This window comes from Ranitomeya variabilis, chromosome 6 (assembly GCF_051348905.1).
Source record: "Ranitomeya variabilis isolate aRanVar5 chromosome 6, aRanVar5.hap1, whole genome shotgun sequence".
In the NCBI taxonomy this organism is placed as follows: domain Eukaryota; kingdom Metazoa; phylum Chordata; class Amphibia; order Anura; family Dendrobatidae; genus Ranitomeya; species Ranitomeya variabilis.
Genome location: NC_135237.1, coordinates 374,216,338 through 374,288,426, shown reverse-complemented (window position 1 = coordinate 374,288,426; position 72,089 = coordinate 374,216,338).

Genomic DNA, 72,089 nt, shown 5'->3' with positions numbered 1-72,089 from the left:
TGCAAATCTGCACCTGCTGATTCTGCCAGGAGATGCGGATTTTGTGCACCCCATTCCGCAACGTGTGCACATAGCCTTAGGGTATGTGCACACATTGCAGATTTGCCTGCGGATTTTTCTGCACTAAATCCACAGCTCTTGGCAGAAAATGCAGGTGCGTTTTGATGTGTTTCTGTATGCGTTTTTGAAAGCTAAATAAAGATGTGTCATTGAATAAAAAAAAAGATTTGTGATGTCATGTCTTGTCCAACTTCCTCTTTTACATTTGTCCAACCCACACTTCATTACACACATAGATAGACAGACAGATATTGACAGACAGACAGACAGATAGACAGATAGCTAGATAGATAGATAGATAGATAGATAGATAGATAGATAGATAGATAGATAGATTGATAGATAGATAGATGTAGATAGATATATGGATAGTTAGGCTACTTTCACACATCAGGTTTTTGCCGTCAGGCATAATCCGTCGAGTTTTGAAAATAAACGGATCCGTTTTTTTTGCCGGATCCGTTTTTTTTCTCATAGAGTTGTATTAGCGCCAGATTGCACCTGATGGCCTCACGTTTCATCCGTTTTTTTGCCGGATCTGTAAAAAAAAAACCTGTTTTCGGCGGACGGAGAAAACGTATAGAGGAAAGTTTTTTCTGTCCTGCGAAAAAATGCACAGCGACGGATCGGGCGAAAAACGTATGAAACTGAGATGTGAAATGATGAATCTGGCCTCAGAATCCAGTTTTTCATGCATTTTTCCATTGAAATCATGCACATTTTTCGTTCTCTCTCGCTCTCTCTCTCTCAAAAAAAACGGATCAGTTGCATCAGTTTTTCACTATTTGCAACGGATCCGTTTTTCAAATTAGCCCGATCCTGCCTGACGGAAACAAACTGATGTGTGAAAGTAGCCTAACTATCCATATATCTATCTACATCTATCCATGAGGCAGGATCCGGTGAATTTTTGAAAAAATGGATCCGTTGCAAATAGTGAAAAACTGATGCAACTGATCCGTGTTTTTTTTTAGAGAGAGAACGGAAAATGATTTTTGCCGGATCCGTTGCTGGGTGTTTTTTCGCCGGACAGAAAAAAAGTTCTGTACATTTTCTCCGTCCACTGGAAACAGCTTTTTTGATGGAAACGGATAAAAAAACGGATAAAACGTGTGGCCATCAGGTGCAATCTGGCGCTAACACAACTCTATGAGAAAAATCGGATCCGGCGGAAAAAAACGGATCCGTTTTTTTCAAAACTCGCCGGATTGTGCCTGACGGCAAAAACCTGATGTGTGAAAGAAGCCAGATAGATATATGGATAGATATATCTATGTATTTATATATATATATATATATATATATATATATATATATATATATATATATCTATAAATATATCTCTAGATCGATATAGCCATAGTTATATCTATAGATATATCTATACATATATCCATAGATATCCATGTACAGATATATAGATTTTTCTATGGATATATCTATAGATATATCCATAGATATATAATAGCGAGGCCTATGTTCCTTAATGAACGTTTACTTAAAAAAATGGAAAAAAACGGTGTGGACTCCCGCACAATTTTCTGTGCCAGAGGGGGAAAGTCGATGGCCGGGAGCCAATATTTGTAGCCTGGGAAGGGGGTAATGCCCATGGCCCCTCCCAGGCTATATCAGCCCACAGCTGTCGGCATAGCCTTTACTGGCTACTAAAATAGGGGACCCCCAAAAAAACTACGTGGGGTCCCCCTATATTTTACAGCCAGAAAGGCTATGCAGACAGCTGCGGGCTGATATTCATAGCCTAGAGAGGGGCCATGGATATTGGCCCCCCCGGCTACAAATACTAGTCCGCAGCCACCCCGGAAATGGCGCATCTGTGAGATGTGCCAATTCGGGCACTTAGCCCCTCTCTTCCCACTCCCATGTAGCTGTGGGATATGGGTTAATAAGGGGTTAATGTCACCTTGCTATTGTAAGGTGACATTAAGCTTGGTTAATAATGGAGAGGCGTCAATAGGACGCCTATCCATTATTAATCCTACAGTAGTGAAAGAGTTAAAAAAAGACACAGCCAGAAAAAAGTATTTTAATATTATTAATTTAACCATACTTACCATACTCGAGCACCTGCAAAAAAATTAAAATAATAAACCAACCGTATACTACCTGTCCACCGTAGTCCAATTAATAATGAGTGTCCCACAGCGATCTCCCCTATAGAACAGTGACATTAGGTGATGTCACTGCTCTATAGACCTTCAGTGACACACTGACAGGGGACAATGGCTCCTGCAGTGCATTACTGAGGTTACCTAAGTTCATTGGTCTCACTTTATGGCATTGCTGCATGGGAACTTTCTCACATAGCAGTGCTACAAGTGAGAATAGGGACTATTTTTTACAGTGGCAGAGGAATACAGTGCGGAAGGATACCTTCCGTCATTGTATTCCAGGAGCCCCTGGAGAGTGGTCGCATCAGCTGATGCTGCTGCTCTCCACGGGAGATCGTCGTGGTACACTTGTTTTAATTGGATTTCTGTGGATCAGGGAGTTTAGTGTTTGTTTATTATTTTAATATTTTTTACAGGTGACACTGACTTCGGGGTTCAAGGTGACAAGTGATGGTGAGTATATACTCTATGTTATATGTACTGTATATCTGTATGTATGTATTGTATGTAATGTATGAATGTACTGTATGTATTGTATGTACTGTTATACAGGTCCTTCTCAAAAAATTAGCATATAGTGTTAAATTTCATTATTTACCATAATGTAATGATTACAATTAAACTTTCATATGTTATAGATTCATTATCCACCAACTGAAATTTGTCAGGTCTTTTATTGTTTTAATACTGATGATTTTGGCATACAACTCCTGATAACCCAAAAAAACTGTCTCAATAAATTAGCATATCAAGAAAAGGTTCTCTAAATGACCTATTACCCTAATCTTCTGAATCAACTAATTAACTCTAAACACATGCAAAAGATACCTGAGGCTTTTAAAAACTCCCTGCCTGGTTCATTACTCAAAACCCCCATCATGGGTAAGACTAGCGACCTGACAGATGTCAAGAAGGCCATCATTGACACCCTCAAGCAAGAGGGTAAGACCCAGAAAGAAATTTCTCAACAAATAGGCTGTTCCCAGAGTGCTGTATCAAGGCACCTCAATGGTAAGTCTGTTGGAAGGAAACAATGTGGCAGAAAACGCTGTACAACGAGAAGAGGTGACCGGACCCTGAGGAAGATTGTGGAGAAGGACCGATTCCAGACCTTGGGGAACCTGAGGAAGCAGTGGACTGAGTCTGGTGTGGAAACATCCAGAGCCACCGTGCACAGGCGTGTGCAGGAAATGGGCTACAGGTGCCGCATTCCCCAGGTAAAGCCACTTTTGAACCATAAACAGCGGCTAGACTGTTGCTAAGTGGTCCCAAGTACTTTTTTCTGATGAAAGCAAATTTTGCATGTCATTTGGAAATCAAGGTGCCAGAGTCTGGAGGAAGACTGGGGAGAAGGAAATGCCAAAATGCCTGAAGTCCAGTGTCAAGTACCCACAGTCAGTGATGGTGTGGGCTGCCATGTCAGCTGCTGGTGTTGGTCCACTGTGTTTCATCAAGGGCAGGGTCAATGCAGCTAGCTATCAGGAGATTTTGGAGCACTTCATGCTTCCATCGGCTGAAATGCTTTATGGAGATGAAGATTTCATTTTTCAGCATGACCTGGCACCTGCTCACAGTGCCAAAACCACTGGTAAATGGTTTACTGACCATGGTATTACTGTGCTCAATTGGCCTGCCAACTCTCCTGACCTGAACCCCATAGAGAATCTGTGGGATATTGTGAAGAGAAAGTTGAGAGACGCAAGACCCAACACTCTGGATGAGCTTAAGGCCGCTATTGAAGCATCCTGGGCCTCCATAACATCTCAGCAGTGTCACAGGCTGATTGCCTCCATGCCACGCCGCATTGAAGCAGTCATTTCTGCCAAAGGATTCCCGACCAAGTATTGAGTGCATAACTGAACATTATTATTTGATGCTTTTTTTTGTTTGTTATTAAAAAACACTTTTATTTGATTGGACGGGTGAAATATGCTAATTTATTGAGACAGGTTTTTTGGGTTATCAGGAGTTGTATGCCAAAATCATCAGTATTAAAACAATAAATGACCTGACAAATTTCAGTTGGTGCATAATGAATCTATAATATATGAAAGTTTAATTGTAATCATTACATTATGTGTCATGAATCCCCAATGGCTAGGGATAGCACAGGACAAGCAAGGTACAAATAAATAACGGACGAGCTCTAGGGTGATGGAACCTGGGCTGACCGCTGCCCTACGCCTGACAAACGCAACTAGAGATAGCCAGGGAGCGTGCCTACGTTGGTTCTAGACGCCACGCACCAGCCTAAGAGCTAACTAGTACTGCAGAGAAAATAAAGACCTCACTTGCCTCCAGAGGGATGAACCCCAAAAGGTATAGTTGCCCCCCACATGTATTGACGGTGAAATGAGAGGAAGGCACACACATAGAGATGATATATATAGGTTTAGCAAATCGAGGCCCGCTGTAAACTAGAAAGCAGAACGATACAAAAGGGGTCTGAGCGGTCAGCAAAAAACCCTAATCAAAAAACCATCCTGAGATTACAAGAACCCATGTGCCAACTCATGGCACATGGGGAGAACCTCAGTCCACTAGAGCTACCAGCTAGCATAGAGACATAATAAGCAAGCTGGACAAAAAACCAAACAACTGAAAATCAGCACTTAGCTTATCCTGAAAGATCTGGGAGCAGGTAGGCAGGAACCAAACAGAGCACATCTGAATACATTGATAGCCGGCAAGGGAATGACAGAAAGGCCAGGTAAAATAGGAAACACCCGGCCTCTGATGGACAGGTGGAAACCAAAGGCCGCAACCCACCAAAGTCACCCAGTACCAGCAGTAACCACCAGAGGGAGCCCACAAACAGAATCCACAACAGTACCCCCCCCTTGAGGAGGGGTCACCGAACCCTCACGAGAACCCCCAGGGCGATCAGGGTGAGCTCTATGGAAGGCGCGGACCAAATCAGTCGCATGATGAACATCGGAGGCGACCACCCAGGAATTATCCTCCTGACCATAACCCTTCCACTTAACCAAATACTGGAGTTTGCGTCTGGAAACACGAGAATCCAAGATCTTCTCAACAACATACTCCAATTCTCCCTCCACCAGCACCGGAGCAGGAGGCTCAACCGAAGGAACAACGGGCACCTCATACCTCCGCAACAACGACCGATGGAACACATTATGAATAGCAAACGATGCTGGGAGATCCAAACGAAAAGATACAGGGTTAAGAATCTCCGAGATCCTATAAGGACCGATGAACCGAGGCTTGAACTTAGGAGAAGAGACCTTCATAGGGACAAAACGAGAAGACAACCACACCAAATCCCCAACAAGAAGTCGGGGACCCACGCGGCGATGGCGATTAGCAAACTGCTGAGTCTTCTCCTGAGATAACTTCAAATTGTCCACCACCTGATTCCAAATCTGATGTAGCCTGTCCACCACCACGTCCACTACAGGACAATCCGAAGACTCCACCTGACCAGAGGAAAAATGAGGATGAAACCCCGAATTACAAAAAAAAGGAGAGACCAACGTGGCAGAACTAGCCCGATTATTAACAGCAAATTCGGCCAGTGGCAAAAAAGCAACCCAGTCATCTTGATCAGCAGAAACAAAACACCTCAAATAAGTTTCCAAGGTCTGATTAGTTCGCTCCGTCTGGCCATTCGTCTGAGGATGGAATGCAGACGAGAAAGACAAATCAATGCCCATCTTGGCACAAAATGTCCGCCAAAATCTAGACACAAACTGGGATCCCCTGTCAGAAACGATATTCTCCGGAATCCCATGCAAACGAACCACGTTCTGAAAAAATAAAGGGACCAACTCAGAGGAGGAAGGCAACTTAGGCAAGGGCACCAAATGAACCATCTTAGAAAAGCGGTCACACACAACCCAGATAACGGACATTTTCTGTGAAACCGGGAGATCAGAAATAAAATCCATGGAAATGTGCGTCCAAGGCCTCTTCGGGATGGGCAAGGATAACAACAACCCACTGGCCCGAGAACAGCAAGGCTTAGCTCGAGCACATACTTCACAAGACTGCACAAAGGTACGCACATCCCTAGACAAGGAAGGCCACCAAAAAGACCTGGCCACCAAGTCTCTAGTACCAAATATTCGAGGATGACCAGCCAACACAGAAGAATGGACCTCGGAGATGACTCTACTGGTCCAATCATCCGGAACAAACAGTCTTTCTGGTGGACAACGATCCGGTTTATCCAGTGGCGTAACTACAAAGTTATGGGCCCCGGTGCGAACTTCCAAATGGGGCCCCCCCCCCGCAGCCCTGCCATACAACTCAAGGTAACCCCCATAGAATACAACGCAGCCCCCCTCATAGTGCTCCATACCGTTGATTATTGCCCCATAGATGCTCCATATAAAGCTGCCCCATATATAATGCTCTGCACCGTTCATTATGGCCCCATAGATGCTCCATAGAAAGCTGTGCCATATATAATGCTCTGCACCGTTCATTATGGCCCCATAGATACTCCATAGAAAGCTGTGCCATATATAATGCTCTGCACCGTTCATTGTGGCCCCATAGATACTCCATAGAAAGCTGTGCCATATATAATGCTCTGCACCGTTCATTATGGCCCCATAGATACTCCATAGAAAGCTGTGCCATATATAATGCTCTGCACCGTTCATTGTGGCCCCATAGATACTCCATAGAAAGCTGTGCCATATATAATGCTCTGCACCGTTCAGTATGGCCCCATAGATGCTCCACATAAAGCTGTGCCATATAGAATGCTCTGCACCGTTCAGTATGGCTCCATAGATGCTCCACATAAAGCTGTGCCATATATAATGCTCTGCACCGTTCATTATGGCCCCATAGATGCTCCATAGAAAGCTGTGCCATATATAATGCTCTGCACCGTTCATTATGGCCCCATAAGATGCTCCGCACAGCCACTTGCCCCTTATAGTGCTGCACAAGCGTTATGGCCCCATAAGAAGCTCCGCACAGCCACTGCCCCTTATAGTGCTGCACAAGTGTTATGGCCCCATAAGATGCTCCGCACAGTCACTGCCCCTTATAGTGCTGCACAAGTGTTATGGCCCCATAAGATGCTCCATCCAGTCACTGCCCCTTATAGTGCTGCACAAGAGTTATGGCCCCATAAGATGCTCCGTCCAGCCACTGCCCCTTATAGTGCTGCACAAGCGTTATGGCCCCATAAGATGCTCCGTCCAGCCACTGCCCCTTATAGTGCTGCACAAGAGTTATGGCCCCATAAGATGCTCCGTCCAGCCACTGCCCCTTATAGTGCTGCACAAGAGTTATGGCCCCATAAGATGCTCCGTCCAGCCACTGCCCCTTATAGTGCTGCACAAGAGTTATGGCCCCATAAGATGCTCCGCACAGTCACTGCCCCTTATAGTGCTGCACAAGTGTTATGGCCCCATAAGATGCTCCATCCAGTCACTGCCCCTTATAGTGCTGCACAAGAGTTATGGCCCCATAAGATGCTCCGCACAGTCACTGCCCCTTATAGTGCTGCACAAGTGTTATGGCCCCATAAGATGCTCCATCCAGCCACTGCCCCTTATAGTGCTGCACAAGAGTTATGGCCCCATAAGATGCTCCGTCCAGCCACTGCCCCTTATAGTGCTGCACAAGAGTTATGGCCCCATAAGATGCTCCGTCCAGCCACTGCCCCTTATAGTGCTGCACAAGAGTTATGGCCCCATAAGATGCTCCGCACAGCCACTGCCCCTTATAGTGCTGCACAAGTGTTATGGCCCCATAAGATGCTCCATCCAGCCACTGCCCCTTATAGTGCTGCACAAGTGTTATGGCCCCATAAGATGCTCCATCCAGCCACTGCCCCTTATAGTGCTGCACAAGTGTTATGGCCCCACAAGTTGCTCCGTATAGCCACTTGCCCCTTATGCTTTTGCTGCCATAAAAAAAAAAAAAAATCACATACTCACCTCACCTCTCTCTCTTCGCTCAGGACCCCGGCACTATCAATATTTACCTGGCTGCTCCTGGTGCGGCTCCGTCTTCGGCACTGACGTTCAGCAGAGGGCGCGCACTGACTACGTCACCGCGCCCTCTGACCTTGAACGTCACTGCCAGAGGACGCTGATGACAGAGCCGCACCGGAACGAGGAGAGGTAAATATCGCCCAGCGCTGCGCAGCGCTGTATACTCACCAGTCACCACCAGTCACCTGCAGGCTGCTCCTGGCGCTGCGTCCCTGCTTCTTCCACTGCTGCATCTTCTTCCTGTATTGAGCGGTCACATGACCCGTTCATTACAGAAATGAATATGAGGCTCCGCCTCTATGGGAGGTGGAGCCGCCTATTCATTTCTGTAATGAGCGGGACCATGTGACAGCTCAGTGCAGGAAGAATCTGCAGCGCTGGAAGAATCAGGGACTTCCAGGGACCGCGCCGGGAGTAGGTAAGTATAATTAGAGAGCGGTGACGGCTCCCTGCTGCGGGTCACTCACAAATGGGTGCAATCATGGGTCATTTCATTCTCCGGCTTACTGTCCATGGGGCCCCCTAAGTAGTCTGGGCCCCGTCGCAACTGCGACCGCTGCGACCGCGGTAGTTACGCCCCTGGGTTTATCCACCTGAAACTCCTGCAATGCACGTCGCAAGTCTGGGGATACGGCGGACAATATTACCCCATCCCTAAGGATACCAGTAGGCCCAGAGTCTCCAGGAGAGTCAGGCACAAAACTCCTGGAAAGAGCATCTGCCTTCACATTCTTTGAACCTGGCAGGTATGAAACCACGAAATTGAAACGAGAAAAAAACAACGACCAACGAGCCTGTCTAGGATTCAAACGCCTGGCAGACTCAAGGTAAATGAGATTCTTGTGATCAGTCAAGACCACCACACGATGTTTAGCACCCTCAAGCCAATGACGCCACTCCTCAAATGCCCACTTCATGGCCAAAAGCTCCCGATTACCCACATCATAATTGCGCTCGGCGGGCGAGAATTTTCTAGAGAAGAATGCACATGGCTTCATCACCAAGCCATTAGAACTTCTCTGTGACAAAACCGCCCCCGCTCCAATCTCGGAAGCATCAACCTCAACCTGGAAAGGAAGTGAAACATCTGGTTGACACAACACAGGAGCAGAAGAAAACCGGCGCTTAAGTTCCTGAAAGGCCCCCACGGCCGCAGGAGACCAATCAGCAACATCAGCACCCTTTTTAGTCAAATCAGTCAAAGGTTTAACAATACTGGAAAAATTAGCAATGAACCGACAATAAAAATTAGCAAACCCCAAGAACTTCTGTAGGCTCTTAACAGATGTAGGTTGTGTCCAGTCACAAATTGCCTGAACCTTGACGGGATCCATCTCAATAGTAGAAGGAGAAAAAATGTACCCCAAAAAAGAAATCTTCTGGACTCCGAAGAGACACTTTGAGCCCTTCACAAACAGAGAATTGGCCCGCAGAACCTGAAACACCTTCCTGACCTGTAGAACATGAGACTCCCAGTCATCAGAAAACACCAAAATATCATCCAAATACACAATCATAAACTTATCCAGATATTCACGGAAAATATTGTGCATAAAGGACTGAAAGACTGACGGAGCATTGGAGAGTCCAAAAGGCATTACCAAATACTCAAAATGGCCCTCAGGCGTATTAAATGCGGTTTTCCACTCATCACCCTGTTTTATCCGCACCAGATTATACGCACCGCGAAGATCTATCTTAGTGAACCACCTAGCCCCCTTAATGCGAGCAAACAAATCAGTCAATAATGGCAATGGATACTGATATTTGACTGTAATCTTATTCAGAAGGCGATAATCTATACAAGGCCTCAGGGAACCATCTTTTTTTGCCACGAAAAAAAAACCTGCTCCCAGAGGGGACGAAGATGGACGAATATGTCCCTTTTCCAAGGACTCCTTAATATAATTCCACATAGCAGTATGCTCTGGCAGTGACAGATTAAATAAACGACCCTTAGGGAACTTACTGCCAGGAATCAATTCTATAGCACAGTCACAATCTCTATGAGGAGGGAGCGAATTGAGCTTAGGCTCCTCAAAAACATCTCTATAGTCAGACAAAAACTCAGGGATCTCAGAAGGAGTAGATGAAGCGATTGAAATCGGAGGTGCATCATCATGAACCCCCTGACATCCCCAGCTTAACACAGACATTGTTTTCCAGTCCAGGACAGGATTATGAGTTTGTAACCATGGCAGACCCAGCACTAGTACATCATGTAAATTATACAGTACAAGGAAGCGAATCACCTCCTGATGAACGGGAGTCATGCGCATGGTCACTTGTGTCCAATACTGCGGTTTATTCATAGCCAATGGTGTAGAGTCAATTCCCTTCAGAGGAATAGGAACTTCCAGAGGCTCCAGACCAAAACCGCAGCGTTTAGCAAATGACCAATCCATAAGACTCAGGGCAGCGCCCGAATCCACATAGGCATCAACGGAAATGGAAGACAGTGAAAAAATCAGAGTCACAGACAAAATGAACTTAGGCTGCAGAGTACCAATGGCAAAAGATTTATCAAGCTTTTTTGTGCGTTTAGAGCATGCTGATATAACATGAGCTGAATCACCACAATAAAAACACAATCCATTTTTCCGCCTATAATTTTGCCGTTCACTTCTGGACTGAATTCTATCACATTGCATAGTCTCAGGTGCCTGTTCAGAAGACACCGCCAACTGGTGCATGGGTTTGCGCTCCCGTAAACGCCGATCAATCTGAATGGCCATAGCCATAGACTCATTCAGACCTGCAGGCGTAGGGAACCCCACCATAATATCCTTAATGGCCTCAGAAAGACCATTTCTGAAGTTTGCAGCCAGGGCGCACTCATTCCACTGAGTAAGCACCGACCATTTCCGAAATTTTTGACAATATATTTCCGCTTCATCATGCCCCTGAGAGAGGGCTAACAAAGCCTTTTCAGCCTGAATCTCCAGGTTGGGTTCCTCATAGAGCAATCCCAATGCCAGAAAAAACGCATCCACACTGAGCAATGCAGGATCCCCTGGTGCCAATGCAAATGCCCAATTCTGAGGGTCGCCCCGCAGGAAAGATATTACAATCCTGACCTGTTGAGCACTGTCTCCAGAGGAGCGAGATTTTAAAGAAAGAAACAATTTACAATTGTTCTTGAAATTCAGGAAGGTAGATCTATCTCCAGAGAAGAACTCTGGAATAGGAATTCTAGTTTCAGACATGGGAGTGTGAACAACAAAATCCTGTATGTTTTGAACTTTTGCCGCGAGATTACTCAGGCTGGAAGCCAAACTCTGGACATCCATGTTAAACAGCTAAGATCAGAGCCATTCAAGGGTTAAGAGGAGGTAAGAAGCAGCTAGACAGCAATTAAGGGCTAGGCAGCAAAACTCTGAAGGGAAAAAAAAAAAAAATTCCTTTAAACACTTCTTTTTCTCCTGCTTCAGCCCAAACAATTAACACTTTGTGGGCCGGCTATACTGTCATGAATCCCCAATGGCTAGGGATAGCACAGGACAAGCAAGGTACAAATAAATAACGGACGAGCTCTAGGGTGATGGAACCTGGGCTGACCGCTGCCCTACGCCTGACAAACGCAACTAGAGATAGCCAGGGAGCGTGCCTACGTTGGTTCTAGATGCCACGCACCAGCCTAAGAGCTAACTAGTACTGCAGAGAAAATAAAGACCTCACTTGCCTCCAGAGGGATGAACCCCAAAAGGTATAGTTGCCCCCCACATGTATTGACGGTGAAATGAGAGGAAGGCACACACATAGAGATGATATATATAGGTTTAGCAAATCGAGGCCCGCTGTAAACTAGAAAGCAGAACGATACAAAAGGGGTCTGTGCGGTCAGCAAAAAACCCTAATCAAAAAACCATCCTGAGATTACAAGAACCCATGTGCCAACTCATGGCACATGGGGAGAACCTCAGTCCACTAGAGCTACCAGCTAGCATAGAGACATAATAAGCAAGCTGGACAAAAAACCAAACAACTGAAAATCAGCACTTAGCTTATCCTGAAAGATCTGGGAGCAGGTAGGCAGGAACCAAACAGAGCACATCTGAATACATTGATAGCCGGCAAGGGAATGACAGAAAGGCCAGGTAAAATAGGAAACACCCGGCCTCTGATGGACAGGTGGAAACCAAAGGCCGCAACCCACCAAAGTCACCCAGTACCAGCAGTAACCACCAGAGGGAGCCCACAAACAGAATCCACAACAATTATGGTAAATAATGAAATTTAACACTATATGCTAATTTTTTGAGAAGGACCTGTATATTGTATGTTGTATGTTCTGTTATATGTTGTATGTTGTATGTTCTGTTATATGTGGTATGTTGTATGTTGTATGTTATATGTTGTATGCTGTATGTCCTGTTATATGTTATATGTTGTATGTTCTGTTATATGTTATATGTTGCATGTTATATGTTGTATGTTCTATGTCCTGTTATATGTTGTATGTTGTATGTTATATGTTGTATGTTGTATGTTCTGTTATATGTTATATGCTGTATGTTATATGTTATATGTTATATGTTATATGTTATATGTTGTATGTTGTATGTTATATGTTATATGTTATATGTTATATGTTGTATGTTGTATGTTGTATGTTGTATGTTGTATGTTATATGTTGTATGTTGTATGTTGTATGTTATATGTTGTATGTTGTATGTTATATGTTATATGTTATATTGTAATAATTATAGGGGAAAACTCAGGAGACTCTTTGCGTGGAACAAGACAACTACAGGACACAGTTTTATAAGTGGTAAAGTCTATATTATCACATGGTGATTCAAACAGGTGCAGAGAGAAACTCAAGTCCACAACACTTGGTGCAAATAATAAACGCAGCTTAGCAGTCTGTAGGAAACTTCAGAGGAAAATGCAATCAAGCAGAAAGTCTATGAAGCACAGTTATTCTTGAGGATACTTGACACGAATAAATCCTTGTCTTAGTCCAGGCACAGATACATATGCTTATTAGGCAGTTCAAATCATATCTTAGCTCAACCAGGGAGGCCTGGTTAATAGTCTCAGGTTATTGCAAAACAGCAACAGCTTACATGTCCAGCAAATGCAGATGGAAGTAAACACGAACAGCAGATGAAGGAGGATTACTGGAAACCTTTGTATGCAGCAGGAACTCAGAGCAGAGTAGCAGGATCACCACACAGGTTCACAGGAGCAGGTGTATAGCCAGGGAGTAATCAGAGGTCAGGAGCTGGATGCAAGGCAGGATAATCTAGCACTGACTGAAGGCTGGGGTGGAGTTTTATAGCAGGAAGACACAGTGCACATGAGACCAAAGACGCCATCTTGGAAAAGGGCAGTAATGCACAAAAGGTAAAAAATGTTCAGAGTCCTGACATATATGTTGTATGTTATATGTTGTATGTTATGTTGTATGTTATATGTTTGTGTTTGTTTTTTTTACATTCAACACATTAGCCGGATCATGGGACTACTACTGTCCCATCATTGGCTAATGTGTCAATCACTGTCATTGTAGCAGGCATAGCCTGATGGGACTTGTAGTCCCATCAAACGATGCCTGCACATACACACACAAAGACCCCCAGCAGCCCGCACAGACCTCCGGCAGGCCCGGACAGACCCCCGACAGGCCTGCACAGACTCCCGAGAGGCCCACACAGACCCCGGCAGGCCCACACAGACCCTACGACAGGCCTGCACAGACCCCCGGCAGCCCGCACAGACTTCTGAGAGGCCCGCACAGACCCCCCGAGAGGCCCGCACAGACCCCCGGCAGGCCTGCACAGACCCCCGAGAGGCCCACACAGACCCCTGACAGTCCCGCACAGACCATGCCGGCACACACAGACACACACACAGTCTCCGCCCAAACTCCGCCCACACTCTTCACCTTCGCAATCTGCAGCGTTTTACCCGCAGCTAAACTGCAGATCTTTTTTACATCTGCGGTTTTGCTGCAGAAGTGCCCAACTCAATATAAGTCAATTGGTGCAGAAACGCTGCAGATCCGCACAAAGAATTGACATGCTGCGGAAAAAACAATGCTGTGTTTCCACGTGTTTTTTCCGCAGCATGTGCACTGTGGATTTGGTTTTCCATAGGTTTACATGGTATTGTAAACCGCATGGGAAACTGCTGCAGATCCACAGCGTCAAAAACACTGCGGATCCGCGGTAAAAACCGCAAGGTGTGAACATGGCCTTAATATTTGACCACAGCCAGTGACACAGATCTTTGGTCTTTGACTATTACTGGAGACAAATGTAAGTGATTTTCTTCACAAACTGTAGCATCCGTTGTCTATAAAGTTGTGTGTTAAAATATAAGGAAACGTAGAACAGATGAGTTTCAACATTCTGAAATCTCAACCAATATTCCTAGAAGAGTTTGATTCACATAACAACAAACTGTGGCAACCAGTTGCAGCATGCATATTCCAATCATGTGCAAAAAAGCATCTACTGGCCCCAGCCTAGCATCATCATTACTGAGTTGTGAGGGATTTCTTTAATAACAGCCCATGTTAGATGCTGGGAGCCATTGGAGGTAACTGCAACCTACCATTAAAGCATCTCTGATCTATATTAATCCCCCTAAAGCACATCACCTATTGAATCCTAATGATAGAAGAAGAAAGAAATCATGAGATTGTTTGGATTACTGAATGACATTTATGGCAGTCCCACATTTGGATACTGAACTTCTAGGGCATGACACTTAGAGCATGACAGTTAGGGTTATGCAATGCATAGACTTGTATTAACCTTCTAGATACCATACATGTTCCTGGGCATCACATATCTATTCCTTGAAATTGGGTGAGATCAATCCATTTATTATCATGCACTGCTTTTCATGAGCACTTTTTTTTGCACGTTGTTAGACTGATCTTGCTGCAACTGGGTGCCACATTTTGATATTTTTATGACTCAACCCTTTCTTTAACTATTTAAGTATTTTTCTTAATGTGCCTTGCTAAGTTTATATTTTTGCATAATATTCATAAAAAGTAATATTTTAATACTTTTCTCCTTGCTAAATATGCCATATATTCTCTGAGAGGATTGCGACACTCCCCATTTATTGGCTGTTTGTTCTGAAATTTCGCAAGTTCTCAAAATATTGGACTCTGACTTATCAGAGAATAAGTAAAAAGCAATAGAATTGTATTACAGTTGGAAAAAATGGAATACAAGAGGTGTCAAATTATTGATATCACTTTTTACTTCTATTTTCAAAGGTTTAAAAAGTTTCCCTGAAAAAGATGCAGCTAAGATGAATATAATGCATTACCTACATGCAGAATTGATACAGATTATTGCTATCACATACAAACAAAATCTTTAGAACAGAATACATAATATATTAGCAAGTCAGGTCCTATGCCTACAAGTAAAATGAACCACAATTAGTAAAGAACACTTCCTTTAGAGCTAATTACATTAAAGAAATGGAGCAAAAACTGTCCAGAATCAACCATATCAAAATGTATTGAAAACATATGAAGAGAAGGAACATAAACCAGCTTACCCGTGATGCATGATTAAGGGAGCTTAGTCTCCAGAAACGCGTTGAGATTCTTACCCATATGGTTTGTGTTATGCCGCCTCATATTTATCTTTCCAGCTGGCGCGCTCCCGACGCTCCTTCTCGCTCCTCTGCGTCTGGATTCTCTGGTGCTTGTCCCTTCAGCGGTCTGCGCATGCGCAGACGCGCTCCTCTCACCGCTGGGGTTTCTGGGAGGTCGTGACCAGGTGGCTCCACCCCCAATATGACGGCGCCCCTCAGGTATTTCTCCCCTGCATCTCTCCTGGTAAGATGCCTTTGCGTCTATTGCTTTCGCCGGCTTCTTGCCGGTGTCTACTTAGGTTCCTAGGCTCAGTCTCTGCTCCCCACACTTAGACTCAGATTTGGCTTGTTACTTATTGTCATTGTCCCGTGTTCTTGTTATTTCCGCCAGTCCTGTGTTCCTGCCGTACCTGCCAGTCCTGTGTTCCTGCCATCCCTGCCAGTTCTGTGTTCCTGCCGTCTCCGCCAGTCCTGTGCTCCTGCCATACCTGCCAGTCCTGTGTTCCTGCCGTACCTGCTAGTCCTGTGTTCCTGCCGTCCCTGCTAGTCCTGTGTTCCTGCCGCACCTGCCAGTCCTGTGTTCCTGCCATCCCAGCCAGTCCTGTGTTCCTGCCATCCCAGCCAGTCCTGTGTTCCTGCCGTCTCTGCCACTCCTGTGTTCCTGCCACTCCTGCCAGTCCTGTGTTCCTGTTGTTCTCCGTCTATCGTGTGTCTCCACCATACTGGTCAGTACAGTGTCTTGCCGTCCCTGCCCATCCGGTGCCTTCTCCGTTCTGGTCTCCTCTGTGGTCCCGTCTCACTCCTGTCCTCAGTACCATCTTTGGCCCAGTCCTCAGTCGCCCTTTTTGGCTCAGGCAGTTGCGGCTCCATCCTCCTAGGGTCTGCCCCAAACACTCCGTGTATAGGGGCGGCACTATCTGGTCAGCTCGCCCTCGGGGGCTCTGAAGCTGTGACCCAGAGGGTTCACTTCTCGGGTTTTAATAGTTTGTGCTGAAGTTTGTATCCTCCATGTTTAAGTTTTTGAATAAAGAAAACTTTTTTTCACGGATTCGGTGAAGCTGTACATTTTCTTCTTTTGGATTGAAAACATATACAGAACACTGACTAAGCATAAAACATTAGACTTGCAGTCAATGACAAAGAAGATGGTTTAGACGCAGGTATAAAAACACACTGTCCACAACAATGTGATTAGTGGGTGGGAGAACTCTTAAGTAGCAGCAAAGTACATGAAGTGCTAATGCTTATAGAGTTAATACCCTACTCATACATGCCTCCCTCAAAGTTATCAACCAGTGCATATTATTCCATTTATATCAAATTCAATTGCAAAAGAAAAAGAAGTGAATGATTTTTATCAGGTTAAAAATACCTTTACATTGTCTAAAACAATATTTTTGCAGTTCATGGAAGAAAACCCACAAACATAACATATTTGAAGTGGAAGCTGTTTTTATGGGGAAGAATGGGATAAAACTCCTCCAAGCTAATGTGCAGGACTAATCAACATTTACTGGAAAAAGTTAGATGCAGTTATTGCTACACAAGGGTTTCACACCAGATATTAAAAGCTAAGGTTATTTCAGTGTATTTTTCCCAATGATAGAAATAAAATATGAGATTATTTTGTACATTCGGGAGTGTAAAAATCTAATATTTTTGTCTTATTTGTTTGATTTGGTTTTCTTTATCTACAGTTAGGTCTTGTGTTAAATTCTGCTTTGGTTTTGGATAATATTTATGCAGAGATATAAAATTCTATAAGGTTTCCAAATTATCAAGCTCTGCAGATAGCAATAATCTAATTGCGTTAAAGAGATGGAGCAAAAACCATCCAGAATCAACCATATCACAATTTATTGAAAAAATATACATGAAATAGACTAAGCATAAAACATCAAAATTGCAGTCAATGACCAGCAAGATGGTTTGGATATAGGTGTAAAAACACACTGTCCACAACAACTGTAAATAGTGGGTGGTAGAACCCTTAAGCAGCAGCAAAGTACATAAATTGCCAGTGCTTACAGGGTTGATACCCTACTCATACATGCCTCCATCAAAGTTAGCCGCTAGTGCCTATTATTCCATTTATATCAAATCCAATTGCAAAATAAGTGATTTTTACAAATTGTTAATCATTCATAAATAAGAGCATGGTTAAAGAAGGCATTATTATTCATTAGGTCTAATCCATAGTTTCCACACAGGATGTGTGCAGAAAGCCCCCCAAGGAAGCCCACGTGAAAAGCACGTTAGGGATGGCTGCATAAAAATGTCAAGATCCCTTGGAGAGCTAGTACAGATATCACTAGTGTTGAGCGATACCGTCCGATACTTGAAAGTATCGGTATCGGAAAGTATCGGCCGATACCGGCAAAGTATCGGATCTGATCCGATACCGATACCCGATACCAATACAAGTCAATGGGACTCAAGTATCGGAAGGTATCCCTGATGGTTCCCAGGGTCTGAAGGAGAGGAAACTCTCCTTCAGGCCCTGGGATCCATATTAATGTGTAAAATAAAGAATTAAAATAAAAAATATTGATATACTCACCTCTCCGACGCAGCCTGGACCTTACCGCTGTGAACCGGCAGCCTTCTTTGCTTAAAATGAGCGCGTTCAGCACCTTCCATGACGTTACGGCTTCTGACTGGTCGCGTGCCGCTCATGTGACCGCCACGCGACCAATCAGAAGCCGTGACGTCATCCCTCAGGTCCTAAATTCCTAGAAGGGAATTTAGGACCTGAGGGATGACGTCGCGGCTTGTGATTGGTCGCGTGGCAGTCACATGAGCGGCACACGACCAATCAGAAGCCGTGACATCATGGAAGGTGCTGAACGCGCTCATTTTAAACAAAGAAGGCTGCCGGTTACCAGCGGTGATGTCCAGGGGCCTCCGGACAGGTGAGTATATCAATATTTTTTATTTTAATTCTTTATTTTACACATTCATATGGATCCCAGGGCCTGAAGGAGAGTTTCCTCTCCTTCAGACCCTGGGAACAATACACTGGAAACTTCCGATTCCGATTCCCGATACTACAAAAGTATCGGATCTCGGTATCGGAATTCCGATACCGCAAGTATCGGCCGATACCCGATACTTGCGGTATCGGAATGCTCAACACTAGATATCACTAAAAGTATGGAGGTATTTATCAATGACATCAGGGGAAAATAATGAATAATTTCAGTGCACAATTTGGCAAGGTGTTATCAAAACTGTGGCCACTCAGAAAAGACCTGGGTGAATCAGTAAAAAGCAAATGATGCATTCTTAGGCTTAAATGGTTATTATTGCCTAATTTCAAGCATATTGTCAGTATTGCAGCTCCCTTACATGACCTTAGAAAAGGTAAGCATACAGTCATGTTCAAACATAAACCACCCTATGTAGATTATGAGTGACACCTAATTCCTTAATCCCTGGAGTAGGATAAGTGTAATTTTCTCTCATTAAGGTTTCTTTGTGGTGTTGCCCACATGGTCTCAAGGCTAATCACTTGCTATCATTGTGTCTAAAGGTACCGTCACATTAAGCGACGCTGCAGCGATAGCGACAACGATGCCGATCGCTGCAGCGTCGCTGTTTGATCGCTGGAGAGCTGTCACACAGACCGCTCTCCAGCGACCAACGATGCCGAGGTCCCCGGGTAACCAGGGTAAACATCGGGTTGCTAAGCGCAGGGCCGCGCTTAGTAACCCGATGTTTACCCTGGTTACCAGCGTAAAAGTAAAAAAAACAAACAGTACATACTCACCCAGCGTCCCCCAGCTTCTGCTTCCTGACACTGACTGAGCTCCGGCCCTAACAGCACAGCGGCTTTCACTTTCACTTTAGGGCCGGCGCTCAGTCAGTGTCAGGAAGCAGACGCTGGGGGAGGTATGACGCTGGGTGAGCATGTACTGTTTGTTTTTTTTACTTTTACGCTGGTAACCAGGGTAAACATCGGGTTACTAAGCGCGGCCCTGCGCTTGGTAACCCGATGTTTACCCTGGTTACCAGTGTAAAACATCGCTGGTATCGTTGCTTTTGCTTTCAAACACAACGATACACGGCGATCGGACGACCAAATAAAGTTCTGGACTTTATTCAGCGACCAGCGACATCACAGCAGGATCCTGATCGCTGCTGCGTGTCAAACTAAACGATATCGCTATCCAGGATGCTGCAACGTCACGGATCGCTAGCGATATCGTTTAGTGTGACGGTACCTTAAGACAAAAGTAAGACTCATTGCTAAAGATGACAGATATCCATTTCAGCCTCCATTGCTGTCTTGTTCTTCACCACTACAGCCTTAGAGAACTGCAGTATGAGGTTAATGAAGAAGTTTTTACAATAGAAGGTCACACTGGTCCTACTACCAGGATTTTAATGTAGTGTGGCATAATGTATAGTAGCAAAATTTCTCTAGCTTTCAGGGAATGAGCAGTATGAATATTTGTCTAAAGTGTCACAGGAGTCATTTTTTAACATGCCAAACAACTCCAGCTACATGTTGTTGATACTACAGCAGCCTTTAATGCCTAATTACTGTATGTTACGATGGTCCTCTGCATCTCCAGACTTTTGTCCCATTGAAAACATTTGAGATGTCACGAATCAGAAATTGCAAAGAGATCTGCCAGCAGTGGATCTTGATGATTTGTCTATCCATCTGCATTCAGCCTGGTGGAACATTCCTCAGACAACCATTAATAACCTCACTGATAGCATGCCAAGGCATGTAAGTGCATGTATTAATGCACCTGGTGCTCACACATGATACTGGATAAATCAAGATGTTTCCATTTTTTTTCATCATTTATATAAAATTAGCATGTCAATTGTTCTTGGGATTTTCGTACTTCCTTGAAATTTCCTTATATGGGTAGAGAACAGTGAATAATACGTTTTGAAAAGGCAGGTGATATGCATTAGTGCATTTACCGTATATACTCGAGTATAAGCCGACCCGAGTATAAGCCGACCCCCCCCCTAATTTTGCCACAAAAAACTGGGAAAACTTATTGACTCGAGTATAAGCCTAGGGTGGAAAATGCAGCAGCTACCGGTGAATTTCAAAATTAAAAATAGATGCTCCATACCGTTCATTATGGCCCCATAGATGCTCGACATAAAGCTGTGCCACATATAATGCTCTGCACCGTTCATTATGGCCCCATAGATGCTCCACATAAAGCTGTGCCATATATAATGCTCTGCACAGTTCATTATGGCCCCATAGATAGCTGTGCTATATATTACCTCTGCACCTTTGATTGTGGCCCCATAGATAGCTGTGCCATATATAATGCTCTGCACCTTTGATTATGGCCCCATAGATAGCTGTGCCATATATAATGCTCTGCACCTTTGATTATGGCCCCATAGATAGCTGTGCCATATATAATGCTCTGCACCTTTGATTATGGCCCCATAGATAGCTGTGCCATATATAATGCTCTGCACCTTTGACCTTTGATTATGGCCCCATAGATGCTCCACATAAAGCTGTGCCTCTTATATAGTGCTCTGCACCGTTGCCCCATAGATGCTCCACATAAAGCTGTGCCTCTTATTATAGTGCTCTGCACCATTGCCCCATAGATGCTCCACATAAAGCTGTGCCTCTTATATAGTGCTCTGCACCGTTGCCCCATAGATGCTCCACATAAAGCTGTGCTATATATATAGTGCTCTGCACCGTTGCCCAATAGATGCTCCACATAAAGCTGTGCCTTATATATAGTGCTCTGCACCGTTGCCCCATAGATGCTCCACATAAAGCTGTGCCTTATATATAGTGCTCTGCACCGTTGCCCCATAGATGCTCCACATAAAGCTGTGCCTTATATATAGTGCTCTGCACCGTTGCCCCATAGATGCTCCACATAAATCTGTGCCATTGCTGCTGCTGCTGCAATAAAAAAAACAAACCACATACTCACCTCTCTTGCTTGCAGCTCCCCAGCGTCCTGTCCCGGCGTCTATCGCCTGACTGATCAGGCAGAGGGCGGCGCGCACACTATATGCGTCATCGCGCCCTCTGACCTGAACAGTCAGAACAAGAGGACGCGAAGACTGAGCGGCGCCCGGCGGGTGGAACGAGGGAAGGTGAATATGTGATACTTACCTGCTCCCGGCGTCCCGCTCCTTCCCCCGGACAGCTGGTCTTCGGTGCCGCAGCCTCTTCCTCTGTCAGCGGTCACCGGCACCGCTGATTAGAGAAAAGAATTATGCGGCTCCGCCCCTATGGGAGGTGGAGCAGCCTATTCATTTCTCTAATGAGCGGTCCCACGTGACCGCTGAACAGGGGAAGAGCTGCGGCACCGAAGACCATGGGACGGGCAGGGGGAGCGCCAGGAGCGCCGGGACTAGGAGAGTATGCCTCAGCGCCCTCTTCCCCTCACCCGCCGACCGTGACTCGAGTATAAGCCGAGCGGGCACTTTCAGCCCAAAAATTTGGGCTGAAAATCTCGGCTTATACTCGAGTATATACGGTACTTAATTTTATTACAATTGACTCATTAATTTTATTTTATACATGTATTCATTAGGACTTATTTTTCTATTTTGCATTTTTTATTATCCGATTGATAACTGAAAATCTGACCAATTACAAATGCTGCGTTTCTTCATTTCACATAGTGTAACAGTAAAATTTAGATCATAAATACTTATCTTGCATTATCCACCAGAAGCTTTTTTTTGCCTTTGCTGTGGTTAAAAATACAAGATAGGCAATAGACTTGTATTACACTGCACACAGAAGGCCCAAGGTGGAGTATATAAAGCAATGTAAAAGTAAGCAATGCATGAATTAAGTGAAATTCTATTGTGACTACTAATAGTATCTTCCTGTTTTTAATAACATGGTTAATGCTCTAAAACTAAATGTAGGCGTTAATGAAGGATAATGTGTAATACCAGTAGAATCACAACACAATTGCTATATACATAGTCAAACCAACTAGTGTGCATATGTGTATTAATATACTCCACAGGTAGAAATTACAAAGGAGAATGAAAGTTAATGATTCAGATGATTAGCATTGGTTTAGAGATACAGTGCTAGTGTTCTAGTTACAATCTAGTAAGTGTTTCAGAAGGTGATATTTTCTTGAATTGGGTTAAACAGGATTAAATTAATATTCAGGCTCTTAGTAAGATGCAATGTTATCTAAGCTTTTGGGCAAATGCACACGTTGTGGATTTGATGCAGCTTTGCTGCTGCATATCCACAGCGCTTTTACTTTTAGGCTATGTTCTCACGTTTTGTCTGTACACTGTGAACTTCCATAGCGGAAGTCTGCAGAGATAGCCACAGCAACATTCAAAGATGCAGATATTATTGTAAAGAATGAGCAGGTTAACTGCACATTTCACCCTTTTTGCGAACTTTGCTCTGACATCCACAACATAAATTGTGGATTCCAAATTTGTAGCTCTTATTAATTTAAGTGCCGTATATACAGGCTCGGACTGGCCCACTGGAGAACAGGAGGATTCTCCGGTGGGCCCAGGCACTGACACCTGCTGGCATACTGGCCAGCAGCTGCCTAGGGCCCCCACTGCTCCAGGGCCCCCCCCCCGGCTGAACCACCCACCATCCTTGAAGATGATACTCGCCCTGCTCCAGCAATGGTCTTGGCGTCTGTCGGCTCGTCCTGAATGAGAGGTCACATGGTACCGCTCATTAAGGTCATGAATATGTGCATATTCATGACCTTAATGAGCGGTATCACATGACCGCTCATGCAGGTAGAAGGTGTTGCGCTGGGAGTCGGGACAGAGCCAGAGGGATGTTGGCACGGCCGTGCAGTGTGGGACAGATGAGTATGAGGGACGGGGGGATGAAGGAGGACATAAGCCAGCACGCCATGCAAGATGGGAGCAAGAGCGGGGGGGAGAGATAAGCCATGCATACGGGGGGATTTGAGCCATGCATACAGGGGGGAATATGAGCCATGCATACAGGAGTGGGAATATGAGCCATGCATACAGGGGGGATAAGAGCCATGCATACAGGAGGGGGAATATGAGCCATGCATACAGGAGGGGGAATATGAGCCATGCATACAGGAGGGGGAATATGAGCCATGCATACAGGAGGGGGAATATGTGCCATGCATACAGGAGGGGGAATATGAGCCATGCATACATGGGGGGAATATGAGCCATGCATACAGGAGGGAGAATATGAGCCATGCATACAGGGGGATATGAGCCATGCATACAGGAGGTAGAATATGAGCCATGCATACAGGGGGGGTGTGAGCCATGCATACGTGGGGGGAATATGAGCCATGCATACAGGGGGGGATATGAGCCATGCATACAGGGGGGAATATGAGCCATGCATACAGGGGGGGAATATGTGCCATGCATACAGGGGGGGATATGAGCCATGCATACAGGGGGGATATGAGCCATGCATACAGGAGGGGGAATATAAGCCATGCATACAGGAGGGAGGGAGATGAGCCATGCATACAGGAAGGGGGGCCATTATACAGTATTAAGCATCATGTGGGATCATTATACAGTATGGAGAACTGTATGTGGCCATTATACAGTATTGAGCATCATGTGTGGCCATTATACAGTATGGAGCATCATGTGTGGCCAATGGACATTATACAGTATGGAGCATCATGTGTGGCCGTTATACAGTATGGAGCATCATTTGTGGCCATTATACAGTATTGAGCATTATGTGGGATCATTATACAGTATGGAGAACTGTGTGTGGCCGTTATACAGTATGGAGCACTATGTGTGGCCATTATACAGTATGGAGCACTGTGTGGTCATTATACAGTATGGAGCACTGTGTGGCCATTATACGCTATGGAGCATCATATGTGGCCATTATACACTATGAAGCATCATGTGTGGCTATTATACAGTATTGAGCATCATGTGTGGCCATTATACAGTATGAAGAACTGTGTGTGGCCATTATACAGCATGGAGCATCATGTGTGGTGGCCGTTATACAGTATTGAGCATCATGTGTGGCCATTATACAGTATGGAGCACTGTGTGGCTATATTTTTGTTTGCTTATAATTATTGTATATAAAACAGTGTGATCAGCAGTGCTAAATGGCTGTGGTTGGGACGTGGATATGGGTGTATGTTGTGATTTTGGTTTCTGGGCTCCCCCGGTGGTTTCTGGTGGTACTGCACTTGTGTGCTTCATCTCCTCTGTTCACCTGTTTTCCATCTGGATGTGGGAGTTTTCTATTTAGCCTTGCTCCTCAGTCATTTCTATGCCGGCCAACAATGTTACCAGAAGCCTTTCTGTTGCATGTTCCTGCTCCTAGACAACTATCAGCTAAGTTGGACTTGTTGTCCTAAGTTTGTTTTGCATTTTTGTTCCAGTTCTCTGTGATTGAATATTTCTGAGGCTGGAAGCTCTTGTGAGCTGAAATTGCCACTCTGGTGTCATGAGTTGATATTAGAGTCTTAAAGTAATTTCAGGATGGTATTTTGAAAGGGTTTTCAGCTGACCGTGAAGTTCCCTTTTCTGTCTTCCTACTATCTAGTAAGCGGACCTCAATTTGCTAAACCTATCTTCATACTTCGTATGTCAATTTCCTCTAAAATCACCGCCAATATATGTGGGGGCTACTGTCTGCCTTTTGGGGAAAATTTCTCTAGAGGTAAGCCAGGTCTGTATTTTCCTCTGCTAGGGTCAGTCAGTTCTCCGGCTGGCGCTGGGCGTCTAGGGATAAAACGTAGGCACGCTACCCGGCCACTGTTAGTTGTGCGGTAGGTTTAGCTCATGGTCAGCTCGAGTTCCCATCTTCCAAGAGCTAGTCCTTTTGTATGCTTATTACGTTCTCTTGCCATTGAGAACCATGACAGTTTGGCCGGCCAAGGTTTAAAATAATTGGCAGAAGAAAGGAGAGAAAAGAAGTCTGCAGAGATTTTTTTTTTTTTTTTTCCCTGAGTTTGCTCATTAGTTGATTCACTAGCATCTCTGCTTACTGCAGCCTTCGTCTCTCTCTCCTTCTAATCCTTGAATGGTTCTGATTTCACCTGATTAATATGGATCCTCAGAGTTTAGCTACAGGTTTGAATAATCTCGCTATGAAGGTTCAAAGCTTACAGGATTTCGTTATTCATGCTCCTACATCTGAACCTAGAATTCCTTTACCTGAATTTTTCTCTGGGGATAGATCTCGCTTCCAGAATTTCAAACATAATTGTAAATTATTTTTGTCTCTGAGATCTCGCTCCGCTGGAGATCCTGCACAGCAGGTCAGGATTGTAATTTCCTTGCTCCGGGGCGACCCTCAGGATTGGGCATTTGCTTTGGCACCAGGGGATCCTGCGTTGCTCAATGTGGATGCGTTTTTCCTGGCTTTGGGGTTGCTTTATGAGGAACCTCATTTAGAAATTCAGGCTGAAAAAGCCTTAATGGCCCTGTCTCAAGGGCAAGATGAGGCTGAAATATACTGCCAAAAATTTCGTAAGTGGTCTGTGCTTACTCAGTGGAATGAGTGCGCCCTGGCGGCGAATTTCAGAGAGGGTCTCTCTGATGCCATTAAAGATGTTATGGTGGGGTTCCCTGTGCCTACAGGTCTGAATGAGTCCATGACAATGGCTATTCAGATTGATCGGCATTTGCGGGAGCGCAAACCTGTGCACCATTTGGCGGTGTCTACTGAGAAGACGCCAGAGATTATGCAATGTGATAGAATTCTGTCCAGAAGCGAATGACTGAATTTTAGGCGAAAAAATGGGTTATGCTTCTATTGTGGTGATTCAACTCATGTTATATCAGCATGCTCTAAACGTACTAAGAAGGTTGATAAGTCTGTTTCAATTGGCACTTTACAGTCTAAGTTTATTCTATCTGTGACCCTGATTTGCTCTTTATCGTCTATTACCGCGGACGCCTATGTCGACTCTGGCGCCGCTTTGAGTCTTATGGATTGGTCCTTTGCCAAACGCTGTGGGTTTGATTTAGAGCCTCTGGAAGTTCCTATACCTCTGAAGGGTATTGACTCCACGCCATTGGCTAGTAACAAACCACAATACTGGACACAAGTAACTATGCGTATTAATCCGGATCACCAGGAGATTATTCGCTTCCTTGTGTTGTATAATCTACATGATGTATTGGTGCTTGGATTGCCATGGCTGCAATCTCATAACCCAGTCCTCGACTGGAAAGCAATGTCTGTGTTAAGCTGGGGATGTCAGGGGACTCATGGGGACGTACCTTTGGTTTCCATTTCGTCATCTATTCCCTCTGAGATTCCGGAATTTTTATCTGATTATCGTGACGTTTTTGAGGAGCCTAAACTTGGTTCACTACCTCCGCACAGAGATTGCGATTGTACTATAGATCAGATTCCGGGCAGTAAGTTTCCAAAGGGTCGTTTATTTAATCTATCTGTGCCTGAACATGCTGCTATGCGGGAATATATTAAGGAGTCCTTGGAAAAGGGACATATTCGTCCTTCGTCATCTCCCTTGGGAGCCGTTTTTTTCTTTGTATCTAAAAAAGATGGCTCTTTGAGGCCGTGTATTGATTATCGGCTTTTGAATAAAATCACGGTTAAATATCAGTATCCTTTGCCACTGCTTACTGATTTGTTTGCTCGAATAAAGGGGGCCAAGTGGTTCTCTAAGATTGATCTTCGTGGGGCGTATAATTTGGTGCGAATTAAGCAGGGGGATGAGTGGAAAACCGCATTTAATACGCCTGAGGGCCATTTTGAGTATTTAGTAATGCCTTTTGGTCTTTCAAATGCCCCTTCAGTCTTTCAGTCCTTTATGCATGACATTTTCCGTGATTATTTGGATAAATTTTTGATTGTGTATCTTGATGATATTTTGATTTTTTCGGATGACTGGGACTCTCATGTCCAACAGGTCAGGAGGGTTTTTCAGGTTTTGCGCTCTAATTCCTTGTGTGTAAAGGGTTCTAAGTGCGTTTTTGGGGTTCAAAAGATTTCGTTTTTGGGGTACATTTTTTCCCCCTCTTCCATTGAGATGGACCCTGTCAAGGTTCAGGCTATTTGTGATTGGACGCAACCCTCTTCTCTTAAGAGCCTTCAGAAGTTTTTGGGCTTTGCTAATTTTTATCGTCGATTTATAACTGGTTTTTCTGATGTTGCTAAACCGTTGACTGATTTGACTAAGAAGGGTGCTGATGTTGCTGATTGGTCCCCTGCTGCTGTGGAGGCCTTTCGGGAGCTTAAGCGCCGCTTTTCTTCCGCCCCTGTATTGCGTCAGCCTGATGTTACTCTTCCTTTTCAGGTTGAGGTTGACGCTTCAGAAATCGGAGCTGGGGCGGTTTTGTCGCAGAAAAGTTCCGACTGCTCCGTGATGAGACCTTGTGCGTTCTTTTCTCGTAAATTTTCGCTCGCTGAGCGAAATTATGATATTGGTAATCGGGAGCTCTTGGCTATGAAGTGGGCTTTTGAGGAGTGGCGTCATTGGCTTGAGGGGGCTAGACATCAGGTGGTGGTATTGACCGACCACAAGAATTTGATTTATCTTGAGTCTGCCAGGCGCCTGAATCCTAGACAGGCGCGCTGGTCGTTATTTTTCTCTCGGTTTAATTTTGTGGTTTCTTACCTACCAGGTTCTAAAAATGTGAAGGCGGATGCCCTTTCTAGGAGTTTTGAGCCTGATTCCCCTGGTAATTCTGAACCTACAGGTATCCTTAAGGATGGAGTGATATTATCTGCTGTTTCCCCAGACTTGCGACGGGTCTTGCAGGAGTTTCAGGCGAATAGACCTGATCGTTGCCCGCCTGGTAGAATGTTTGTTCCTGATGATTGGACCAGTAGAGTCATCTTGGAGGTCCATTCTTCTGCGTTAGCAGGTCATCCTGGAATCTTTGGTACCAGGGATTTGGTGGCTAGGTCCTTCTGGTGGCCTTCCCTGTCGCGAGATGTGCGAGGTTTTGTGCAGTCTTGTGATGTTTGTGCTCGGGCCAAGCCTTGTTGTTCTCGGGCTAGTGGATTGTTGTTATCCTTGCCTATTCCGAAGAGGCCTTGGACTCAGATCTCCATGGATTTTATTTCTGATCTCCCTGTTTCTCAGAAGATGTCTGTCATCTGGGTGGTGTGTGACCGTTTCTCTAAGATGGTCCATTTGGTTCCCTTGCCCAAATTGCCTTCCTCATCCGAGCTGGTTCCTCTGTTTTTTCAAAATGTGGTGCACTTGCATGGTATTCCGGAGAATATCGTTTCTGACAGGGGAACCCAATTCGTGTCTAGATTTTGGCGAGCGTTCTGTGCTAGGATGGGCATTGATTTGTCTTTTTCATCTGCTTTCCATCCTCACACTAATGGCCAGACCGAGCGAACTAATCAGACCTTGGAGACTTATTTGAGGTGTTTTGTGTCTGCGGATCAGGATGATTGGGTTGCCTTTTTGCCCTTGGCGGAGTTTGCCCTCAATAATCGGGCTAGTTCTGCCACCTTGGTTTCTCCTTTCTTCTGTAATTCGGGGTTTCATCCTCGTTTCTCTTCCGGTCAGGTGGAGTCTTCGGATTGTCCTGGAGTGGATGCTGTGGTGGAGAGGTTGCATCAGATTTGGGGGCATGTGGTGGACAATTTGAAGTTGTCCCAGGAGAAGACTCAACATTTTGCCAACCGCCGTCGTCGTGTTGGTCCTCGTCTTTGTGTTGGGGACTTGGTGTGGTTATCTTCTCGTTTTGTCCCTATGAAGGTTTCTTCTCCTAAGTTTAAGCCTCGGTTCATCGGCCCGTACAAGATATTGGAGATTCTTAACCCTGTGTCCTTTCGTTTGGACCTCCCTGCATCTTTTTCTATTCATAATGTCTTCCATCGGTCATTGTTGCGCAGGTATGAGGTACCGGTTGTGCCTTCCGTTGAGCCTCCTGCTCCGGTGTTGGTTGAGGGTGAGTTGGAGTACGTTGTCGAGAAGATCTTGGACTCCCGTGTTTCCAGACGGAGACTTCAGTATCTGGTCAAGTGGAAGGGCTACGGTCAGGAGGATAACTCTTGGGTGACAGCCTCTGATGTTCATGCCTCCGATTTGGTCCGTGCCTTTCATAGGGCTCATCCTGATCGCCCTGGTGGTTCTGGTGAGGGTTCGGTGCTCCCTCCTTGAGGGGGGGGTACTGTTGTGATTTTGGTTTCTGGGCTCCCCCGGTGGTTTCTGGTGGTACTGCACTTGTGTGCTTCATCTCCTCTGTTCACCTGTTTTCCATCTGGATGTGGGAGTTTTCTATTTAGCCTTGCTCCTCAGTCATTTCTATGCCGGCCAACAATGTTACCAGAAGCCTTTCTGTTGCATGTTCCTGCTCCTAGACAACTATCAGCTAAGTTGGACTTGTTGTCCTAAGTTTGTTTTGCATTTTTGTTCCAGTTCTCTGTGATTGAATATTTCTGAGGCTGGAAGCTCTTGTGAGCTGAAATTGCCACTCTGGTGTCATGAGTTGATATTAGAGTCTTAAAGTAATTTCAGGATGGTATTTTGAAAGGGTTTTCAGCTGACCGTGAAGTTCCCTTTTCTGTCTTCCTACTATCTAGTAAGCGGACCTCAATTTGCTAAACCTATCTTCATACTTCGTATGTCAATTTCCTCTAAAATCACCGCCAATATATGTGGGGGCTACTGTCTGCCTTTTGGGGAAAATTTCTCTAGAGGTAAGCCAGGTCTGTATTTTCCTCTGCTAGGGTCAGTCAGTTCTCCGGCTGGCGCTGGGCGTCTAGGGATAAAACGTAGGCACGCTACCCGGCCACTGTTAGTTGTGCGGTAGGTTTAGCTCATGGTCAGCTCGAGTTCCCATCTTCCAAGAGCTAGTCCTTTTGTATGCTTATTACGTTCTCTTGCCATTGAGAACCATGACAGGTGTAACTAGTTGTGAAATGGGTGTGGTCAGAGGCGTGGCCTAAAATTTGCCACGGTGCACTACGCACGCCGCAAACTTTATACCTCCTTCCCTTCTTCAAAAGTTGGGAGGTATGGTACCGCATTTGCCAGATCACGGCAAGTGCCGCAAATCCCATAGGGAATGAATGAGGCCAAACGAAGTGTTGCTGTAAGTAATCCGTTACACGGCAGATGAAGAAAAACTGCCGAATCTGCTGCAAAAGGCGACTTTCACATCAGCGATTCTTGCCAAAGTCACTGCCGATAGTGTCATACTCACCAAAGGGGGAGGCAGCACTAAAAGTGCCTAGGGCAGCAGAAACTCTAAATATGGCCCTGGGGGGCTACATTATATTCTGTGGGGGGACTGCATTATACTCAGGGTACTACATTATATTATGGGGGGGCTACATCATACTATATGAGGGATACAGTATACTCTAAGGGGGGGCTGCATTATATTCTCTGGTGGGGCTGCATTATTCTCTAAGGGGACTACATTATATTATGGGGGGCTACATCATATTATATGAGAGGGCTACAGTATACTCTATGGGGGGTCTGCATTATATTCTGTGGTGGAACTGCATTCTCTCAGGGGACTACATTATATTCTGTGGTGGGTTGCATTATACTATATGAGGGGGGCTGCAATATACCCTATGGGGGTGCTACATTATATTCTATGGTGGGGACTGCGTCATACCTGAGGGGGTTGCATTATATTTTGTGGGGTGCTGCATTATATTCTATGAGAGGGGATCGCATTATATTTTATGAGGGGGCTACCCCAACCCTTGCTACATAATTAAGATGTGAACTACTTTATATTATGCCCTGATATTAGTGCTTTTTACCACACAATTGGTGGTCTTGTATCTATTTCTATGTAGCTACATAGTGGGTCCCAAGAATGATTTTCTCTGGTGGGCCCAAGGTGCTCCAGTCTGACGCTGCGTATATACTGCATTTATGAGCATGTGCCTTCCTTTTTTAGAAATGTCATGCTCCTTTCTGACACTGAAATGCAGCAGATTTTTTCAATTACTGAGTGAATAACACTATACAAAAAGCAATATTACCACTGTATAGTGTCCATTAAGTGTCAGCTAACAGTTGTACATGTGCATACCGCATAATTCACTACTGTAAATGTATGTATGTCTTGTGATTCATGCTACAGAGTAATGTTTGTCAGAGTCTGTAGGCTTAAAACCTCGTTCACACTCAGCAATAGCCACTCCATCTGGCAGATTGCAGAGAAAACCCAACCTTTGCCCTTTAACACTTATACTTGGATCTGGTCTTACAATGGGGTCCACTGGATTACATCCACATAAGGGCTGCTAGCCAGAGGAATGAACCAGAGGCTAGAAAAGTCAAGATAGCCAGGTCAGAAAACAAGCCACAGTAAGAGAACAAGAATTCAACAAACAAAGCAGGAGCAGATAGCACAAGACAGAACCAGCACACAATTTTTACTGGCGGTGAGAGTCAAAGGTTCAGTGGTTTAAGTAAATGACAGCCTCAGCCAGTGCTCACAGAAATGAACTCCATAGCTGCCTGACTGAGCAGCACCAACAGAAATAGGAATTAAACAGGACCGTAGCTCCGCTGCCCATTGTAACCACAATAAAACCTTGGCGTCTCCCAGCAACTGAGGTGGAAATGGAGGAGAAAGTTACAGGCCTGGATGCTACACATTGTTCATTTCACATAGTGACAAGGGACTGTGGGCATTTAACCGATCCCTCAACCTAAGGGTGCCTTAGGCTATCCCTGTCCACCAGAGTATCCCAGATGGTGGAGATGCTGGGATATCTTACCTTGCTGTGTTCCAATCTTAACCTTATTTGTTCCCTGCCCCACCCAGGGAGGTTTGAAGCCAAAGTGTATAGGCAAACACTAACCAAACAAAGAGGGCAAAACAGACAGAGATAAATAAAACTACAATCATACAAATACACTCACAAAACAATAGAGTTGGAAACAGGGAAGGAATAGGAAGGAAGAAGCCAAATAGGAGAGGATAAGGATAAACATGTAAACCAACTCCACACAGCAACTCCCCAACCACCTACTTCAAACACTGAACTTTTTCCTTCAATGCCAAACCAGGCATTGGTAACTATCACTGGCAAAGTCAGAAGCAAGGAGGAGGGTTCTTATAACTGCTGGGAGTGACAAACTCAAAATAGCTGATACAATCCAAGAAAGTGAACTCCAGGAGTCCAACTAAGCAGTTTACCTCTTGCAGCACCAGAGCAAAGAAAGCCAGAACTGCTAATAGGACAATGAAGCTGTTCTAACTACTGCAAGTGTATGCATCTCCAGATGCAATGATCAACTGACCCCACTCTGTGGAGGTATCCTGGTGACAGTTCAATCCTGCATAAAATTTTACTCCTTGCTTTTACTACACCAAACCAATAGAAAGGAAGGTTACTGTATATCAAGTCAATTAAATTATCCCTATCAGTCTCCCAGTAACAATTCTGCACCATGAGATATCACTGATGTGACCTGCAGCCATGGCAGCAAACACCGTTTAATATAACTTCACTGATCCAAGGTGTAGAACCTGAAACCTGCAGTACAGTAAAAGGTAATACTTGCAGGAATATATCCCTGTGGTTTGCAGAGTCCTATGAACTTATGGCTCTGTACTCCACTGAAAACTGTGCGAACGAAGAATCCCTCCTATGAGATTCAATGTATACTCCCTGAAAATATCAGTGCTATAATAAGCCACTGAGTAACATAAGGTTTTCTGTGACTAAAGCAGGGACAAACATATGGTTTATGCCAGCACTTCAGATCCACAGTGGCCCAGTAGGTAAGGAACCACTACTGTCTTAAAAACAGTTATTAAATTTTATTTATTCAATTGGGTGAAAAATTAAGTAAGGAATTTAAAATCACAAAGTTAATTGTTAGAGAAATATGGAGGGGTGAGATATTTAATATAATGCCACAGATTGTACTTTAGGGGAGCATTCTGCCACCTACGCTTTTTCCTACAACAGTATACTAAAATGAGTATATACATGAAAGGGTGCTATATACTGCTAAAAGCAGTGCAATGAAGTGTGCTTTTGAAGATGGGTGATTGCTGTGTTTCTGGAAGCAGAAGGGGTAGTGCTAACCATCCTGGTACATGAGCACACCTGTGTGTACTGGGAAACATAGAAATCTGGTTCTAATGAAGGGAGTAAATTAACTTTATTTGTATATTAACCTTCACATATATACTATATCGTTGTTGACTTGTAGGAACAGCTATAAAAGCACATCATTTCCGTTTAAGTAATTTGAGTATTTCTCAGACTTAATCCATTCCTGTGAAAGAGCAAACTATTGGTGAGATTGTTTAATAAGGAACATGTGGAGCATATTGTGTCCATCTGTACATACAAAATATGTAAATATATTTTATGAGTTCAATGTCTTACTGTATTTAATAAATTTGTTATTTACTTGTTTTGCTATTGTACTTTGTCTGTGCTATAAATATTTACTGCACTCTTCCTTAGATTTACATAAATGACAAACATGTAGTTTTGAGCATTTTCTTTCATCACAAAAGATGAAAACGATGAGCACGTAAGTGAAACTAGTCAATATATCGTACAAAGATACTCAGTTCACACTAGGACACAAGTTCTCATCTCTATTTTTGACCTAAAATTATTTCTACAATTTACAATGTTTCATTTTGCTATATACTTTGTGTACATATTCATCACCAATGTTGGTGCAATGCAAACTTTCTGCCTTCATATATCTTCCCATGTATTCACAAAACATATTTTACTAGTGAAATATAGGTCATTCAATACTGAAACTAAATTCTATAGATAGCATCTTTCTACTTGCCAATATATTGTATGTATTACATTTATTGTATTGTAATCTTCTTCCACACGCTAGCTGTGTCCCCTAAATGGCATGCAGTAGAAGGAAGAAGGTGCTCTGTTCACATGAGAAATCATACTTTTAGGGCTAAATGCAAAATGCTATGTATGGTGGAAAACTACCACTGAACATCACCCTGAAAACACCATCCCCACTGTCAAACATGGTGGTGACAGCATCATGGTATGGAGATGCTATTCTTCAGCAGGAACAGGAAATCTGGTCAGAGTTTATGGGAAGATGGATGAAGTCAAATGCAGGGCAAACCTGGTGGAAAACCTGTAAGAAGGTGCAAGAGACTTGAGACTGGGGCATGGATTCATCTTCCGTCAGGACAGCGACCCTAAACATATTGCCAGAGCTACAATGGAATAGTTTAGATCATATTCATGTGTTTCTATGGCCTAGACACAGTCCAAATTTAAATCTCATTGAGAATTTGTGGCAAGACTGAGATAGAGCTCATGTGCAAAAGAAGAATGGGCAAAAATCTCAGCCTCTAAGGGTAAGTTCACACAGGGCGTTTTTGCTGAATATTTTTATGCTAATTTTCAGCTGCTTTTTATCATACCAGCAAAGCCTATGAGATTTCAGAAATCTCATGCACACACATTGTTTTTTTGTTTGATCAGTATTTTGTGCTTTGATGTGTTTTTTGGACATAGAGCATGTCACTTCTCTCAGCGCTTTTGTACGTTTTTTCATCCATTGACTTGAATCGGTGTTGAAAAAACGCTGCAAAAATGCAGCAAAAACGCAGGTATCATTATTTGCTGCGTTTTTGCTGCTGAAAATCTAAGGACATTAGCATGGATAAAGAAAACAGCGTTCCAAAAAAACGAATCAAAAAATGCACCAAATACGGAACAAAGAACTTACCAAAAACACACCTAAACCTCAGTTTTTGACGCAGCTTCTTTCCTGCCAAGATGATCAGGTTTTGCTGCAGAAAAAAAGCAGCGAAAGCGCCCTGTGTGAACTTACCCAAGCGTTCTTGCTTCTGTTTTTCACCCATTGACTTTAATGGGTGTTGAAAAAAGCGCAGCAAAAACGCAGCAAAAACTCAGGTATCATTATTTGCTGCATTTTTTCTGATGAAAGGACGTTCCAAGGACATTAGCATGGACAAAGAGAAAAATAATGCACCAAATATGCAACAAAAAACGCACTAAAAAGCACCTAAACCTGCTTTTTTGATGCAGCTTTTTTCCTGCCAAGAAGATCAAGTTTTGCTGCAGAAAAAAAGCAACAAAAATGCCCTGTGTGAACTTACCCTAAATGTGCAAAGCTGGTAGAGAAATACCTCCCAAAATTTGCAGCATAAGGTGGTCCTTCAAAGTATTGACTCAAGAGGTTGAATACAAATGCACGTCACAATTTTAAGATTTCTTTTTTAAAATACTTTAAAAATCATGAATCATTTCTGTGAAGGAAACCCCGGTTCCTCCCACGTCACTAATCTGTGACGTAACTACACAGGCACAGCTCTCTGGCGCCCCCTTTGTCTCTCAGGTCAGTAAGGTAACTGCACCTAGAGCAAATTACTGCCAGTGAGACTGCCCTGTTACCCACGCTGGGTATTCTAAGATTCGCAATCAGAGTAAAAAGATCAGCCTAAAATTAATTCATGATTTAATTGCCTTAAGGGCGCACTAGGTAATTACAAGAAATATACAGTCAAAATATATCAAGAGTTACAGTCAGAGTAAAATATAACAATCATAAGACAAGGCTTAGAGGTATAAAGCTGGAGGACAATTTACCAGGTTGAAGGTCGCTTGTGGAAGCCGGGGGGCTCAGCGTTCCGCAGGTCCAAGACTTAGTTGCCGGGCAGCCCCCAAAAAGTGTGTGCTTGCTCCCCTCTGGGACCCGGGAGTAGCACTGTCAGATGCGCAATATCTTTAAGGGCAAGGGGGGATAATTTGCATGCTTTAATTGAGCCCCCAGGCACCTCCTTGTCCCCTGCTGGTGTGGCTTCCTCATTGAGCTTTGAAGTACCTTCTACCTGCTACACTGAGCTTAATTCCATTACCTTGCTAAAAGGAACTTTATTCATGAGAAAAGGTGTGGGCCAGGAGTGCTCATCTCTGCAGACCTGTGACCAGGAGTCAAAATGGAGTCATGACAATCTTTGTTAGTATGCCCGTATCCAAGATGGCGGCTGCTCCCTCATCACACCTCTCTGCTTTAGAGGATGCTAGGGGGCATCACATTCCTGTGTTCCCCCATGCGCCCTTCCACACCTTCTCCTTGCTGGGACAACCCATCAGCATTACAATGGTCGCTGCCTCTTCCGTGGTGAATGGTGAAGTGATACTGCTGGAGAGCGAGGCTCCAGTGTAGCAACCTCCCATTCGTCCCAGAGACCAAGTGTAACCAGCTGAGGGGGTTGTGGTCTGTTTCCATGGTGAAGTGGTGTCCGTACAAGTCAGGCTGCAGACGCTGCAGGGCCCATACAATTGCCAGACATTCCTTCTCCATCATGGAATAGGCCACTTCCCTCGGCAGGAGCTTGCTGCTCAGGTACAAAACAGGGTGTTCATGTCCCGTAGTGTCGACCTGGCTGAGCACAGCACCGAGGCCAATGTCACTGGCATCAGTCTGTACTACAAACGGCCGTGTGAAGTCAGCTGCCTGTAGTACGGGAGAGCTAGAAAGGGCGGCTTTGAGCACCTGGAAGGCTGTCTCACAGGCGAATGTCCAGTCGACTGCGACAGGCAGCTTCTTCTTGATGAGGTCAGTCAGGGGCTTGGCTAGGGTGCTATAGTGTGGAACAAACCTCCTATAGTACCTGGCAGTCCCCAAGAAGGACATCACCTGCTTCTTGGTCCTGGGGGAGGGCCAGGAGGTGATGGCATCCACCTTGCCGGGCTCTGGCTTCAGAGCTCCCCCACCTACCCAGTGTCCAAGGTAGTGGACCTCACTCATACCCAGCTCGCACTTTTCCGGCTTAATGGTCAACCCTGCTGTCTGGATCTGCCCTAACACCTGTGCCAGGTGCTGTAGGTGATCCTCCCAGGTGGGACTGAAGATGGCAATGTCATCCAGGTACGCGGTCGCATACCCTTCCAGTCCCTCGAGCAGTGTGTTGACCATCCGCTGAAAAGTGGCAGGGGCATTCTTCATGCCGAAGGGCATCACCGTGGACTCGTACAGTCCAAATGGGGTGATAAAGGCAAAGCATTCCCATGCCTTAGGGGTCAGGGGAATCTGCCAATATCCCCTGCTCAGATCCATAATGGTCAGGTACTTGGCCTCGGCCAGCTGATCGAGCAGGTCATCGATGCGCAGCATTGGGTACGCATCAGTGACCGTCACAGCGTTGAGCCCCCGGTAGTCCATGCAGAACCACGTAGTTCAGTCCTTTTTAGGGACGAGGACTACAGGTGAAGCCCACGTGCTGTTGGATGCTTGGATCACCCCCAGCTTCAGCATCTCGTCTATCTCTTGGTGCATGTGCTGCTGCACCTCGAGTGAGACCCGATATGCTGAACGCCGGATTGGGGGGTGATTGCCGGTGTCCACCTCATGGACGGCTTCCTCAGTCCTTCCGGGCAGGCTGCTGAACAGCCCCCAAAAGGGGTGTAGGGTGACCCCCAGCTGGGAATGTTGGTCCTCCGAGAGCTGGTGGCCAACCCCCACATCCTCGATGGATCCACCCGCCTTGGCTTGGGTGAGCATATCCAGGAGGGTTTCTACCTCACGTTCCTCGAGGAGGTTACACACTGGGTGGGCACAAGCCTCCCGCTCATGATGTGCCTTTATCATGTTCACGTGGAAGGCATTTCTCCTTCCACGGGCGTGATCCAGGGTGAGCAGATAGGTGACGGTGTTGAGCTGCATGAGGTATGGACCCTCCAAGGCCACCTGAAGCTTGTTTTGTGGGACAAGGACCAGTATCCACACCTTTTGACCCACCTGGTAGGTCCTCTCACAAGCATTCTGGTCGTACCACCGCTTCTGGTCAGCTTGGGCCTGGGCCATTTTGTCATGCACCAGCCATGTCAAGGCCATTATTCTGTCCCAGCAGCGCACAACATACTCAATGGCCAACACTCCAGGGGTGGCCAAATCTCCTTCTCACGTTTCCTTCACCAGGGCAAGGGGCCACCGTACACGTCGCCCATACAGGAGCTCAAAGGGGGAGAACCCCGTTGAGGCCTGTGGAACCTCCCGGGAGGCAAATAGAAGGTGTGGGAGATACCGCTCCCAGTCTCTCCCGTGTGAGTCGACCAACATCTTAAGCATCTGCTTTAAGGTGCTGTTGAACCGCTCACACAGGCCATTGGTCTGTGGGTGATTCAGGCTGGCTACCAGATGTTGCACCTGTATCTGCTTATAGAGAGACTCCATCAGCTGTGACATGAACTGGGTTCCTTAGTCGGTGAGCATTTCCTGGGGAAATTCCACTCTGGAGAAGATCTCCAGTAAGGCAGTGGTCACTTTGTGAGCCCGAATGGATGACAAAGCTACCGCCTCCGGGTACCGGGTGGCATAGTCCACAACCATTAATATGAAGCATTTTCCGGAGCGGCTGGGAGTGGACAGAGGTCCAATGAGATGCACAGCCACCCTCGAGAAAGGCTCTTCAATGATGGGCAGAGTTACCAGTGGGGCTTTGGGGCACCGCCCTGCCTTCCCCACCCTCTGACAGGTGTCACACGAATGGCAGTAGGCAATTACCTTGGTCCTCATTCCAGTCCAGTAGAAATGCTGCGCTAGCTTGGCCCTGGTTTTAGCGATCCCTAGGTGTTCGGCCATGGGAATCTCGTGTGCTATCCGCAACAATTCTGCCCTGAACGGATAGGGTTCCACTAAATGTCGGTCCCTGGGCCACGCCTCCATTGAACCCTGCTGGACCATTACCCGGTACAGCCATCCATGGTCCCAGACCACCCGCTCACTGTCTGACTCCCCGGGAGGCTGTGCCGCCTGCTCCTTGAGAGCTTTCAGGCTAGCATCAGCTTCCAACGCTGCCTGAAATCCCTGACTCAATGTGGCGAGAATGGACAACACTGCCACATCCACTGTCCGCTCCCCGGGATCTGTCTCCTGGCCGCTGTCTGACTCGGCAGCCACTTGGACAGAGAGGGGGAAGCCGTCGGACCTCTCCAAGGCTCCTTTGGCTCCGGCGCTCCCACTTCTGGTGACAGCGGCCATGACCGCTGTGCCCACAGCCCGCGCCTGCTTCTTCCTGCCTCCTGACCAAGTCGCCGGTTCAGGCAGACTTCCCTGCACTCCTGACATACCGGGTGTGGGGAACTCCTGCCCTGGGGTCTTACCTGGTGGCTCCTCTCCCAGAATGCCCCCTCCCCCATGGCCTGTTCCTCTTCCTGCAGGGACCCTAGACTCAGCAGGCTGGATTCACTTAGGGGCCCTACACTGCCCATAGCAGCCCCTCCCTCCACCTCTGAGCTCTCCCCTACAGTCTCCTCACCTGTCCTCCCTGTGAGCCCCGTGTGTGTGTTGTCAGTGCATGGATTACCCTCAGGTTTCACTCCCTCCTCCACTGTTGGAGGCACATTCAATACATCAACATTCACAGCAGAGTCATGACATTCTTGGGCAGCCAAACTTTGGGGTTCAGTGGCCACATACTGAGACACTAGCCGCCCCAAATCGGTCCCAAGTAATACATTGGCAGGAATATTTGGCGTTTCTCCCACCTCTCGCATTCCCCTCCCAGCGCCCCAGTCCAAAAACACCTTGGCGACAGGCAGAGCTGGTTCCACGCCTCCAATTCCGGAGACGGAAAGGGTTTTCCACGGTACCAAGTCTTGAAGGGACACCACCTTAGGATGTGCCAGGGTTCGTTCAGTGCCTCTGCCGCAGTCCCATGACCACTGAGTAGCCGATGGTGATGGGTTGGTAATTGTCCAGGGACCTCCCACCACCCCCTCCCACACATAAAACAGTGGACGGTTTCAGGGACAGGGATGGGGCCTTAAGACGCTGGGAAATACAGCCTTGAAGTGTCCCAGCTGGTTGCAGTGATGACAACATCTGGGTTCTGCGCCTGGCCTGGAGAGGGCAGCAGGGGGGTACACCCTTTGCGCTCGGGGGGCTGGGGAAACAGGGGCAGAATTGGGCTTACCCCCTCTCCAGGTGCTGCTGGCAGGCTTCTTCAGCTCTGGCACCCTGTTATTGGCATACTCATCTGCCAGGGCGGCTGTAGCAGAAGCCCCCTTCGGTTTCTGGTCACGGAGGAACTGCTGGAGATCCTCTGGGCAGTTCCACAAGAACTGCTCTGTGACAAACAGTTCCTGGACCTCCTGGCGGGTGGTGAGCACTAGACCCAAGGTCCAGTGCTCTGCAGATCTCAGCAATGCCCGCATGTGGTCAGTCCAGGTGTACTTTGGGCCCCGCTGCAGGCTCTGGAACTTCTTGCTGTAGGACTCCGGGGTGAGGTTGTAGTGCTGGATCAGGGCCTGCTTGATGCTGCTGTAGTCCTGCTCCGCCCTGGCAGGTAAGTCCCCCAAAACTTCCAGGGACTTACCCCTCAAACAGGGGGTCAGATATCTTGCCCACTGATCTGGGGCCAGATGGTGTTGAAGGCAGGTCCTTTCAAAGGCCAGCAAGAAGGAACCCAGGTCTCCATCCTTCTCAAGCAGAGGGAAGTCCTCGGCCCGGACTTTGGAAGCCCTGGACTCTGGTGGTGGTGGTGGTGTTGGGGCGTCCAGTGGGAGCCCGTGTTGAGCCATCTCCAGTCAGTGCTGGCGCTCTGCTGCTCTCTCTGCCACTGCTTGCTCCGCTGCCCGCTCTCTCTGCCCGCTCCGCTGCTTCACGGCATTCTGCCTGCTCTAACTCCTCTGCTTCATGGCGTTCTGCACGCTCTCGCTCTGCCGCTTCACGGCCTTCTGTACGCTCGGCCTCAGCTGCTTTCTCTGCAGCTGCCATGAGTCTCATATAGGCATCTTCATTACCCGCCTCGAGACGTGCCACTGCCGCTGCAACAAGGGCCTCTGATGTGGACAGGCAGGGGTGGGTAGGTGGTGGGTAGTCTCTTGCCGGACTAAGCACAGGTGGCTGGCTCCTTGGGGAGTCCAGGCTGAGCTCCCCCTCGCCTTGAACGGTCCCGTCGACCACCACCTCCTCATAGACCATAGCACTGGCCTGCGCTCTCACTGCACTCCTGGTGCCATCCGCCATCTTTGGAACCTCTGGTTACTGACACAGCTGTAACCCTGACCTTGCACACAACTTATTATATCTACACTCTGACCTTCTAGCGCTGAGCTGACCTTAAGACCCCAGCAGTGAAAGTTACTGCTGGTAGTCTTTAGTGTCTGGGAGTAGGGGTCCCACGCTGTTGTGAAATTGGATTCTGGGCCACTTGTGGAATTGTACTTGTGTGCATCATCCCCTCTGTTCACCTGCTCCTATCAGGATGTGGGAGTCGCTATATAACCTTGCTCCTCTGTCAGTTTCATGCCGGTCAACAATGTAATCAGAAGCCTTTCTGTGCATGTTCCTGCTACTAGACAACTCCCAGCTAAGTTGGACTTTTGTCCTTGTGTGTTTTTGCATTTTGTTCCTGTTCACAGCTGCTGTTTCGTTACTGTGTCTGGAAAGCTCTTGTGAGCGGAAATTGCCACTCTGGTGTTATGAGTTAATGCTAGAGTCTTAAAGTAATTTCTGGATGGTGTTTTGATAGGGTTTTCTGCTGACCATGAAAGTGCCCTTTCTGTCTTCTTGCTATCTAGTAAGCGGACCTCGATTTTTGCTAAACCTATTTTCATACTACGTTTGTCATTTCATCTAAAATCACCGCCAATATATGTGGGGGCCTCTGTCTGCCTTTTGGGAAAATTTCTCTAGAGGTGAGCCAGGACTGTCTTTTCCTCTGCTAGGATTAGGTAGTTCTCCGGCTGGCGCTGGGCATCTAGGGATAAAAAAAACGTAGGCATGCTACCCGGCCACTTCTAGTTGTGCGGCAGGTTTAGTTCATGGTCAGTATAGTTTCCATCTTCCAAGAGCTAGTTCTCATATATGCTGGGCTATGTTCTCTCGCCATTGAGAATCATGACAGTTTGACCGGCCAAAAAAAAAAAGGGTTAAATTACTGGCTGAGAAAGGAGAGAAAAAAGAAGTCTGCTACAATTTTTTTTTTTTTTTTTTCCCTCTAGTTCTGAGTGTGCTCTTAATTGAATCACTTGCTAGTCTGCCTATACTGCAGCCTTCCTCTCTTTCTCTCCTTCTTATCCTTGAATGGCTCTGTGTTCACCTGTTTCAAATGGATCTTCAGAGTGTAGCTACAGGTTTGAATAATCTCGCCACAAAGGTACAAAATTTGCAAGATTTTGTTGTTCATGCACCTATGTCTGAGCCTAGAACTCCTTTGCCTGAATTCTTCTCGGGGAATAGATCTCACTTTCAAAATTTTAAAAATAATTGCAAATTGTTTTTGTCCCTGAAGTCTCGCTCTGCCGGAGACCCTGCACAGCAGGTCAGGATTGTAATTTCCTTGCTCCGGGGCGACCCTCAAGACTGGGCTTTTGCATTGGCACCAGGGGATCCTGCGTTGCTCAATGTGGATGCGTTTTTTCTGGCCTTGGGGGTTGCTTTATGAGGAACCTCATTTAGAGCTTCAGGCGGAAAAGGCCTTGATGTCCTTGTCTCAGGGGCAAGATGAAGCTGAAATATACTGCCAAAAATTCCGCAAATGGTCTGTGCTTACTCAGTGGAATGAGTGCGCCCTGGCGGCGATTTTCAGAGAAGGTCTCTCTGATGCCATTAAGAATGTTATGGTGGGGTTCCCTGTGCCTGCGAGTCTGAATGAGTCCATGACGATGGCTATTCAGATCGATAGGCGTCTGCGGGAGCGCAAACCTGTGCACCATTTGGCGGTGTCTACTGAGAAAACGCCAGAAAATATGCAATGTGATAGAATTCTGTCCAGAAGCGAGCGGCAGAATTTTAGACGAAAAAATGGGTTGTGCTTCTATTGTGGTGATTCAACTCATGTTATATCAGCATGCTTTAAGCGTACTAAGAAGCCTGACAAGTCTGTTTCAATTAGCACTTTACAGTCTAAGTTTATTCTATCTGTGACCCTGATTTGTTCTTTGTCATCTATTACCGCGGACGCCTATGTCGACTCTGGCGCTGCTTTGAGTCTTATGGATTGGTCCTTTGCCAAACGCTGTGGGTATGATTTGGAGCCATTGGAGGCTCCGATACCTCTGAAAGGGATTGACTCCACCCCATTGGCTAGTAATAAACCACAATACTGGACACAAGTGACTATGCGTGTTAATCCGGATCACCAGGAGGTTATTCGCTTTCTGGTGCTGTATAATCTACATGATGTTTTGGTGCTGGGATTGCCATGGCTGCAATCTCATAACCCAGTCCTCGACTGGAGAGCTATGTCTGTGTTAAGCTGGGGATGTAAAGGAACTCATGGGGACGTACCTTTGGTTTCCATTTCATCATCTATTCCCTCTGAGATTCCTGAATTCTTGTCTGACTTTCGTGACGTTTTTGAAGAACCCAAGGTTGGTTCACTACCTCCGCACCGGGAGTGCGATTGTGCCATAGACTTGATCCCGGGTAGTAAATACCCTAAGGGTCGTTTATTTAATCTGTCTGTGCCTGAACACGCGGCTATGCGAGTATATATAAAGGAGTCCTTGGAAAAGGGACATATTCGTCCTTCGTCATCTCCCTTAGGAGCCGGTTTTTTCTTTGTGTCTAAGAAAGACGGCTCTTTGAGGCCGTGTATTGATTATCGACTTTTGAATAAAATCACGGTTAAATATCAATATCCGTTACCACTGCTTACTGATTTGTTTGCTCGTATAAAGGGGGCCAAGTGGTTCTCTAAGATTGAACTCCGTGGGGCGTATAATTTGGTGCGAATCAAGCAGGGGGATGAGTGGAAAACCGCATTTAATACGCCCGAGGGCCATTTTGAGTATTTGGTGATGCCTTTTGGTCTTTCAAATGCCCCTTCAGTCTTCCAGTCCTTTATGCATGACATTTTCCGCGATTATTTGGACAAATTTATGATTGTGTATCTGGATGATATTCTGATTTTTTCGGATGACTGGGACTCTCATGTCCAGCAGGTCAGGAGGGTTTTTCAGGTTTTGCGGTCTAATTCCTTGTGTGTGAAGGGTTCTAAGTGTGTTTTTGGGGTTCAAAAGATTTCCTTCTTGGGATACATTTTTTCCCCCTCTTCCATCGAGATGGATCCTGTCAAGGTTCAGGCTATTGGTGATTGGACGCAACCCTCTTCTCTTAAGAGTCTTCAGAAATTTTTGGGCTTTGCTAACTTTTATCGTCGATTTATTGCTGGTTTTTCTGATGTTGTAAAACCATTGACTGATTTGACTAAGAAGGGTGCTGATGTTGCTGATTGGTCCCCTGATGCTGTGGAGGCCTTTCGGGAGCTCAAGCGCCGCTTTTCTTCCGCCCCAGTGTTGCGTCAGCCTGATGTTGCTCTTCCTTTTCAGGTTGAGGTCGACGCTTCTGAAATCGGAGCTGGGGCGGTGTTGTCGCAGAGAAGTTCCGACTGCTCCGTGATGAGACCTTGTGCTTTTTTTTCCCGTAAATTTTCGCCCGCCGAGCGGAATTATGATATTGGGAATCGGGAGCTTTTGGCCATGAAGTGGGCTTTTGAGGAGTGGCGTCACTGGCTTGAGGGGGCCAGACATCAGGTGGTGGTATTGACTGACCACAAAAATTTAATTTACCTTGAGTCTGCCAGGCGCCTGAATCCTAGACAGGCGCGCTGGTCGTTGTTTTTCTCTCGGTTTAATTTTGTGGTGTCTTACCTACCGGGTTCTAAGAATGTTAAGGCGGATGCCCTTTCTAGGAGTTTTGAGCCTGACTTCCCTGGTAATTCTGAGCCCACAGGTATCCTTAAAGATGGAGTGATATTGTCTGCCGTTTCTCCAGACCTGCGGCGGGCCTTGCAGGAGTTTCAGGCGGATAGACCTGATCGTTGCCCACCTGGTAGACTGTTTGTTCCTGATGATTGGACCAGTAGAGTCATCTCTGAGGTTCATTCTTCTGCGTTGGCAGGTCATCCTGGAATCTTTGGTACCAGGGATTTGGTGGCAAGGTCCTTCTGGTGGCCTTCCCTGTCACGAGATGTGCGAGGCTTTGTGCAGTCTTGTGACGTTTGTGCTCGGGCCAAGCCTTGTTGTTCTCGGGCTAGTGGATTGTTGTTACCCTTGCCTATCCCGAAGAGGCCTTGGACGCACATCTCGATGGATTTTATTTCGGATCTGCCTGTTTCTCATAAGATGTCTGTCATCTGGGTGGTGTGTGACCGTTTCTCTAAGATGGTCCATCTGGTTCCCTTGCCTAAGTTGCCTTCTTCTTCCGAGTTGGTTCCTCTGTTTTTTCAAAATGTTGTTCGTTTGCATGGTATTCCGGAGAATATCGTTTCTGACAGAGGGACCCAATTCGTGTCTAGATTTTGGCGGGCATTCTGTGCTAGGATGGGCATAGATTTGTCTTTTTCGTCTGCTTTCCATCCTCAGACTAATGGCCAGACCGAGCGGACTAATCAGACCTTGGAGACATATTTGAGGTGTTTTGTGTCTGCGGATCAGGATGATTGGGTTGCTTTTTTGCCTTTGGCGGAGTTCGCCCTCAATAATCGGGCCAGCTCTGCCACCTTGGTGTCCCCGTTTTTCTGTAATTCGGGGTTTCATCCTCGATTTTCCTCCGGTCAAGTGGAATCTTCGGATTGTCCTGGAGTGGATGCTGTGGTGGAGAGGTTGCATCAGATTTGGGGGCAGGTGGTGGACAATTTGAAGTTGTCCCAGGAGAAGACTCAGCTTTTTGCCAACCGCCGTCGTCGTGTTGGTCCTCGGCTTTGTGTTGGGGACTTGGTGTGGTTGTCTTCTCGTTTTGTCCCTATGAGGGTTTCTTCTCCTAAGTTTAAGCCTCGGTTCATCGGCCCGTACAAGATATTGGAGATTCTTAACCCTGTGTCCTTCCGTTTGGACCTCCCTGCATCCTTTTCGATTCATAATGTTTTTCATCGGTCATTGTTGCGCAGGTATGAGGTACCAGCTGTGCCTTCCGTTGAGCCTCCTGCTCCGGTGTTGGTTGAGGGTGAGTTGGAGTACGTTGTGGAAAAGATCTTGGACTCTCGTGTTTCCAGACAGAAACTCCAGTATCTGGTCAAATGGAAGGGATACGGTCAGGAGGATAATTCTTGGGTCACTGCCTCTGATGTTCATGCCTCCGATCTTGTCCGTGCCTTTCATAGGGCTCATCCTGATCGCCCTGGTGGTTCTGGTGAGGGTTCGGTGCCCCCTCCTTGAGGGGGGGGTACTGTTGTGAAATTGGATTCTGGGCTCCCCCGGTGGCCACTTGTGGAATTGTACTTGTGTGCATCATCCCCTCTGTTCACCTGCTCCTATCAGGATGTGGGAGTCGCTATATAACCTTGCTCCTCTGTCAGTTTCATGCCGGTCAACAATGTAATCAGAAGCCTTTCTGTGCATGTTCCTGCTACTAGACAACTCCCAGCTAAGTTGGACTTTTGTCCTTGTGTGTTTTTGCATTTTGTTCCTGTTCACAGCTGCTGTTTCGTTACTGTGTCTGGAAAGCTCTTGTGAGCGGAAATTGCCACTCTGGTGTTATGAGTTAATGCTAGAGTCTTAAAGTAATTTCTGGATGGTGTTTTGATAGGGTTTTCTGCTGACCATGAAAGTGCCCTTTCTGTCTTCTTGCTATCTAGTAAGCGGACCTCAATTTTTGCTAAACCTATTTTCATACTACGTTTGTCATTTCATCTAAAATCACCGCCAATATATGTGGGGGCCTCTGTCTGCCTTTTGGGAAAATTTCTCTAGAGGTGAGCCAGGACTGTCTTTTCCTCTGCTAGGATTAGGTAGTTCTCCGGCTGGCGCTGGGCATCTAGGGATAAAAAAAACGTAGGCATGCTACCCGGCCACTTCTAGTTGTGCGGCAGGTTTAGTTCATGGTCAGTATAGTTTCCATCTTCCAAGAGCTAGTTCTCATATATGCTGGGCTATGTTCTCTCGCCATTGAGAATCATGACACCACGCACACTATTACTCTGATCCCACACGCTGCCACCAATGTGAAGGAAACCCCGGTTCCTCCCACATCACTAATCCGTGATGTAACTACACAGGCATAGCTCTCCGGCACCCCCTTTGTCTCTCAGGTCAATAAGGGAACTGCACCTAGAGCAAATGACCGCCGGTGAGACTGCCCTGTTACCCTCGCTGGGTATTCTAAGATTCGTAATCAGAGTAAAAGGATCAGCCCAAAATTAATTTATGATTTAATTGCCTTAAGAGCGCACTAGGTAATTACAAGAAATATACAGTCAAAATATATCAATAGTTACAGTCAGAGTAAAATATAACAATCATAAGACAAGGCTTAGAGGTATAAAGCTGGAGGTCAATTTACCAGGCTGAAGGTCGCTTGTGGAAGCCAGGGGGCTCAGCGTTCCGCAGGTCCAAGACTTAGTTGCCGGGCAGCCCCCAGAAAGCGTGTGCTTGCTCCCCTCTGGCTGGCATACCCTCTCCCTTAGTTCCTTAGTTAGTCATCTTCCTCTGTTCTGACCCACTCTCCAAGGGTCTCAGCTCTTAACCCTGCTGTGTCCCTCTCCCCTGTACCTGGGTGGGCTAAGAATCTCCACCCCTCAGCTTCCCTGCAAGATCTGTATCCAATATCTAATAAATGGGATAACTTCCCTCAGGATGATCGGATCAGCACACGGGTGGTACCAGCACACGAGGTTTGTTCTGCCGGTCGCACAGGGACCAAACCCGGACCCATTCGGTTGCTGTGGGAGGCTGATCTCCATATCTCAGGTTCCAGAACTCCCACGGACCCGGGAGTTGCACTGTCAGATGCGCAATTTCTTTAAGGGCGAGGGGGATATTTTTTATGAGCCTGTACCTCAGACGATGCATCCATAATTCATGATTCCATGTTGGAGACGGTTCGACTGGAAGGCCACAATAGACGTGTATCCTGTGGCCACTTGACATGCGTGAATTAATTGAGCCCCCAGGCACCTCCCTGTCCCCTGCTGGTGTGGCTTCCTCATTGAGCTTTGAAGTACCTTCTGCCTGCTACACTGAGCTTAATTCCATTACCATGCTAAAAGGAACTTTATTCATGAGAAAAGTTGGGGGCCAGGAGTGCTCATCTCTGCAGACCTGTGACCAGGAGACAAAATGGAGTCACACCAATCTCTGTTAGTATGCCCGTATCCAAGATGGTGGCTGCTCCCTTATCACAATTTCCTTTACACTTCACAAATGCTTGCTACTTTGTGTTGGCATGTCACATGAAATCCCAATAAAATGTATGGGTGTAATATAAAAATATGTACAAAAGTTCACAAATACTTTTTCAAGGCATTGCATTGTGCCCTGAAATATGAGAGAGAAAAATATACATTTTTTATTTGCACCATCTACTGCACATACATTTTTAGAAACACAACTACTCAACAAACCCTAAGGCTGGTTTCACACTTGCGTTTTTATCTGCATGCGTTTTTTAAAAACGCATGTGGTGAAAAAACGCATGTAATCGCGGCAAAACGCCGCGTTTTTTAGACGCATGCGGTTTTTTTTTTTTTTTCCATGAAAAAATCAACTAGAAAATCCACTAATAGTAGAATTAGCTAGGGTTAGGGTTAGGGGTAGCTTTTTATTAGAAGAATGTCTTGGTCACCCTACCCCTAACCCCTAAACGTAACTGAAATACGTGGCACTGAAATACGTGGCACTGAAATACGTGATACGTGGCACTGAAATACGTGGCACTGAAATACGTGGTACGTGGCACTGAATACGTGGCACTTAAATACGTGGCACTTAAATACGTGGCACTGCAATACGTGATACGTGGCACTGAAATACGTGGCACTGAAATACGTGGTACGTGGCACTGAAATACGTGGTACGTGGCACTGAATACGTGGTACGTGGCACTGAAATACTTGGCACTGAAATACGTGGCACTGAAATACGTGGCACTTAAATATGTGGCACTGAAATACGTGGTACGTGGCACTGAAATACGTGGTACGTGGCACTGAATACGTGGTACGTGGCACTGAAATACTTGGCACTGAAATACGTGGCACTGAAATACGTGGCACTTAAATATGTGGCACTGAAATACGTGGTACGTGGCACTGAAATACGTGGTACGTGGCACTGAATACGTGTTACGTGGCACTGAAATACGTGATACGTGGCACTGAAATACGTGGCATTGAAATACGTGATACGTGGCACTGAAATACGTGGCACTGAAATACGTGGCACTGAAATAAATGATACGTGGCACTTAAATACGTGGCACTATGACTGTCAGAAAATGTTCATTAAACGGTTAGGGGTGAGGTTAGGGGTAGAGTTAGGCTATGTCTCCACGTTCAGGATGGCCAGCGGTATCGCCGCAGCGGCGAAGCCGCTCGGCGGTAAGCCCCGCCCCCTTTCTGGGACGCGATCATGCCGGATGTGTTAACTCTTCACATCCGGGATGATCGCTCTGTCCCATAGGGCCCTGTGATATGCCTTGCGGGGACGCTGCGTCCCCGCAAGGTGTACGGACATGCTGCGATCTGAAAAGACGCGCAGCATGTCCGGAGTCGCAGGGCCGCCGCGTGCGGGTTTCCACGCATAGGGTTAGGGTTTGGATCCCTTTATCACCTTGATGGTGGTGGGTGGCTTTTCAGTCTGTTTTCTGGGTTTTTTCTATAAAAACGCATGCGTTTTTAACGCAAACAAACGTATGTGCTTAAAAACGCATGCGTTTACATATACAGCAATGAATTTTTTTGCCGCGAAAAAACGCATGCGTTTTTTCGCGGCAAAAAAAACGCGCAAAAAAATACTACAGGTTGCATTTTTGAAAAAGAACGCATGCAGAAAAAAAATGCATGCGTTTGAAAACGCGACCAAACGCGTACAAAAAAACGCATGCGTTTTCAATGTTAAATATAGGGGAAAAAACGCATGCGTTTTTTGTGCAAAAAAGGCTGCAGACAAAAACGCAAGTGTGAAACCAGCCTTAGGCTACGTTCACATTTGCGGTCAGCGCCGCAGCAGCGCCGCATGCGTCATGCGCCCCTATATTTAACATGGGGGCGCATGGACATGCGTTGTGCTGCGTTTTGCGCCGCATGGCCGCAAGCATTGGACGCAAGAAACGCTTCAAGTTGCATTTTTTTTGCGTCCAACTTTCGGCCAAAAAGGACGCATGCGGCGCAAAACGCAGCGTTTTAGCGTGCGTTTTGCCGCGTTTTTGTTTGCGTTGTGCGCTGCGGCGCCGACGCTGCGGCGCACAACGCAAATGTGAACGTAGCCTAAGCTGTGTAAATATACAAATTAGACCTATAATATGCATGCTACTTTTTCACTCCTGATTCATGTGGCCAGAAAAAGATTAAGGCCACATGTTGCTTGTTTCTAAAATCAGAAAACACTGTCTAAAAATTAGAAATACATATTTTCACAATGTTACAAGCTGATCAACGGAAAAGTATATTTTTGAAAATGTACAATTTGCAAATTTTACTCTGCAATGTGCTTTGTGCAATAATTTCTGGAAAACATCTACACAGTCAAAATTCTCACTACACTCTGAGATGAAAAACTTTACGTGTGTGTTTTCTAAAGAAGTGGCACTTTTTCAGGGCATTCCACTGTACAAGGTCCTGAAAATTTGACATTGTGCCAAAAAAAGTCTTCTGGTGAATTTGGGACTTCCAGAGCTAAATAACCCATACATCTGTGTATGTAAGTGAGTGAAATTGTATAATTAAAGTGTCATTGTGTTAACTAGCCTTAACTGATATTTTGTTTCTTTTTCTACACATATGCAAAATAATTTTTAAATACTTATCTACATTTTATTCCTCTGTCCTTTACGTAGGCTTTTATTCTGATTACAACATTGCATTGTTTTTAGCTCTGAGGCGACCTCTAGGAACGAGAGCAAATACATAATAGTGAGTATCACCTCTTTTTTTGGCAGTTTCTGGGAATTGGTGTATTATCTGCATGTTTATTCATCTAAAAAGGCTGTCACTTAATATTACATTTACCATGCTGCTAGGTGTCGTCAAACTCAACAAAATCCACTATGTGATATCAGTTTTGTCTAGGTGGCTCCCATATTTAAAACTTAGCCATGGCATATTAACCCTAAAGCATAGCTCCAAAATATTGTCCTAATAAAAGCATATTACATTAAATATATTATAATTGTTTTTAATTTATATATATTTATATACGCATAATATGAACAATTGGCTTAAGAAACATAGCCAAGAAAACCTAGACATCTATAAAATGAGAAACAGAGGAGGAATGACACGAAGATTGCACTTAACTCTAAAGAATGCATGGGAATGAAGTAGATAAATTGATGCATACAAATGTGAGCTTTAAATTTGTGACTTCCAACTCCTATAATATGAGCGTGATGTAAAATAAAAGCACTGAAATGTTTAGCATTGTGAGACAAATGAAAAACAATAAGGTTTAAGGAATAAAACAACATGCTTACTATTAGTTGATGAAGGCATTGAGAAGAAAAGGAATTTCTAAGGCCTTATTGGTGAACATATGGCAGACTCTGATTTCCTTACTAAATCAGATGATATTACTAGAACTGGGTCATTATGCACACATTGTAATCTATCGTTAAGCCCAACAAAGTAATATTTAGCAAGTGTTTTAATTGTGCTGCCAGGATTTATTCCTGCTTTTCAAAATAAGAAGTCAAGTGGATGGGAGAAAAAGATGGGGTGAGTTTTGTTCTACAACAGAATTGACTGTCAATTTACATTTTTAATTTATTTTTAATGGTTTTGGAATTCACAAAAAATGTGTATGGAAAGGCAATAGTATTCAAGATCTGTCAAAGATTTTAATTATTGGAAACTTGCAAACTTCATATTGAACTTGTTGGAACTAATAACCTTATATATTCAAAGTCCTCGTGTTATACAGTGTCTTACAAAAGTATTCACCCCCTTGGAATTTTTGGGTGATTTGCTTTCTCACATCCTGGAATTTCACTACCTCACATCCTGAAATTTCACAATTTTTCTTTGAGGGTTTGCATCAGTTCATGTAAAGAACATGCATGAAATTATGAACATTTGGTTTTATTTTTTTTGTGAAGCAAACAATAAATAGGACAAAATAACTGAAAACTTTAGTGTGCACAGCTATTCAGTACTTTGTACTGCAAGTCACTTTGGATAAGTCTATATCAGCTTTCCACCTCTTGCCACTAGGATTTTTGCCTATTCCTCAAGGCAAAACTGCTCCATCACCTTCAAATTAGATGGTTTCCTCTGGTGAACAGCAATCTTCAAGTCTGACCACAGATTCACAATTGGAATAAGGTCTGGAGTTAATCTAGGCCACTTCAAAATATTTACACATTTCCCCCTTAACCACTCAAGTGCTGCTTTAGCAGTATGCTTTGGGTCATTGTCTTGCTGGAAGGTAAGCCTCCATCCAAGTCTCAAATCACTGACAGACTGAAACTGGTTTTGCTGAAGAATATTTCTGTATTTTGTGCCATTCATCATCCCCTTGACTCGGACCATATTTATTGTCCCTGCTGCTGAAAACATCCCAACAGCATGATGCTGCCACCAACCATGTTTCACTGTGAGGGGATGGTGTTCTTGGGGTGATGAGCTTAATTGGTTTGGCATCAGACATAGTGGTTACCTTGGTGGTCAAAAAGTTATTTTTTTGTCTCATCTGACCAAAGCACCTTCCTCCATACATTTGGGGAGTCTCCCACATGTCTTTTTGGCAAACTCAAAATGAGCCTTATAATTTTTGTGTGTAAGTAAAGGCTTTTTTCAGCCCACTCTTCCATTATGGCCACCTCTATGAAGTATACAGCTTAATGTTGTTGTATGGACAGATATTCCAGTTTTGCTTGGAAACTCTGCAGCCCGTTCTGGGTTACCTTTGGTCTCTGTGCTGCCTCTGTGATTAATGCCCTCATTGCCCGGGCTGACAGAGAGTATTGGCAGATTTTTTGTTGTATCATGTTTTTTACATTTGATGATAATAGATTTAATTGTGCTTCGGGGATCATCAGAGATTGGCATTTTTTTATAGCCCAACTCTGACTTGTACTTCTCAACAACTTTGTCCCTGAATTGTTTGGAGAAATCCTTGGTCTTCATGGTGTTGTTTGGTTAGTGGTGTCTCTTGCTTAACCCCTTACTGCCATAAGACAGGATAGTACATCCGATGGCAGTATCCCCCACTTTGATGTGGGCTCCGGCTGTGAGCACACCTCAAAGCTGGGACATGTCAGCTGTTTTGAAAAGCTGCAGGCAGAATCGCAATCCGCCCGCGGATATTAACTAGTTAATTGCCACTGTCAAACTCTGACAGTGGCATTTAACAAGCACTTCTGGCCATCTGGCCAAAAATGCGCTCACCGGAGACCCTCGTCACATGATCGGGGCTCATCAGTGCATCGGCATGACAACCAGAGGTCTCCTTGATTGCTGTGAGCGCCATTCTGTGGTCAGAGCTCATAGAAAGTCTGCAATTCAGCTACATAGAGGCGATCTGAGCATCGCCTCTATGTAGCAGAGCCATTCAAGTTATGGCAGCTTCTAGCCTCCCATGGAGGTTATTGAAGCATGCCAAAAGTAAAAAAATGTTTTTAAAAATAAGAAAAAAATAAAAATAAAATAAAAGTACTGATCACCCCCTTTCGCCCCATTCAAAATAAAGCAATAAAAATAAAAGCAAACATAGCCCCTTCATGACCTTGCCGTTTTTTGCAATTCTGACCAGTGTCCCTTTATGAGGTAATAACTCAGGAACGCTTCAACGGATCCTAGCGATTCTGAGATTGTTTTTTCGTGACATATTGGGCTTCATGTTAGTGGTAAATTTAGGTCGATAATTTCTGAGTTTATTTGTGAAAAAAACGGAAATTTGGCAAAAATTTTGAAAATTTCGCAATTTTCACATTTTGAATTTTTATTCTGTTAAACCAGAGAGTTATGTGACACAAAATAGTTAATAAATAACATTTCCCACATGTCTACTTTACATCAGCACAATTTTGGAAACAATTTTTTTTTTTGCTAGGAAGTTATAAGGGTTAAAATTTGACCAGTGATTTCTCATTTTTACAACAAAATTTACAAAACCATTTTTTTTAGGGATCACCTCACATTTGAAGTCAGTTTGAGGGTTCTATATGGCTGAAAATACCCAAAAGTGACACCATTCTAAAAACTGCACCCCTCAAGGTGCTCAAAACCACATTCAAGAAGTTTATTAACCCTTCAGGTGTTTCACAGCAGCAGAAGCAACATGGAAGTAAAAAATGAACATTTAACTTTTTAGTCACAAAAATGATATTTTAGCAAAAAAATTTTTATTTTCCCAAGGGTAAAAGGAGAAACTGGACCACGGACGTTGTTGTCCAATTTGTCCTGAGTACGCTGATACCTCATTTGTGGGGGTAAACCACTGTTTGGGCGCACGGCAGGGCTCGGAAGGGAAGGAGCGCCATTTGACTTTTTCAATGAAAAATTGGCTCCAATCTTTAGCGGACACCATGTCGCGTTTGGAGAGCCCGCGTGTGCCTAAACATTGGAGCTCCCCCACAAGTGACCCCATTTTGGAAACTAGACCCCCCAAGGAACTTATCTAGAGGCATAGTGAGCACTTTAAACCCCCAGGTGCTTCACAAATTGATCCGTAAAAATGAAAAAGTACTTTTTTTTCACGAAAAAATTATTTTAGCCTCAATTTTTTCATTTTCACATGAGCAACAGGATAAAATGGATCCTAAATTTTGTTGGGCAATTTCTCCTGAGTACACCAATACCTCACATGTGGGGGTAAACCACTGTTTGGGCACATGGTAAGGCTCGGAAGGGAAGGAGCGCCATTTGACTTTTTGAATGAATAATTATCTCCATCGTTAGCGGACACCATGTCGCGTTTGGAAAGCCCCTGTGTGCCTAAACATTGGAGCTCCTCCACAAGTGACCCCATTTTGGAAAGTAGACCCCCCAAGGAACTCATCTAGAGGCATAGTGAGCACTTTAAACCCCCAGGTGCTTCACAAATTGATCCGCAAAAATGAAAAAGTACTTTTTTTTCACACAAAATTTCTTTTAGCCTCAATTCTTTCATTTTCACATGGGCAACAGGATAAAATGGATCCTAAAATTTGTTGGGCAATTTCTCCTGAGTATGCCGATACCTCATATGTGGGGGTAAACCACTGTTTGGGTGCACGGCAAGGCTCGGAAGGGGAGGCGTGCCATTTGACTTTTTGAATGGAAAATTAGCTCCAATCGTTAGCGGACACCATGTCGCGTTTGGAGAGCCCCTGTGTGCCTAAACATTGGAGCTCCCCTACAAGTGACCCCATTTTGGAAACTAGACCCCCCAAGGAACTTATCTAGATGCATAGTAAACACTTATAACCCCCAGGTGCTTCACAGAAGTTTATAACGCAGAGCCGTGAAAATAAAAAAATAATTTTTCTTTCCTCAAAAATGATTTTTAGCCCAGAATTTTTTATTTTCCCAAGGGTAATAGGAGAAATTGGACCCCAAATGTTGTTGTCCAGTTTGTCCTGAGTACGATGATACCCCATATGTGGGGGTAAACCACTGTTTGGGCGCACGGCAGGGCTCGGAAGGGAAGGCACGCCATTTGGCTTTTTGAATGGAAAATTAGCTCCAATCATTAGCGGACACCATGTCGCGTTTGGAGAGCCCCTGTGTGCCTAAACATTGGAGCTCCCGCACAAGTGGCCCCATTTTGGAAACTAGACCTCCCAAGGAACTAATCTAGATGTGTGGTGAGCACTTTGAACCCCCAAGTGCTTCACAGAAGTTTATAACGCAGAGCCATGAAAATAAAAAATAATTTTTCTTTTCTCAAAAATGATTTTTTAGCCCACAATTTTTTATTTTCCCAAGGGTAATAGGAGAAATTGGACCCCAAAAGTTGTTTTCCAGTTTCTCCTGAGTACGATGATACCCCATATGTGGGGGTAAACCACTGTTTTGGCACACGTCGGGGTTCGGAAGGGAAGTAGTGACGTTTTGAAATGCAGACTTTGATGGAATGCTCTGCGGGCGTCAGGTTGCGTTTGCAGAGCCCCTGATGTGCCTAAACAGTAGGAACGCCCCACAATTGACTCCATTTTGCAAACTAGACCCCCAAGGGAACTTATCTAGATGTGTAGTGAGCACTTTGAACCCCCAAGTGCTTCACAGAAGTTTATAACGCAGAGCCGTGAAAATAAAAAATGTGTTTCCTTTCCTCAAAAATATTTTTTTAGCCCAGAATTTTTTTATTTTTGCAAGAGTAACAGGAGAAATTGGACCCCAAAAGTTGTTGTCCAGTTTCTCCTGAGTACGCTGATACCCCATATGTGGGGGTAAACCACTGTTTTGGCACACGTCGGGGTTCGGAAGGGAAGTAGTGACGTTTTGAAATGCAGACTTTGATGGAATGCTCTGCGGGCATCAGGTTGCGTTTGCAGAGCCCCTGATGTGCCTAAACAGTAGGAACTCCCCACAAGTGACTCCATTTTGGAAACTAGACCCCCAAGGGAACTTATCTAGATGTGTGGTGAGCACTTTGAACCCCCAAGTGCTTCACAGAAGTTTATAACGCAGAGCCGTGAAAATAATAAATGTGTTTCCTTTCCTCAAAAATATTTTTTTAGCCCAGAATTTTTTATTTTTGCAAGAGTAACAGGAGAAATTGGACCCCAAAAGTTGTTGTCCAGTTTCTCCTGAGTACGCTGATACCCCATATGTGGGGGTAAACCACTGTTTGGGTACATGCCGGGGCTCGGAAGGGAAGTAGTGACGTTTTGGAATGCAGACTTTGATGGAATGGTCTGCGGGCATCATGTTACGTTTGCAGAGCCCCTGATATGCCTAAACAGTAGAAACCCCCCACAAGTGACCCCATTTTGGAAACTAGACCCCCCAAGGAACTTATCTAGATGTGTGGTGAGCACGTTCAACCCCCAAGTGCTTCACAGAAGTTTACAACGCAGAGCCGTGAAAATAAAAAATCATTTTTCTTTCCTCAAAAAAGATGTTTTAGCAAGCAATTTTTTATTTTCACAAGGGTAACAGGAGAATTTGGACCCCAATATTTGTTGCCCAGTTTGTTGTGAGTACGCTGATACCCCATATGTGGGGGTAAACCACTGTTTGGGCACACGTCAGGGCTCGGAAGGGAAGTAGTGACATTTGAAATGCAGACTTTGATGGAATGGTCTGCGGGCGTCACATTGCATTTGCAGAGCCCCTGATGTGCCTAAACAGTAGAAACACCCCACAAGTGACCCCATTTTGGAAACTAGACCCCCGAAGGAACTTATCTAGATGTGTGGTGAGCACTTTCAACCCCCAAGTGCTTCACAGAAGTTTATAACGCAGAGCCGTGAAAATAAAAAATAATTGTTCTTTCCTCAAAAATTATGTTTTAGCAAGTAATTTTTTATTTTTGCAAGGGTAACAGGAGAAATTGGACCCCAACAGTTGTTGCCCAGTTTGTCCTGAGTACGCTGGTACCCCAAATGTGGGGGTAAACCACTGTTTGGGCGCACGTCGGGGCTTGGAAGGGCGGGAGCACCATTTGACTTTTTGAACGCAAGATTGGCTGGAATCAATGGTGGCGCCATGTTGCGTTTGGAGACCCCTGATGTGCCTAAAACAGTGGAAACCCCTCAATTCTAACTTCAACACTTACCCCAACACACCCCTAATCCTAATCCCAACTGTAGCCATAACCCTAATCACAACCCTAACCCCAACACACCCCTAACCACAACCCTAACCGCAACACAACCGTAACCCTAATTCCAACCCTAATCCTAACCCTAATCCCAACCGTAACCCTAATCCCAACCCTAACCACAACTGTAACCCCAACACACCCCTAACCCTATCCGTAACCCTAACCACAAGCCTATTCTTAACCCTATTTCCAACCCTAGCCCTAATTCCAACCCTAACCCTAAGGGTATGTGCCCACGTTGCGGATTCGTGTGAGATTTTTCCGCACGATTTTTGAAAAATCTGCAGGTAAAAGGCACTGCGTTTTGCCTGCGGATTTACAGCAGATTTCCAGTGTTTTTTTGTGCGGATTTCACCTGCGGATTCCTATTGAGGAACAGGTGTAAACCGCTGCGGAATCCGCACAAAGAATTGACATGCTGCGGAAAATACAATGCAGCGTTTCTGCACGGAATTTTCCGCATCATGGGCACAGCAGATTTGGTTTTCCTTAGGTGTACATGGTACTGTAAACCTGATGGAAAACTGCTTCGAATTCGCAGCGGCCAATCCGCTGCGGATCCGCGGCCAATCCGCTGCCAATCCGCTGCAGATCCGCGGCCAATCCGCTGCAGATCCGCGGCCAATCCGCTGCGGATCCGCTGCCGATCCGCTGCAGATCCGCGGCCAATCCGCTGCAGATCCGCGGCCAATCCGCTGCGGATCCGCTGCAGATCCGCGGCCAATCCGCTGCGGATCCGCTGCAGATCCGCGGCCAATCCGCTGCCGATCCGCGGCCAATCCGCTGCGGATCCGCGGCCGATCCGCTGCGGATCCGCTGCCAATCCGCTGCAGATCCGCGGCCAATCCGCTGCGGATCCCCTGCGGATCCGCGGCCGATCCGCTGCGGATCCGCGGCCGATCCGCTGCGGATCCGCTGCGGATCCGCGGCCGATCCGCTGCGGATCCGCTGCGATCCGCGGCCGATCCGCTGCGGATCCGCGGCCGATCCGCGGCCGATCCGCTGCGGATCCGCGGCCGATCCGCTCTGTGTGCACATGCCATAACCCTACCCCTAACCCTAACCCTACCCGTAACCCTAACCCTACCCCTAACCCTACCCCTAGTTCTAACCCTAACCCTAGTGGTAAAAGAAAAAAAAATATTTTCTTTATTTTATTATTGTCCCTACCTATGGGGGTGATAAAGGGGGGGGTTTATTTATTATTTTTTTATTTTGATCGCTGTGGTAGAACCTACCACAGCGATCAAAATGTACCTGTAACGAATCTGCCAGCCTGCAGATTCGGCGGGCGTACTGAGCATGCGCCCGCCATTTTCCAAGATGGCGGCGCCCAGCGAGGAGACGGCCGGACACCGGGAGGATCGGTAAGTATGAGGGGGTGGTGGGGGGGTGGATCGGAGCACAGGGGGGGGGATCGGAGGACGGGGGGAGCGGACAGGAGCACGGGGGAGCGGACAGGAGCACGGGGGAGCGAACAGGGGGACGGAGGGGGGTACCTGACAGAACGGACGACTGGGGAGGAGATCGGGGGCGGTGGGGGGGGCCAGTACATGATTTCCAGCCATGGCAGATGCTATTGCAGCATCGGCCATGGCTGGATTGCAATATTTCACCATTTTCATAGGTGAAATATTGCAAATTGCTCTGATTGGCTGTTGCACTTTCAACAGCCAATCAGAGCGATCGTAGCCACGTGGGGGCAAAGCCACCCCCCCTAGGCTGAAGTACAACTCCCCCTCTCCCTGCAGATCGGGTAAAATAGGAATTAACCCTTTCACCCGATCTGCAGGGATGCGATCATTCCATGACGCCGCATAGGCGTCATGGGTCGGGAAGGGGATAGACATATTTGGTATCGCTGCATTCACAATTGCCCGATCTATGAAGAAAGAAAAAAGGATTAACCTGATTGCTAAATGGCGTAGCGAGAAAAAAATCAAAACACCAGAATTGTTTTTTGGTTGCCGGGACATTAAAATGCAGTAATGGGCGATCAAAAGTGTGTATCTTCACAAAAATGGTATCATTAAAAACATCAGCTCAGCACACAAAAAATAAGCCTCCAGCCAACCCGAGATCATGAAAAGTGGAGACACTACGGATATCGGAAAATGTCACAATTTTTTATTTTATTAGCAACCTTTGGAATTTTTTTTCACCACTTAGATAAAAAAGAACCTAGACATATTTGGTGTCTATAAACTCAAAATGATCTGGAGAATCATAATGGCAGGTCAGTTTAGCATTTAAAGAACCTTGCAAAAAAGCCAAACAAAAAACAAGTGTGGGATTGCACTTTTTTTGCAATTTCACCGCACTTGGAATTTTATTCCTGTTTTCTGTTACACTACATGGTAAACCCAATGGTATTTTTCAAAAGTAAAACTTGTCCTGCAAAAATAAGCCATCACATGGCCATATTGACAGAAAAATAAAAAAGTTATGGCTATGGAAAGAAAGGGAGCGAAAAACGAAAATGCAAAACTGAAAAAAGCTCCGGTCATGAAGGGGTTAATGCTGTTGCAGCCTTTGAGACCTTTCAGAAAAGGTGTCTCCGTACTGACAGACCATGTGACAAATAGATTGCACACATGTGGACTACCTTTCACTAAGTATATGACTTTTGAAGTTAATTGTTTGCACCTTAAATTTTTAGGGGCTTCATAGCAGAAGGGGTGAATACATATGCACATGCCCATTTTTAGTTATTTGATTTAGTAAATTTAATTTATGCCTATATTTTTCTCACTTTACTTCACCAACTTAGACTATTTATTGCAGATGCATCACACACAAATGTTTAAAATATTTAAACACAGGTTAAAATGTAACAAAATAGGTAAAAATCCAAAGGAGATGAATACTTTCGCAAACCACTGTATTTTAGTCCATTTATGTGTTTGGCTCTTCTACGAGTATTCTCAGTAAATCAGTTGTGACCAAACTTCTAAAGTGCGTGTGGACTAATGCAAGTAAATATTGTTTTTGCAGAGCACTATCACTCTAGAAAAGTAAATCAGAAGTAAGGACATATTTGGGAGCTGTAAGAATTTAAGAAATGAGTGTGCACTAACATACTCAGATGCTCATTACTCGAACCAAGCAATTCCTAATTCTCGGATGCTCATTTTTGAGAAACGAGTATAATGAGAGTCAGTGGGAAAGCTGAGCATTTTTCTGGCAGAGCCTACAAGGAGGTCTAGGGGGAAGTGAAAATGTTGAAATGGATGGAAAAAGTGCTGAAGACTCCTTAAAGGAGCCTCTTAAAGATGAAGTTACAGGTCTGTGAAAGCCAGAAATTTTGCATGTTTTTAGGTGACCAAATACTTATTTTCCACCATATTTTGCAAAATAAATCTTGCCAAATCAGACAAGGTGATTTTCTGGATTTGTTTTCTCATTTTGACTCTCATAGCTGTGGTCTACTGTACCTATGATGTCAATTACAGGCCTCTCTCACCTTTATAAGTGGGAGAACTTGCACAATTGGTGGCTGACTGAATACTTTTTTTCCCCACTATATATGTAAGGATAGTAAGACAGGAAGTTGAGTGAAAGTAAGTGCAGGCCTGCCTGTCTGGGAGCCCTACTGCTACACTCAACACACATGAAGGAGACCCAACTTGGATTCTCCACATTTCAAAAATTATTGTCCCACATCATTAAAGTGGCATCAATTTCCACAAGGTAGAAAAAGCATATTAGGTCACCGACACTCATGTATCACTACAGGCAACCCACCAGATGAAGACCCAACTTGGAGTCTTCACACTTCAAAAAAAATATTGTCGCACACCATTAAAATGGCATCAATTTCCACTGAGCAGAAACCATATAATAGGCCTCTGACACATCTTCCACTACAGGCAACCCACCAGATGGAGACCCAACTTGGAGTCTCCACATTTCAAAAAATTATTGTCACACACCACTATTGGCCATGGTGATGGAGGAGGAAGAAGCAGCAGATGCAGTTGTTGGGATAGCCCGTGATTGGCGAGGCCTGCTAGTCCACATTTTAGCGCAGTGTGATTTCTGCCTCTACTGAGTTGGTTTTTGCAAAGTTGGCAGATAACGTGAGATGGGTTATCCTTTGCGGTCTCAAGAAAAGCCTAGGCTAGGCAACCCTTGCTGACCCTGTGAACTGCAGACTCGTGGCCGGTGCTGGTCACAGCCACAGTTGTGGTGGAGGATGCAATGCTTGCACCACTCCATGTGTGCTGAAAGCCGCAAAGTAACCTCCTCATCTTCCTCCTCCAGCTCTTCTGCTGAGCTACTCAGCTGAGTGCCTCTGGGCTTACACCAAGTGAGATCTACAACCTCATCATCATCCTCTCTGTTCTCCCACTCCTGGCCCTGAAAATCACCCTCTTCCTGCCCTGACAGCACAGTACAGTCTGCATGCGCCTAAGGTATCTGTGTTTCATCAGCATAACCTCCACCCCTGGGGGTTAACATTTGGTGATGAGGGTCTGAATTTTGCTCAGACCCTATTTCATCCTGCTCCGGATCCAAAAAGAAAAAAATTGGGGCATTGGTGCAGATGCTTTTCTCCTATGGATTCTGTGAATCAGAATCAGACATCTGATGCCCATGGAATTCAGTGTGTGAATATCTCTGCAGACTGGTCCATCTGTGGTTCCCCACAGTCAGTTGAGTGGTTGGAAAGTTGTGACACAGGTGGAAATAAGGGTGATTAGGGTGCCATCTCTGAGGATTGTAATGTGTGTGATGTTAATGTGGAGTAAGAGGAGGAGAGGCCACTTGATGGAGTGCCATCCACTGGAGCACATGTTCCTTCTGACCCTCATCTACAAGGTGTAATGCTGTGCGGCTTTCAAAGAAAGGGAGTAGAGAAGCCCGTCCAGTAACAGATGTTGCCAGTTGTCTTTAGATAGGATGAGACTGTGTTTATTCAGTAGATCTTTCAGTAACATTATCACCTAACCCACGTACACGTCGAACACCAAGTCTATTCTATCTTCCACCACAACCTCTCTTTCTCCCACTCATGTTGTATGTACCCTTCTCCCCTTTTAATCAGCTGTTTCACAACCTTAGGTGTTGTGAACTCTGTGTTCAGGCTCCCTCTTGTGGTCACTGGTGGTATGGTGTGACTTTTGCTTTGGGCTCCCCCTGGTGGCTTTGCCTGTTATCCTGCTGGTCTCTGGCTATCAGCTGGTTCGTTATCCTCTGGGAGGTTCCTATATAGCTCTGTTTTACTTCCACTTGTTGCCGGCTGTCGATGTAATCAGTGCTACTCAGATTCCTTCTGACTACCTTGCTCCCAGTCCATCCAGGATAAGCTAAGTTTTGTTTGCTCATTTTTTGATCAGCAGTGTTTATCATGTTTTCTGTTCCAGCTTGCTAAAATGTAATTCCCTCGCTTGCTGGTTGCTCTAGTGGGCTGAGTTTCTCCCCACACACCGTTAGTTGGTGTGTGGGTTCTTGAAATCTCAGGATGGATATTTTGTAAGGGTTTTTTATTGATCGCATAGACCCCTGCTCTATTTTCTGCTTTCTAGTACTAGTGGGCCTCTTTTGCTGAATCTGATTTCATCCCTATGTATGTGCCTTCTTCTTACTTCACCGTTAATATTTGTTGGGGGCTTCTATATCTTTGGGGATTATTTCTCTGGAGGCAAGCGAGGTCTTTCTTTCTCTTTAGGGGTAGCTAGTTCCTCAGGCTGGCTCGAGACGTCTAGGAATTTTTTAGGCACGTTCACCGGCTACCTCTAGTTGTTTTGGATAGGTTCAGATTTGCGATCAGTCCAGTTACCATCTCCCTAGAGCTCGTCCTTAGTTTAATCACTTGCTGATCTATTTGTGATCCTCAGCCACTAGGGATCATAACACTTAGGCCCACATCTGTCAGTCACCTGGCACTAAATGACCAATCAGTATTGCACAGCACAATTAGACCTAACGATTTTAATTAGCAAATGGGACATCCTGGCTGAACCCCAATTTTAGACCTAAAGATTTTGATTAGCAAATGGGGCCTCCTAAGCTCTAACTGCAACTTAGGATTAACCCAGATGATTATGAGTAGGAAATATGGACTACAGACTGCGCAACACTATTAGCTCTAACTATTTGGATTTTCAAATGTGGCCTTCTGTCTGCACCCCAATATTAGGCCTATCGATTTTGATTAACAAATGGGAATTCCTGAGTCCTGACTGCAACACAGTATTAACCCAAGTGATTTAGAATGGGAAATATGGACTACGAACTGCACAACACTATTAGCTGTAAAGATTTGGATTAGCAAATAGGTCCTCCTGGCTGAATCCCCAATATTAGGCCGAACAATTTTGATTAGCAAATGGGGCCTCCTTAGTCTTTTGAACTTATAAGCCCTTAAAATAATTGTATTTCTAAATTCTTAAAAGAACACTGAACCCAATGTGACGCTCAAAAAACGATTGCTTATGTAGTTTATAGCAATCTATATTATAAGATCATGCATGATTACAAATACCTCTAAGGCATCTTTGAACAAAGTTGTTAACAGCCTAGAAATACCTACAAGCCTCTAAATGTATCTTAGATTGTTCCTACCTAACCGCGGAGGTTGATATCCTAAAGCATACGAGATATGATGCCCCCACCCATCTGCGGCAGGCTCTGTCTTCCAAAGATGTCCTTGTTACATAAAGTCGGGAAACAGACAGGTGTCAGATGAGAGACAAAAACGCAGGAAATAATTGTTACAGTCCATATCTATAATAAGGCATACTGGCCTAGCTGAAAATGTAAGTGATAAAGAAGATATATAGCCTTCTTAAAGGGAAAGGGTGGTGTATCCCTTGTAGGTATTTAAAAGGAATTGTTATATAGACAAGATAGAGCTAAACTTCCATATAACTTAACGTCCACATAATATCATGTACAACTAATTCTTTCTAGCAGTGGAGGTTGACACACTATTAAATAATGAATTGTGGCGCCCTCACTCATCGATGGCTCTCCCTGTCTTTCCCTATAAGTCATGTTGTAGGCAATAATAAATGGGACTACAGGACGGACACAGAGTCATTCTACTTAATCTATATCAAATTACAGCACCACCACCCCAAAAATGAAGGCATAAGAGTCTCAAAAGATAATTATTGTTAGGGCATCATATTGTATGAAAAAAGGGACTTATCATGGAAGACAGAAGCACCTCAGTGCATTTCCATGTCCATATGGTTCATCAGGAGGCCTGCTAGATAATGTCAAAGATGATGCAGGACACAGATGATTTTTTCAGCATACTGTCTGAAATAAAATCATCTGCGTCCTGAAATGCATTGAGGCGCTGCTGACTTCCATGATAAGTCCCTTTTTTCATACTCCTACTTTTTTTCATACTCATACAAATTTTTTACTGATTATCAAATAGACATTATTTCAAAAAGCTTCCTGAGTGCAACACAGTATTAACCAAAATGATTTTGACTAGGAAATGTGGTCTATGGACTGCACAACACTATTAGACCCAAACAATTTTGACTACCAAATGGGGCCTCCTGGCTGAACTCCAATATTAGGTCTATTGATTTTGATTAGCAAATGGGGCCTCCTGAGTCCTGACTGCAACACAGTTTTAGCCCAAAGGATTTTGAGTAGGAAATGTGGACTCCCGCCTGTACAACACTATTAGCACAAACTAGATAGATGCTGGATGCATGATTTCACACAGGACAGGATTGTATCTAACTATTGTAGTATAGTGACCCCTGTGGCAGCTAGGGGGCGCTGTGTGTGCTCCTTGGGATATGCATGGAGGCATATCTGTCGTGATAATGGTGGTAAAACAGTGACTGGCAGTGTTGTGAATGGCCGATATGTGTCGCAGAGGGAGTATGCATGGTAAGTCTAATGCAATGTTATTCTGGGACCTGTAGTCCCTCAAGAGTGTGTATATCTATGGTGTAGTTGTAAGGGAGACTTACTAGGCAAGTGGTGTGAGATGGGCGGGGCAAACTAGCCACACATCCACACTCCCACCTGTGGGAGTGGTTAGTACTATATAATGTGACTGAGGGATGGTCACATAGGCTCTGAGTGTGGATCTGAATGGTCTGTGGTGGAAGGTCCTGGAGAGAGCCCCACGTGTTGGGAGTGTCGGCTCCCTGAAGAGCACATGGCAGGGGCTCTGGACCTTGCACAGACCAGACTGTGGAATGGATGGAGATCCATGTTGTACTGACCGGGGTCAGAGTGAGAATGTCAAAAGGATGCCTCTGGTGAAGAGAGGTATCCGAGAACCTGTGCGGAAATGGCAGGTAACGAATGGAGATTCGTGTTGCACTGACCGGGGTCAGAGAAAAGGAAAGACAGAGTGTGAATGTCTGCAGGATGCCTCTAAGGAAGAGAGGTATCCGAGAACCTGTGCGGCACCAACAGGTAACGGATGGAGATCCGTGTTGTACTGACCGGGGTCAGAGTGAAAGAGAGAGAGAGACATTGTGTCTGGGGCACCTCGGAGGCCAAGAGGTGTCCTGGAACCAGTGAAGGTTGCCAACGGGTAACGGTCTGAAAACCGTGTGTAGTGCTGACCGGGGTCAGAGATGAACTGTGGTAAAGTTGAATACGTCCAGATGGTGTTCAAACTGTTACTAAGTTCCTGTGGATGTGGTTTATGTTGTGAGAAATAAACCTAAAATACTCTGTTTTGATAGAAAACCGTGCCCGAGTGTGTTAATCCCGTGCCAAGCGAGTGTCCCCCAAGACACGTAGTAGGCGCTATGCTACACTATATTACAAATAAACTTTGCAGGAGCCGCCTCTCCATGCTGTTACACTGAGAAAATGGCGCCAGCTAAACAAAATGTCTGATTTTTATATGGAGAGGGACATATGACTTCGGCAGCCAATGACAAAAGCCCTTGTGTTTGGACATTGTGGATCTTTCTGCTCCCTGACTGGATTCCCAGAATGTACACACATTAAATTATTAAAAAAGAAAAAATTAAATTCAGCTGCTCCTCTGACCTATTTACACCGACTCCCCTTATAAAACACATCCCGCCTGCTCATCATTCAGAATCACTATACTAGCCAAAGTCCTAACAAAAGTATTAGTGGAAATGCGATCATTTACCAATCTGTGACTGAATTTTGCCAACTTTGAGGGAAAATGCTCAGGAAATAGAATACGAATCTGAATGTGCTACGTTCGTGCCGAATTTGAGATTGGTGAACAATTTCCGAACAAGTTCGCTCATCTCTATGCAGTTTCTTCACTCTGCTGTCTTGTTTGTTTGCTATGGCCTGCATTGTCATCACCACTTTCACTTTGACTTTCAGCCTTATCCTCTGCCTGCTCTATCTCAATGACCTCGAGGGTCCCCAACAGACACAGGGGGGTGATAAACATTTGAGAGTTGCTGTTCTTCCTTCATCCCTTATTGCATTCTAGTGAGTATTTTGTTACAGAATAAATATGAGAATGAGATTGCTGATTCTATAATTGTCCCTATTGACACATTTTGTTGCCTTTTCAAAAGGATTAAATTGGCAACTTGCATCCCTCTTTAGCTGCCATTGTTGAACCTCAAAGTATGCTCATGTTTGGCTGCTGCATGATATAGTCCATCATCGCTTTACAAGTGCTCGTGCAGACACTCCAACACATTAATCGCCTAATTCCAGTGGGTAGCAAAGTCGCTCCGAGAGACCTTTCTGTTTTTGCAGAAGAGAGTGCTTCACCATGTAAGAATGGCTAAAAAGAGCTAAACGCTTTCCTGACCATGGCTCGCAGAGTCAGCAACATAGCTTGTAATTAGAATTGTATCCTCAATCTCTTCTAGTCCCATGTCTTCTGAGTACAAAGGCTGACTGTTTGTCTCTTAAAATCAGTATGCAAGTAGTTGTTATAGTGAAATATTTTTAATTGCCTCTGGGATGATGTGAGATGGAGGACTAAGAGGCAAAACAGAAACAGGTGTCATTGACTGAATTTAAATTATTTGTACAATATTAAATATTATGGAAGCTGTGGAGATGAACTGAGCTGACCACTGACTCAAGTTGATAGTGTTTCTTTCAAGACATATTTCATCCTACTGTGAGTTAGGCGAATGATGTGACATATTTCATTATACCCTTGACTTCTGTCCCACTATTACCATTGCTACATGAAAATGTGACCTGTGTTTTGCGTTACTATTGCCAGTAGCTTTCAGCAATGCCAGTGGCAGTGGTGCTCCACATATTTCGCCAAGGTATATTTTTTTTCTCTCATAATACCTTGTCTTTTGCAATTGTCACTTTTTTATTTAACCTACATTTTTGGAAATAAGTATAATGTTTACATTGTTAAAAAAAACACATTTATCCAAGTCTGGAAAAATATGGAACCGAGCAGAAATTCAAAGTAAGGTACCCATGATCTCCTATGGGTCTCATGCTACAATAGTGTACCCATAACTTTGGTGTGGCATGTACTGTATGTGTATCTAATTTAACAAATTTAGAAACAATTTATCGTAATATTTTTTTTCAGAATTGTGGCTGAAGCAGATTGACCTTTTAAGGACAAGGGAATTTTTTGTTTTTGAGCTTTGTTTTTTTACTCACTTTCTTCCAAAAGTCATTACTTTTTTATTTTTCTGTAGGCATAGACATATTAATGTTTGTTTGTGGGGTAAACGTTAATTTTGAAAGATACAATTATGTCATTGTTTTGTGCAAATAGCATTAATTGTAACGTTACCTGGAAACATGATTCTTCATTCAGTCCAATTATGGTGATATTAAAACTGCATATTGTTTTCCTTTTTTTGCGAAAGCATATTTAAAAATAGGTACTTTTTTTAAAATACCAGGAAGAGGATTTGATTTGAATTGTTTGATCAATTGTACTATCTACTGCAATAACACAGTAATACAGTATATAGTGAATATCTCGAATGGAGCTCAGCTTATAGCTGACGTACATAGGCATACTGAGATGACAGCAACAATGAGTTTTCATAGGCCCTTTGGTTTTCATTTTCTTTTAAGAGCCTGGGAACTGCACTCTAAATAAAGGTGCACTTAGGCCTCTTTCACACTTCCGGGCAAAGTTGCCCGCAGGATGCATTTTTTCTCCATAGACTTGCATTAGCGACGCATTGCGACGTATGGCTACACGTCGCATCCATTGTGCAATGGATGCGTCGTGTTTTTGAGGTCCGTCGTGATGAAAAAACGTTTAATGTAATGTTTTTTAGTCCGTCGGAACCGCCATTTCTGACCGTGCATGCGTGGCCGGAACTCCGCCCCCTCCTCCCCGGAATTCATAATGGGCAGCGGATGCGTCTGAAAACTGCATCCGCTGCCCACATTGTGCACTATTTGCACAACGTCCGTCGGTACGTTGGACCAACGGTTTGCCTTAAAAAGTTATAAGTGCCGCCAAAAAAAAGTGCAGAAGGATGGTAGCTTTAAACTGCCACACTTTTCCTTAGGGGCCCATCCTAACTTTCTTCTGCTGTAAGACTCCTACCACAGCTATTGCAAATCCCTGCCAGCCATATATCTCATGACTGCCCACTGCATGTCATAGTGCTAGACTGCACTATTTGTTCAGGGGCTGTTGTTGCGGGCCCAAAACTGGCATATATTTCTTTGCCTGCCCCATCCTAACTCTCTACCATGTTGCTCATGCCACAATTGCTACAAAGACACACCAGCTACATCTCATGGTGGCCCACTGTAGTGCTGCTGCAGATTACTTTGCTGGCCCTAAACTGCCACACATCTGCATGCCTGCCTACCTTAACTCTGCCATGCTGCTCCTGCCACAGCCACTGCATACCCATAAATCTCTTGGCTGTCCACTGTGTTCAATTTTTCAAGATAATACTACAAATGCTGGGAAATGTAGTAATCAAACATAAAGCAGCTCCCAAAAAAGTTATTTTTTGGAAAATCTTGATAACAAGCCATTATTTCTTTATATGCAAAACAGTGCTCCTGTTTAGTCTCCTCTTTGGATGCCTTAGTAAAATGCCTTTTAATTGCATAATCATTTTGTGATTAGCAAACCACTTGGAGACCCAAAAAAGGTTCACTTTTCAAACTTAGTTGTGAAACAATATTTTTTCTGTGTATAAACAACAGCAAAGCATGTGTCTAGCCACAAAAATTGATTGATTGATTTTTTGGATCATTCTTACAATATAAGTATTTTACAAAGTCAGAAACTTCTATGTGTCATTAAATAGACTGCTGGATACTACAAGTTGACATTCTTTTTACTGCAGCTTCATAGCTTGAGGTCAACTGGACATTAACCACTTGACAACTGCCAATATGCCTTTCAACAATGGCAGTTAAGGGGCCTTATTCCTCAGTGCCACTTTTTAACAGCACTGAGAAATAAGTGTATAGCACCCCCTAGCATCAGAAAATCTCCAGGGTCTTGGCTACCGGGGGTGGTTTTACCATGATTTGGGTTATTTTTTACTGTCCCCAGTCTTGTGATCACCGTTATTTTCTGAAAAAAAGGCCTGTTTTCCATTCATCTCTCGCTTCTAGATCTAGCATATGAGTGGAAAGAGAAATAATGTCCTCCAAGCCCCCAGTACCTCTGCATCTCCAGACCATCTGGCTCTGTCCCCCTGGCCCTCCGCATCATCTTCCTGGAAGAAAATGGCCAGTACCCAGCAACAATAGGAGATTTTTCTTATTGGTTCATTTTGATCACTCAGATAGACTCTATCACAGTGATCAAAATAAAAAAATAGTAAATCAAACCTCCCTTTGTCACTCCCTTAGGTAAAAATAATAAAATTATATATTTTTTTATTTTTTCCATTCTTTGCAGTTAGGGTTAGGGTTGGTGTTAGAGCTATGGTTAGACTTGGGCTAAGGTTAGGGCTGGGGTTAGGTTTAGGTAAGGGATGGTGTTAGGTTTGGGGTTAGGGTTAGGGTTGGACTAGGGTTAGTGTTGGGGCTAGGGTTAAGGTTGTGTTAGGGTTAAAGTTGTGTTGTGGTTATGGTTGTGGTTAAGGTTTGGTTGGGATTAGGGTTAGGGTTGTGTTGGGGTTATGGTTGGGGTTAGGGGTGTGTTAGGGTTGGAGTTAGAATTGGAGGGTTTCCACTGTTTAGGCACATCAATGAGTCTCCAAATGCAACATGGCGCCCACCATTGATTCCAGCCAATTTTGCGTTTAAAAATTCAAACGTTGCTCCCTCCCTTCTGAGCCGTGCCATACACCCACACAGTTGCTTTCCCCCACATATGGGGTATCGGCATACTCAGAAAAAATTGCACAACAAATTTTGTTGTCCATTTTCTCCTGGTACACTTGTGAAAATAAAAAAGTTTGGATCAAAAGCAAAATTTTTGTGAAAAAAGTAAAATGCTTATTTTTTTCCTTCCACATTTCTTTAGTTCTCATGAAGCACCTGAAGGGTTAATAAACTTCTTGAGTGTGGTTTTACACAACTTGAGGGGTGCAATTTTTAGAATGGTGTCACTTTTGGGTATTTTCTGTCATATTGACCCACCAAACTCACTTCAAATGTGAGGTGGCCCCTAAAAAAATGGTTTATAAATTTTGTTGGAAAAACTAGAAATCGCTGGTCAGCTTTGAACCTTTATAACGTCCTAACAAAATAAAATTATGTTCCCAAAATTGTGCTGTTGTAAAGTTGACAAGTGGGAAATATTATTTATTAACTATTTTGCGTGACGCGACTTGAATTTTTGAGCACAAAAATTAAAAGTTTGAAAACTGCAAAATTTTAATTTTTTTTGTCAAATTTCAATTTTT